This window comes from Rutidosis leptorrhynchoides, chromosome 7 (assembly GCF_046630445.1).
Source record: "Rutidosis leptorrhynchoides isolate AG116_Rl617_1_P2 chromosome 7, CSIRO_AGI_Rlap_v1, whole genome shotgun sequence".
In the NCBI taxonomy this organism is placed as follows: Eukaryota; Viridiplantae; Streptophyta; class Magnoliopsida; order Asterales; family Asteraceae; genus Rutidosis; species Rutidosis leptorrhynchoides.
In genome coordinates, this window is record NC_092339.1 from 40,274,764 (window position 1) to 40,346,852 (window position 72,089).

A 72,089-nucleotide genomic window follows, 5' to 3' on the forward strand; every position below is an offset into this window, starting at 1 on the left:
CTTGGTTAGAGATTAAGGGTATCCCGATTGCTTATGCTTCGGTCGAGAGTGCTAACTCGATTGCAAGTCTTTTCGACGATGTATTGAAGATTGTGAGCGGTTCTAATGTTTTGGGTAATGTTGGGTCGTTTTTTGCCTTCGTTAAAACGGTAAACCCGAAACACTTGCATGATTTGGTTGAGGCGAATCTTGAAGTTGATTTGTATTCGGTTTACAACGTTTGGGTCAATGAGATTGGTACCTCATCAGAGTTTGATTTGGCCAAATTTCCCACCGATTTGCTTGCTATTACAAATTGAATTGTCATTGCGGGACACCCTGTTTATGGTGTTCAAACCGAGATTTTATCCGAAGCTTTGAAAGGTATTGGTGTTATCGAGTATCAAGGGGTTGATGTTTCTCGACAAGAGATTGAACATGATGACGTGGTTGAGAACATGGTTGAGGACGTGGCTATTGAAGACTCCGGGGATGTGCCATCGACTGGTGAGGGGATACTCTTCGGCACTTTTGCTATTTCAGATACAACGGGTTCGGTTGATGCATCCGTTTCGAAAGGGGTGGCAGATTCGGCTCGCTTTAATTTAACTTTGGTTCCAGAATCGGATGAAGATCTTCCTATGAAAGCATCTTCGAATGTCAGTGTTGATTTTCTTGATTCTCAACCGTTTCTTTTGTTGATGCAACAAAAACATCTCCTGTTGTGGTTGCTAATTGTCCAATTGTTGATTATGTTCCATCAAGATTTAAGAACAAAAAAGGCAAGAATAAAACGAAGAGTTCCAAAGTTGATTCTATGGTTCGAGACGCTCAAGTGGCGGGTTCTTCGGGTCCTAATCATAAAGGGATTTTTTCAAGATTTAGTAGACCAGGAGTCACTCCCCAACCTTCGGGTATACTTACTAGTGATAAATCCTCCAATATCTTGACTTATTCTTTTTCGAATCGGAACGGCAAAGGTGTTCGCATAGATAAGATTGATGGGATGACATAAAGACCGGACGAAGAAATCATAAGGGCGGATCCTAGGCCGGTTATTTTGGTTTATTGGTTCATTTTGTTGGTATTTGTAGATGGTTAGTTTGATGGTTGGGGCGCTTGTATTTTGATTTCGTTATCTTATGCAAGTTGTTTTGTCTGTCTTGAATTGTAATGTTGCGATTTAGTCGTTCGCTTTTTTTCGTGTGACTCGGTTTGAGTTAGCTAAGTCTAGGCGTTGGTTGTGATTCTAGGAAGTTTTCTTTTAGCGAGCTGTTTTGTTCAATTTGATTGTATCGGTTCATAGGATACTTATGTTATTGATGAAATTTTCAAATTTTAATAGTAATCGTTATTTTAGTCAAAAATAAAAGATAAAAAATAAATAAATAGAAATAACTAGTTCCAGGCTCTCTTCAAAATTGTTTGCTGTTACTTTAATGGTATTTCTTCCGTCTACGTCAACTCCACTAATTTGACTAAGAAGACTAGAAGAGAACTTTATAATTCTTCAATAGTTTTACTTTATTTTATTTTTTTTCTACCGATAAAATTTCCTTTTTAACTACTAAAAATTATACTTTATTGGTTTGAATTAAAAATACATATTTAAGTGGAAAAAAATCTTAAATAGTAAGGTCAACATTTTATTATTAACCGAAGTCTGAAAATGTAGTATGTCACTACTCACTAGTTTATAGTAATGATAAGGATATATGCATGATGGATATTAATGTTGTGCATTGTTTGAAGAATAGTAATATAGCTATCAACTCATCTAATATCGACAGAAATTAAACTAACTACTTTCCTCTCAATTAATTAGTTAATTAATTATGATCGACGACATATTTTAGGGCACATGCAAGAGTACATGGAACAAAAAACATAAGTCATCTACTAATATTGCTAACATTTTGCAGTACCTACAATGTGGCTATGTTTCATAACCTGATCAAGAATCGGAGAATTCGTGTACACATGATCATTTCATACTGTGTACATCAATAATAATATGTATAAATTATAAATTCTTAACCTATAAGTACTACGAAAAACTGACCAGTTTAATATGAATGATATATCTCAACACTCTAATCCAAAACTAACTATATAATTAATTAATTAATTAATTAACTAAACCCTATATATGGCTTCAATTACACACTTCTCCTCTTATTTGTTTTGTTCATCCCCAACATTGTCTTCTGAAGAAAAAAACTTAGGGTTCATGCTCGAATGAAAAGGTCGCATTCCTCGGTTTGGTGTGAAATTAAAACTTGAAGAAGAACTCGACATTTGAAAATTTAGTTGTTTCGGATCAAACTCGCTAGTATTATGATTGTTTGAAGGGAAGTACGATTGTGTTTGGAGCGTTGGTGGCGGAGGATACAAAACAACTGGTGAACATGATGGAACGGAATTAGGTAATGTAGTTACATTCATATTGAAGTTATGAATGTTACCGTTGTGAGGTGTCATTGATCCATAACTTCCAAATTGAGATAATGATAAATTAGAAGGATCCCATTTGATATAAGAATTATTTGGGACTACATTGTTTAACAAACCTTGAAAATTTGAAGAATTAGGGTTTCTCCCCAAGTAATTACTAGATTGAGCAAATGTACCATGATGATCATTCTTGTTTCTTGCATCTTCTTGATTATGTTCTTCACAATCATCATTAGTTTCTTGTGCCATTGCTTTAGATTTATCTGGATTCCAATAATCTTCCCAATTGAGACCACTAGTGCTCGTTTTAGCCCCTTCGATTGATCTTTCTTGTGAGGAAACATTTAGCATTGCTTGATGATTTTGTCCCCGGCCAAAGCAAATTCCCGGCGGGATTTGGAGAGGAGGGAGTTCATCGATTTCATTTTTAGCTACATCAAGCAACCAATCGACAACTTTACTAGGTTGGTTGAGTCCTAAACGGTCTTGAAGATCATACAATTGGATAGCAGTTGGGACTGAAAGCCTAACTCTTCGATCTCTTAACCCTCTAACCGTACAAACTTTACTATGTCGATCTTTACCACCAAAAGCTCTAGAAACTCGAACGATTCTTGGGTCCTTCAACTTAGACCATGATGATGTGGTCAAATTCGGTTTGGGGACGATCTTACTTCCATTGCTACTACTTTCTTCTTGCTTTGTTTCGTAGTCCGAATCTCTTAAATTTGAAATATTCATCTTACTTGACTCATTAATCTAATTCTTTTTTGTTTCTGATCTTTCAAGAATCTGAGAAAGTTAAACAAGCTCATTTATTATTTCAATGAAAAGCATCAAATTTCGAAACTTTTTATCCCTAATTAGGTAGAAAAAGTAAGCTACTATGTACTCATATGAAGTACCATGAGTGTAGTACTCCATGGCTTTCTTGATTGTTGTTGCAGAAACACACATGGAATAAAAAAATAAAAGCTGTAATTATACATATATTATGAATCAGCTAGGCAACCTAATAATTAAGATAACTTACAATGACACAGAGCTAAACGAATTATAACCAAGAATTGGTTATCTTTTTGAACAAGCTAGGCATTCACTTGTTTGCTGTTGCAGTAAAAAAATAAAAATAATCTTCTTTGAAGTTAGTAATTAACTAGCTGAGTCTAGAGCTAAAATAAAGTCTACATAAAGTCTACAACTTTAGTTGTACTTGTTTAAATAGAAGACATGGTTCTAGAAGGTTTTTATGAAAGAAATGAGTAAAGAGAGCATGAAAATGTTGGAACTCAACCAACCTTGGCCAATAGGAAACGGTTATTAGTAAAGATTAAAGCAATGACTCATAGTCTGCCACGTGTTGTACCTTTCTTCAGCATCATCTATCGTTGTCGAAACGTTATCGAAGAACACTTTCGTCACGCGATCATGTTGTTGAAGAACTACATACCCATTTCACCGTGGACAAAAGTATAAGAACCACTTAAATTTGTTGAAATAACCTATAAAGTTCCAATCTTTAACTTTTTATTAAACACCTTATATATAATGTATATATATATATCATTATATTATGCTTTGTTAGTTGTTATATATGATGAGTTGATGATTAGAAAGATACCAAATATATGTATTCTCTTCTCAAGGTTAAGCAACATTTCTTTCATGAAAGAGAAAAAATGAAGCTAGGGTTGGTTGGGGCTAAAATAATGAAAGAAATGACAGATCAACTATTTTTGGGGACCATTCTGCACATATTGAAAACCAAGGGCCTTTCTTAAACAAGTTTTGTGTATTACATGATGCGCGCTGCACGACTAGCATTTTGAACTTTTGAAGAATGACTTAATATTTTATGATTTTAAATTTCTAATGAAGAAGATTAAACATATCAGAAGATTTTATTTTATAATTATTTTTGAAGCCAAGTATTTAAAATCACTGGCGGAGAAATAACCCAATCACTCGATCAACTTCTATTAATTTTTTTTTTTTTTTTTTTTTTTTTTTTTTTTTGCATGTTTTAAGAGAGAGAATTCGAACTTGAAATCTCACACTCCCATCTAAAATCATTTGTACCGGGAGCCAACCAACGGCTTTGGATCTGAGGTGGACGAAGAGCAACGCCGCTCTCCGGCGTATCGCGGCAATAGTAGGTCGCGTTGGTTAGGCGTAGGGATTGTAGGATTAATGTGTAAGGTACAACATAAAACTATATGTCTAAATTTATTTGAGCCTTCGGGGTCACACATATATACACCTAGACGTCACACATATATACACCTTCGAGCTCCATTTAGTGACTGATTGACTAGAGGATGCTTTGCCTGGTAGCGGTGGAGGCATGGCTTGCCGTTTACCCGGGGTTTACCAACTAGAGGGGAGCCATTATGGCTCGTCGCTAGGGGGTTCCTCGTAAAAAAAAAAAAAAAAAGTAACGAAACAAGTTAGATACTCCGTTATGAATTAATTGACTAATTAATTAATTATGCTTACATGAATTTTTAAATTGAATTAATTAATAAACAATATGCAAGTATTGTTTGTCAAATACGTTTTTCTTGATGACTACGTAAAAGAAAAAAAGGGACTAGATTTAGAAATCAAAATAGAATTGGAAACAAAATAATATTGTACGCGTTTCCTCACCGTTTTCTTAAGTCGGTTTTACTTTTGTACATATTATATATATTCAATTGATTTTGGTCGTGTGTAGACATACGGATAGAAACAAAACACAGAATTGCAATTAACATTATTCCATTGCTTTACGAAAATCGAAATCTACTTTCTTTTGTTTTCTTGAACGTAAACGTACGGAGTATTATATATTTATTAGTATAACTAGTTTATATTAATAATATACTTGGGTTTGGACTAACATCCATTGGCGTTGTCTGAAAGTGTAGTGGATTATCCAAAGAGACGGTCATACTCTTTGATCGTAGGTTTCTCTCCGTTCATCAGTTTCTTCAAGAAAGGTATACTTGTTAACTCCACTTTGTAATTTTTATATTCTTGACAATTATTATTGGTGTAACTGGATCCATGGGAATAAATTAATCGTGTGCATGTTTTTAAATAATTGGTTATTTAATCTTGTAATTTTTGTTCATAAAATAATAAAAGATTATTATTTTATTATCCGCTGCGTTAATCTGAATTGTTAAAAGTACACACGATTTTCCATCAGTGGTATCAGAGCCGCTTTTACACCGTCTTAATTGTCGCGTGATTTTTTTAGATCTAGCTTTGTGGTGAATTGGTAAAAGTCAAAACCCTTATGGTTTTGAAAGTCAACTTAGTTGATTACCTCATGACGCACAAATAAGATCTGAAGAAATTCACTATTTAAATTTTGAATTTAGAAAGTTGTGGCTTGGATAATTGTTGGTTATTTAATATTTATTTTATTCCATGGTTATACACATGCATTGTAACCATGGACAAGCTATATATAGGTTTAATAATGTTGTTATTAAATTGTGATTGCATACATAGCCCTTAATGCCCCGACCAATGTGTGATTGTTGTGATTGTTGGTTACGGCAATTTTATGCCATGTTGTATTTGATTTAATTGGAGGCCATAGAAGCCAAAGTTGTATTTTGTTTATTTTCAATTTCATAGTATTGTATTAGGCTTATTTCAATTTGTAAATGTACTAGACTAGTCGTATTTTCAATTTTGAATAAATGTAATAAGATGAAGATTGAAGATAAAGATGCAACTTGGAGCTTGACTTAGAAGATGGTGAACAGGTCAAGTTAACAACGATGGTGTTCGACAAGTTTTCACTTGGATCTTGAATCAAGTGGGAGCTATGGTTTGTCCTTAGTTTGACCTCTTGATCCCATGACGGCTCATGGGATCAAGCATAGGATATTTTGGGCTACGCTATGTATGTGTGTGATGCATGGTTGTGTTTTATTTGTTGCATTTTATATTTAATTGCTGATTACAATATATGCAAATTTTTTTTGATGAAAACATCAAATAAAATCGGTAACGAGTTTCAAAGATTAAAATTAATGATTTTAAATGTTAAACTCTAACGAGTTTAAAGTTAAATGTTTTTTGAAACTCAAATAATATATATGATCGACATCTTTTAAAATTGTTTTAAAACTATACACATTTGTGTATTTGTTAATTTTTTAGATAAAATAACAAATTAGACACACAAACACTATCGACATATATAATTGGGTTAACATGTTTTTAACAATTAGTGTAACGAATCTTGTGTGCATGCATTATTCGTTAACACAAACTTTTTCAATATACCCGTCAAATTTAAGTCTTGCCATCCAATGTGCTTGCAAACACTCCTCGTTATTTTTTGATTACGGTGAGACCTAATTGAATTATAGCCACGAGGTGGATTTTTAGTTACGAGTGAGACTAGGCTAAATTTTCACTGTTTCCAAATTGGACAACTTAATCGTTTTCACGGTGAGACCTGAGTTCGAGGCAAAGATGGGACAAACACGCCAGTAGATAATAGTAGTTTGTTGGACTACACATATCTCTAGGTCCCATAAAGATCTAAGAGTTGCACTTGTGATGCAATTGGTACCCGCTACCTACCAATAGACTCCATAACTGCTAGCTGATCAACAGATGTGGCTATGGAATCTCTATGTGGATCTTAGGCTTTCGTAAATTAATTGTTTTTAAAATATATAAAAACTTGGGTAGTTAATTTATTAAAGTTTTATATCGAAAATACTAAATTGAATCTTGTTCTTTTGTAGATGTCAATCAAAACGTAAACCAAAACACTCTCCGTTCTTTGTTGGAGAAGGAGAAACTCAATGGTTCAAACTTCCTAGACTGGTACCGCAACTTGAGAATCGTTCTCAAATATGAAGGAAAGTTGAACAAAATTGAAGAACCCTTACCCGAAGCTCCTCCTGAGACAGCTACTGCTGCTCAAAAAAATGCTTATCAGAAGTTGTTTGATGAGCAAGAGAAGATAGCTTTAATCATGCTTGCTATTATGACTTCTGACCTCCAAAAGGAAATGGAAGATCGTACAGCATATGATATGATGACTGAGCTGAAAAATATGTTTCAGAAACAAGCTAGTCAAGAGTTATATGAAACTTATAAGCTTCTTCAAACATGCAAAATGGAGGAGGGTCAATCAGTGAGCTCTCATGTCTTGAAAATGAAAAGCTACATTGACCGATTGGAAAAACTTGGAACTACCTTGCCGCCTAACTTGGCTGTGAACACGGTTTTAGCTTCACTACCAAAATCGTATCACCAATTTGTAATGAATTATAATATGCAAGGTTGGGAGAAATCTCTGGCAGAGGTGCACTCGATGCTCAAAACTGCTGAACAGAATATTCCATCTAAGGTTTCCAATCCGGGTGTCCTGATGATTAGGGATGGTAAGGTGAAAAAGAATAAGCTGAAAACTTGGGGAAAAGGAAAAGGAAAGTCAATTGCTAAGAAGAAGATTCCACCACCTCCCAAGAAAGAAAACCCAGCGAAAGACGCCGAATGTTTCCACTGTGGAAAAGTTGGCCACTGGAGGAGGAACTGTCCCTCCTACCTATCTGAGTTGAGAAAAGGAAAAGCTGGCGAAGCCAGCAAATCAGGTATATTTCATATACAGTTATATACTTTTTCTAGTGATTCCTGGATTTTTGATACTGGTTGTGGTACTCACATCTGTAACAATATGCAGGGAATGAGAAGAAGTAAGAGACTGAAGAAAGGCACACTGGATTTAAGAGTGGGCAATGAGGATCGAGCAGCTGTTGAAGCTATTGGAACTTATGAGCTTACTCTACCCAGTGGTCTTATTGTTTTATTGGAACAATGTCATTATGCTCCTAGTATTACGAGCAACGTAGTTTCAGTTTCTCTTTTAAAAGATGTTGGTTTTGAACTTACATTTACGCACTTTGGTATTTCAGTTTCTAAGGATAATATCTTTTATTTTAATGCTTATCCACGTGATGGTATTTTTGAAATTGATATGCATGGTGTGATTTCAAATAATAATTCTGTATATACCTGTACTGCCAAACGAATCAAGCAAGACTTGAATAATACCTATCTATGGCATTGTCGTCTTGGTCATATAAACAAACAACGCATTTCAAAACTCCAATCTGATGGGCTTTTGGAATCAACTGGCTCTGAGTCATTTGATGTGTGCAAGTCATGTTTATGTGGAAAGATGACAAAGGCTCCTTTCTCCGGTTTAGGTGAAAGAGCTAAAGATCTTTTAGGACTAATACATACTGATGTATGTGGCCCTTTTAAAACTATGTCTAGACATGGTGAATCATACTTCGTTACATTTACTGATGATTATAGTAGATATGGTTATGTTTACTTGCTGAAACATAAACATGAAGTTTTTGAAACGTTCAAAATCTTCCAAAATGAAGTAGAAAATCAACTTGGAAAGACCATTAAAGCCCTTCGCTCTGATCGAGGAGGGGAATACATGAGTCAAGAGTTTTTGGACCACCTGAAGAATTGTGGAATCATCTCACAGTTCACTCCACCTTACACACCACAACACAATGGTGTGTCTGAACGGAGGAATCGAACTTTACTTGATATGGTTTGATCTATGATGAGTCTAACTACTCTACCAATGTCTTTTTAGGGTTATGCATTAGAGTCTGCTGCACGCATACTCAATATGGTTCTAACCAAGAAGGTAGAAAAGACACCATATGAGTTATAGCATGGGAAGAGTCCCAAGTTGTCTTATTTGAAAGTCTGGGGTTGTGAAGCGTATGTGAAACGTGACACTTCAAACAAGTTAGAACCCAGAGGTATCAAATGTCACTTTGTGGGATACCCAAAGGAAACAATGGGTTACTACTTTTACTACCAAGCTGAAAATAAAGTGTTTACTGCTCGGTTTACTGAATTCTTTGAAAGAGATCTTCTCTTACAAGAAGTCAGTGGGAGTAAAGTAGATTTTGAAGAAATTCAAGAATCACAAAGTGACATACCTTCTGAAGGCACTAGCCAACCGCACGTTGAAGCTGAACACACTGTTGGTGAGCCAGAACGTGTTGCACCTGTAATTCGTAGATCTAGTAGAACTCTTCATCGACCAGAGAGGCTAAATCTTCTGATTAATTCAGATGAACCTCATCTAGGGGATTATGATGAACCCTCTAGCTACGGTGAGGCCATAACAGATCCAGAATCTGAAAAATGGCAAGATGCTATGAAGGCAGAGATGCAGTCCATGAAAGATAATCAAGTATGGGACTTGATTGATCTTCCACCCAATTGCAAGACAGTGGGGTGTAAATGGATCTTCAAGAAGAAGGCTGACATGGACGGTAATGTAAACACTTTTAAGGCTCGATTGGTGGCAAAAGGTTATACTCAAACTCAAGGAATTGATTATGAGGAAACCTTTTCACCAGTCGCGAGCATTAAATCAATTAGGATACTTATTGCTATAGCTGATTTTCATGATTATGAAATATGGCAAATGCATGTCAAAACCGCTTTCTTAAATGGTGATCTAAGCGAGGACGTATATATGGTTCAGCCGGAAGTGTTTGTGATACAAGCTTCTAAAATCCATTTATGGATTGAAGCAAGCATCCAGGAGCTGGAATCTCAAGTTTGATGAGAAAATTAAAGAGTTTGGTTTTTCTCAAAACGGAGATGAGCCCTGTGTTTACATTAGAGCTAGTGGGAGCAAAGTAGTCTTCTTGATCTTGTATGTTGATGATATACTACTTATTGGGAATGACATTCCAACTTTGCAAGATGTCAAGTCTTGGCTTAGTAAATGTTATTTCATGAAGGATCTTGGAGAAGCTAAATATATTCTTGGAATCGGGATCTATAGAAATAGATCCAAAAGGCTTATTGGTTTGAGTCAAAGTACATACATTGATAAAATCTTGCATAAATTTAGCATGCAGAACTCTAAGCGCGGAGCATTGCCCGTGCAAAAGGGTGTAATCTTGAGCAAGTCTCAAAGTCCTATCACACCTGATGAGATAAGACGTATGAAAGGTATCCCATATGCTTCGGCTATTGGATCCATCATGTATGCCATGTTATGTACTAGACCTGATGTCTCGTTAGCTTTAAGTTTGATGAGTCGTTATCAACAGAATCCAGGTGAAGAACATTGGATGGCTGTTAAGAACATTCTTAAGTATTTGCGGAGAACTAAAGATATGTTCTTGGTTTACGGTGGTTTGAAAGAAGAGCTGAGTATTAAGTGCTATACAGATGCTAGTTTTCAAACTGATCGAGATGATTCTCGATCCCAGTCAGGATGTGTCTTTGTCATGAATGGCGGAGCAGTTGATTGGAAGAGCTCGAAGCAGAGCACAGTTGCACAGTCTACAACGGAAGCAGAATACATTGCTGCCTCAGAAGCTGCACAGCAAGCTGTTTGGATTCGGAAGTTTATTGCTGAACTCGGAGTAGTTCCCAGCATTGAATCCCCTATGGAAATGTACTGTGATAATTCAAGTGCTATTATACTTGCGAAAGAATCACGTGTACGTAAGGGTAGCAGACACATTCTTCGAAAGTTTGACTACATTCAAGAAGTCGTTGAGAGGAATGATATTGGTATTCTTAAGGTTCATACAGATGATAATGTGGCTGACCCGTTCACGAAGCCCATGACACATAACAAGCATGATGATCATGCTAGTAGTGTAGTGACCCGAACTTTTCCATGTTTATATATATTAATTGAGATTGATATTTACATGATTAAATGTTTCCAACATGTTAAGCAATCAAACTTGTTAAGACTTGATTAATTGAAATATGTTTCATATAGACAATTGACCACCCAAGTTGACCGGCGATTCACGAACGTTAAAACTTGTAAAAACGACATGACGATATATATATGGATATACATATGGTTAACATGAGATTATGATAAGTAAGTATCTCCATAAGTATATTAACAATGAGTTATATACATATAAACAAGACTACTAACTTAAGGATTTCGAAACGAGACATATATGTAACGATTATCGTTGTAACGACATTTAAATGTATATATATCATATTAAGATATATTAATATATCATAATATCATGATAATATAATAATTTAACATCTCATTAGATATAATAAACAATGGGTTAACAACATTAATTGAGATCGTTAACTTAAAGGTTTCAAAACAACACTTACATGTAACGACTAACGATGACTTAACGACTCAGTTAAAATGTATATACATGTAGTGTATTTAGATGTATTAAAATACTTTTGGAAGACTTCAAGACATATATCAAAACACTCATACTTAACGAAAATGGTTACAGTTACTTTCCCATTCTTTTCTTTCATCAAGAATTCTAGTCGTATTTTTACCCGTATTATACACAGCTTCAAAACGTACTTACTATGGGTATATACCAATAGGAACTAGCATGGGATTCCACTCTTGATTATGTCATGTATGACTAATCAATTTTAACTTCTACCATGAGCTAGTCAACTAACTAGAACTCCTTTTAACCCCACTCAACACTCACCAATTATCACTCATCATTCACTCCATTTCACTTCCAATTCTCTTTCTAATTCTCTCTCAACACACACACACTATTATGAACGTATTTTCCCAGTAGTTAATCATCATATTCATCAAAAATCACTTCAAGAATCAAGCTATAATCATCATAGGAAGAACACTTCAAGAACACTTCAAAAATCCCTTCAAGTTTACTAATTTACTTCCAAGCTTTCTAATCCATTCCAAGTAATCATCTAAGATCAAGAAACCTTTGTTATATACAGTAGGTTATCTTTCTTATTCAAGGTAATATTCATATTCAAACTTTGATTCAATTTCTATAACTATAAACTATCTTAATTCGAGTAAAAATCTTACTTGAACTTGTTTTTGTGTCATGATCCTACTTCAAGAACTTTCAAGCCATCCAAGATCCTTTGAAGCTAGATAATTTCTTGTCACTTCCAGTAGGTTTACCTACTAAACTTGAGGTAGTAATGATGTTCATAACATCATTCGATTCATATATATAAAACTATCTTATTCGAAGGTTTAAACTCGTAATCACTAGAACATAGTTTAGTTAATTCTAAACTTGTTCGCAAACAAAAGTTAATCCTTCTAAATTGACTTTTAAAATTAACTAAACACATGTTCTATATCTATATGATATGCTAACTTAATGATTTAAAACCTGGAAACACGAAAAACACCGTAAAACCGGATTTACGCCGTCGTAGTAACACCGCGGGCTGTTTTGGGTTAGTTAATTAAAAACTATGATAAAATTAGATTTAAAAGTTGTTATTCTGAGAAAATGATTTTTATTATGAACATGAAACTATATCCAAAAATTATGATTAAACTCAAAGTGGAAGTATGTTTTCTAAAATGGTCATCTAGACGTCGTTCTTTCGACTAAAATGACTACCTTTACAAAAACGACTTGTAACTTATTTTTCTGACTATAAACCTATACTTTTTCTGTTTAGATTCATAAAATAGAGTTCAATATGAAACCATAGCAATTTGATTCACTCAAAACGGATTTAAAATGAAGAAGTTATGGGTAAAACAAGATTGGATAATTTTTCTCATTTTAGCTACGTGAAAATTGGTAACAAATCTATTCCAACCATAACTTAATCAACTTGTATTGTATATTATGTAATCTTGAGATACCATAGACACGTATACAATGTTTCGACCTATCATGTCGACACATCTATATATATTTCGGAACAACCATAGACACTCTATATGTGAATGTTGGAGTTAGCTATACAGGGTTGAGGTTGATTCCAAAATATATATAGTTTGAGTTGTGATCAATACTGAGATACGTATACACTGGGTCGTGGATTGATTCAAGATAATATTTATCAATTTATTTCTGTACAGCTAACTGTGGACAACTAGTTGTAGGTTACTAACGAGGACAGCTGACTTAATAAACTTAAAACATCAAAATATATTAAAAGTGTTGTAAATATATTTTGAACATACTTTGATATATATGTATATATTGTTATAGGTTCGTGAATCAACCAGTGGCCAAGTCTTACTTCCCGACGAAGTAAAAATCTGTGAAAGTGAGTTATAGTCCCACTTTTAAAATCTAATATTTTTGGGATGAGAATACATGCAGGTTTTATAAATGATTTACAAAATAGACACAAGTACGTGAAACTACATTCTATGGTTGAATTATCGAAATCGAATATGCCCTTTTTATTAAGTCTGGTAATCTAAGAATTAGGGAACAGACACCCTAATTGACGCGAATCCTAAAGATAGATCTATTGGGCCTAACAAACCCCATCCAAAGTACCGGATGCTTTAGTACTTCGAAATTTATATCATATCCGAAGGGTGTCCCGGAATGATGGGGATATTCTTATATATGCATCTTGTTAATGTCGGTTACCAGGTGTTCACCATATGAATGATTTTTATCTCTATGTATGGGATGTGTATTGAAATATGAAATCTTGTGGTCTATTATTATGATTTGATATATATAGGTTAAACCTATAACTCACCAACATTTTTGTTGACGTTTTAAGCATGTTTATTCTCAGGTGATTATTAAGAGCTTCCGCTGTCGCATACTTAAATAAGGACAAGATTTGGAGTCCATGCTTGTTTGATATTGTGTAAAAACTGCATTCAAGAAACTTATTTTGTTGTAACATATTTGTATTGTAAACCATTATGTAATGGTCGTGTGTAAACAGGATATTTTAGATTATCATTATTTGATAATCTACGTAAAGCTTTTTAAACCTTTATTGATGAAATAAAGGTTATGGTTTGTTTTAAAATGAATGCAGTCTTTGAAAAACGTCTCATATAGAGGTCAAAACCTCGCAACGAAATCAATTAATATGGAACGTTTTTAATCAATAAGAACGGGACATTTCAGTTGGTATCCGAGCGTTGGTCTTAGAGAACCAGAATTTTGCATTAGTGTGTCTTATCGAGTTTGTTAGGATGCATTAGTGAGTCTGGACTTCGACCGTGTTTACTTGAAAAATGATTGCTTAACAAATTTTGTTGGAAACTATATATTTTTAACATGTGAATATTATGTGATATATTAATCTCTTAACGCGTTTGATATTATGTGATAGATGTCTACCTCTAGAACAAGTCCCATTGACTCACCTAATAATAATGAAGAGTCAAATGTAAATTGGAATGATTCGTGGACTGATTCACAAGTTCCCGAAGAGGAACCGGAAGAAGAGTCGGAACCAGAAGAAGAATCGGAACCGGAAGAAGAATCGGAACCGGATGAAGAAATAGAACCGGTGGGGGAAATAATAAAACGGTTAAGTAAAAGAAAATCCTCAACCAACTGACCAAGGTTAATTATGGTCAATGGTGTTTCCGCTAAGGAAGCAAAATATTGGGAGGATTACCAATTCTCCGATGAATCGGATTCTGACGAGAATTCCGATGATGTTATAGAAATTACCCCAACTGAATTTAAAAAGGCAAAAGAAAATAATAAGGGAAAGGGTATAAAAATAGAGAAATCTAATTCCAACCCCGATGAACTTTATATGTATCGTCAACCCCCGAAGTCCTTAAGTGGTAACAATGACCCGGGAACCTCTAAACCACCAGGTTTTTCTAAACCAATGTGGAAAATTACGGCTCGTATTAGGGGAACATCATATATCCCTAGAAACTTGGCAAAACGAACCAAAACCGAAGAAGAAGAAACAAGCGAGTCGGAATAAGATAGTTGTATTCGTGTGGTGTAATATATGTAATATAGTGTGCTTATGCTTTATGATATATGTAAAAATTGCTTGTATTAATAAGTATTTTTTTTTATGAATCTAACTCTTGTCTATTTTACAGTATAAAAACAGAAAATGGATAGACAACCCAATATTTTAAGAGACCTACCCGGAGACATGATTGATGAAATCTTGTCTAGAGTCGGTCAGAATTCTTCGGCACAACTATTTAAGGCGAGATCAGTTTGTAAGACATTCGAAGAACGTTCCAAGAATGCCTTGGTTTATAAAAGGCTTTCGTTCGAAAGATGGGGGATATCACATTGGGAAATCCATAAGTTACGATGTGTTTACTTTGACGCATATATTGCGGGGAACCCAAATGCTATTTTACGCAATGGGTTAAGAAATTATTTTGACTCAATATATCCGAATATTGGACTTCGTGATTTAGAAAAAACGGCTAACATGCAACATAAAGAAGCATGTTATGCTTACGGATTAGTAATGTTCGCTTCTCACCAAAGTGAGAACAAGAACATCGGGCTACAACTATTAAACAAAACGTTCCCACAAGTGACGGAGTCGGTAATTGGGGTAAGAAATGAGGTATTTAGATTATTACGGGACTGTTGGACATTACGTAACCCTCGTCCCTTTGACGACGTTACAACACGCTGTCTTATCAACGGCCATAACGGTTATGTTCCACAAGACCAAGGATGGGAAGTAATCCTAGTAAAACCAGAATGCATGACTTGTTTCTGGACGTATGAATTACGTGTCTTTATTGCCTTTGCTGAACGACTTGTGTACTAGCTAGAATTATCTTCACAACCATCTTGTATCAAATTTATTGTGTGCTATATTTCATGCTATATGTAAAATAAGCGGTATTGTAAGTTTGTAAAATATTGTGTAAAAGTTTGAACGCGAAATATTATTATAATCAGTTTTTCATATAGAATTGTAGTAGTTGAATTGTATATTAGCTACTAAGTATGAACTTAACGGGTAGGTACTACCCGAATTTAAATTTATAAAACGCTAATATGAAGAAAAAGCTTTTATAAATGAGTTCATATTATGCTACAATATACTATTAACTACTCTTAATATTCTGTATGATTAACTTGTTCCATTTGACTATTTTGAAGGAAATGGCACCGACTACTCGACACACCGTGAATATGAATGAAGAGGAATTCCGTACTTTTCTAGCTTCAAACATAGCCGCAGTACAGGCTGTGCTACATACCAACAATAACCTTGGATCTAGCAGTGCAGGAAATCGTGTACGATGCACCTACAAAGAATTCACTGCCTGCAAACCTTTGGAATTTGATGGAACCGAAGGACCGATCGGATTGAAACGGTGGACCGAGAAGGTCGAATCGGTGTTTGCCATAAGTAAGTGTACTGAAGAGGACAAAGTGAAGTACGCTACGCATACCTTCACAGGTTCTGCGTTAACATGGTGGAATACCTATCTAGAGCAAGTGGGACAAGACGATGCGTACGCACTACCGTGGTTAGCATTCAAGCACTTGATGAACGAGAAGTACCGTCCCAGAACCGAGGTCAATAAGCTTAAGACAGAACTTAGAGGGTTACGAACCCAAGGATTTGATATTACCACGTACGAAAGATGATTCACAGAATTGTGCCTATTGTGTCCGGGAGCATTCGAAGATGAGGAAGAGAAGATAGACGCGTTTGTGAAAGGATTACCGGAAAGAATCCAAGAAGATATAAGTTCACACGAGCCCGCCTCCATACAACAGGCATGTAGAATGGCTCACAAACTAGTGAACCAGATTGAAGAAAGAATTAAAGAACAGACTGCTGAAGAGACCAATGTGAAGCAAGTCAAAAGAAAGTGGGAGGAAAACGGTGATAAGAATCACCAATACAACAACAACAGCAATTACAACAATAATCGCAACAATTATCCCAGCAATCGCAACATCAATCGCAACTACAACAAACGGCCCAACAACAACAACAACAACAACAACAACAACAACAGCAGCAACTACAACAATCATCCCAACAACAATAATAACCGCAACAACAACAACAATCAGAAGCAGCTATGCCAAAGGTGTGAAAAGTATCACTCGGGGTTCTGCATCAAATTTTGCAACAAGTGTAAAAGAAATGGTCATAGCGCGGCGAAGTGTGAGGTCTACGGACCAGGGGTTAATAGAACGAAAGGAACAAATGGTGTCGGAACGAGTAATGGCGGAGCAAGTAGTGTCGAAGCAAGTTATGCCAATGTAGTTTGTTATAAATGTGGAAAACCGGGCCACATTATTAGAAATTGCCCGAACCAGGAGAACACGAATGGACAAGGCCGCGGAAGAGTTTTCAATATTAATGCGGCAGAGGCACAGGAAGACCCGGAGCTTGTTACGGGTAGGTTTCTTATTGACAATAAATCTGCTTACGTTTTATTTGATTCGGGTGCGGATAGAAGCTATATGAGTAGAGATTTTTGTGCTAAATTAAGTTGTCCATTGACGCCTTTGGATAGTAAATTTTTACTCGAATTAGCAAATGGTAAATTAATTTCAGCAGATAATATATGCCGGAATCGAGAAATTAAACTGGTTAGCGAAACATTTAAGATTGATTTGATACCAGTAGAGTTAGGGAGTTTTGATGTGATAATCGGTATGGACTGGTTGAAAGAAGTGAAAGCAGAGATCGTTTGTTACAAAAATGCAATTCGCATTATACGAGAAAAAGGAAAACCCTTAATGGTGTACGGAGAAAAGGGCAACACGAAGCTACATCTTATTAGTAATTTGAAGGCACAAAAACTAATAAGAAAAGGTTGCTATGCTGTTCTAGCACACGTCGAGAAAGTACAAACTGAAGAAAAGAGCATCAATGATGTTCCCATTGCAAAAGAATTTCCCGATGTATTTCCGAAAGAATTACCGGGATTACGCCCACATCGATCCATTGAATTTCAAATAGATCTTGTACCAGGAGCTGCACCAATAGCTCGTGCTCCTTACAGACTCGCACCCAGCGAGATGAAAGAACTGCAAAGCCAATTACAAGAACTTTTAGAGCGTGGTTTCATTCGACCAAGCACATCACCGTGGGGAGCTCCTGTTTTGTTTGTCAAGAAGAAAGATGGTACATTCAGGTTGTGTATCGACTACCGAGAGTTGAACAAACTTACCATCAAGAACCGCTACCCACTACCGAGAATCGACGACTTATTTGATCAACTACAAGGCTCGTCTGTTTATTCAAAGATTGACTTACGTTCCGGGTATCATCAAATGCGGGTGAAAGAAGATGATATTTCAAAGACTGCTTTCAGAACACGTTACGGTCATTACGAGTTTATGGTCATGCCGTTTGGTTTAACTAATGCACCAGCTGTGTTCATGGACCTTATGAACCGAGTGTGTGGACCATACCTTGACAAGTTTGTCATTGTTTTCATTGATGACATACTTATTTACTCCAAGAATGACCAAGAACACGGTAAACATTTGAGAAAGGTGTTAGAAGTATTGAGGAAGGAAGAATTGTACGCTAAGTTTTCAAAGTGTGCATTTTGGTTGGAAGAAGTTCAATTCCTCGGTCACATAGTGAACAAAGAAGGTATTAAGGTGGATCCGGCAAAGATAGAAACTGTTGAAAAGTGGGAAACCCCGAAAACTCCGAAACACATACGCCAGTTTTTAGGTCAACTAAATGAATTAGAAGAATTAAGACATGAAGCATACGAAAATTCGTTAATCTATAAAGAAAGAACGAAGAAATGGCATGATAAAAGAATCAGAAGTTCAAAAGAATTTAAAGAAGGAGACAGAGTTCTTCTTTTCAATTCACGATTCAAGCTATTTCCTGGAAAATTGAAATCAAGATGGTCTGGATCATTCATAGTCAAAAGAGTTTTCCCATACGGAACGATAGAATTGATAAATTCAAATGGGATTGAATTTAAAGTTAATGGTCACAGAGTTAAACATTACATACATGGTCCGATGGAAGTCGACAACGAAGTTAATCACAATTTCGACACCACAGCTAACTAAGTGTGGGGAGAATCAAGTCTTTAAAGGATAATATATATTTCTGTTAGAGTTAGATTGTCTGTTTTCGTGTAGTTCTCGAAAATGGAACACGTATGGTCTTTCCCTAGCAGACCCTAAAGAACTAGTCTTCTCCCCCCATTCTGAATTTTTATTTTTTTTTTAGGTTTTTACGATATGAAGACTGCCTGTGAACTAAACCATGGTCTAATGCTACACGCTTTGATCACTAAAAGAAATAATGACATACTACCGAGCGAATTAGTATCAGTAATCAGAGAAAGAATGGACGGAGTTAGAAAAGGATCCAGATGCGAAGATAATAAGTTACAATTTGGTAAAGGAAAATCAAAATCCGCAGCGAAAAGAAGAGCACGACACCTAGAAAGATGTCACAAATGCGGAAAATGGTCACATGGAGGTAAATGTTCAAATAATCAAACCTATTCAAATACCGAATTTGTTACTTTATGCAGAGACGGACCGTTCATATGTTTAGAAGAAAAGACACTGAATGCTCGAGGTTACGCCTTTGGAGCCATGGAAAACAAATTAAACCGACTATCTTATGAATGGAATAGATCATATAACTAAGAAATCTATTTCACAGGTATGTCTGTACAGTTTTTATTTTTATTTTTATTTTTAACCTTTTGATAATAAACGCTAATTTGTTCGCTAAAAAGTATTAAATTGGTATTGAATAAAATTAGGTTTGGCGACCGAAATTATTGATATCATTCAAAAATTTATTACATCACTGCGAAATTTAACGTTTATTCTTAAGGTATAAATATCTTTAATCAATCAACCCAAAATATTTCAAAAATTCGTCATGAGTTAAATTAGGTCTTGGAACCGAAATTACTTTACCGAAAAGAGGGGCGCATATTTTTGATAATATTTGATTGATTAAAGTGGGATAAAAAGACAAAAAGATTTTTAATTTTATTTTTACCATATTTTTAAAATTAATATTTAAATCTTAAATTAATATTGTAAATTTTGTAAAAACAATATATTTAAAATTGAAAATATTTGAAAAATTAATATAAGTTTGGTATGAATTTATAATTTGAATTTTTAAATTAAGTTTGGTGTGAACTTTTAATTTTTAAAATATGAATTTTTAATTTTATGCATTTCAAATTTTAAGTTTGGTGTGAATTTTTAAATTCGAATTTTATATTTAAGTTGTGTGAATTTAAAAACAAAAAATTTACTTTATCTCATTAAGTTAAAAATATGATTTTTAAAATTCGTCGTAAGTTGAAGACTAGGTCTTTGAACCGAAATTGCTTTACCCGAGGGAGGGACGAGAACTTTTATTATCATTATTTTTAATCTTACTGAATTAGAGTATGCCAAAAACATTGAAAAAACCCAAAAATCTTAGCTTTTAAAACAATCGCTACAAAAAGACAAATTTTAAAATTTTGTCGAGGGACGGACTAGGACATCGATCCGAAACGACCTCATCCTAAATAACAAGGGAAACAAAATTTTAAAAATTAATTACTAAATTGTTTTAAGAAGTTAAAGATTATAAAAAAAAAAAAAAAAAAAAAAAGAGTAAACTCCGCGACTCGCGGAGTTTGAAGTACAAAACCTCCGCGACTCGCGGAGGGATCAAAAATCAGAAAAAAAAATATAAAGAACTGCACGATCAGTTCACTCCCACAAACAAAAACACAGAAAAATACTGCGAAACTGCACCCGAAAAAACCCGAAAATCACCCCCAAAAATCCCAATTTTTAACCGTTAATCACCAAATTTTTTGCTAAAATCATGTTGAGAAGGATGCTATCTAAGAATTACTCAAGAAAAACGGTAAATTTCTACACCTAAACACCATTAATTCGAAATTAGGTGTTCTTGAGCTATTTTTTCCCCAATTTGATTTTGATGCTTTTTAGTGTAATTAAGCTTAAATTGTTTATGTATTATGCTTGTATAACCTAGATTGATGCTGTTTAACATGATTAGAAGCCTTAAACTTCAAATTTTGAATAATATAGGGTTTGTGTTCTTGAGCAATTTGGGGCTTTTTGATATAAACAGGTTATGGTCGATTTTTGTCATGAATTGTTGCTAAATTGAGTAGTGTAACATGTCTAGGTAGTTAAATGATCCAAACTTTGAGCCTAAACATGATTTTGAGAATTAAAGTGGACTTTTTCAAGTCTAAAATTCATGAACTTGATTTTTGAAAGATAATGCCATTTGAGACTTGTTTAATTGCTAGTAATGATTATTTTGACATGTTATTTGAGTTGAATGCTTATGAACTTGGCGAACATTTTCGTATATGCTTATTTGAAAAAGTGTAGATTTGATAAAAATGTGAAAATAAGCTTAAGTTTGATATAAATTGATAATGTCATTGTAATTATTTTGATTGATGATTTTGCTGACACTAATGCATATTTGGATGCACAAAATTTGTGTTTGATGTGTTTTGCAGAATGAAAGGGGTGAATCTTCATCCCAAGCCCGCAATGCTCCTGCCGAGAATTTGGAACAACAGGAGGTAGATAACTACTACAAGCAGGATGTACCTCATCCAGTCATGACCTTTTCCGATATGCATTTGGAAGAGTTGCACCCGAACCTGAGATTTGACAGACTTTGGATAGATTATCCAAAATATCAACGGGGTTTGCATACTCTTCATTCCAAGGTTGTTGAGGTACCGAGGGTCATAGAATGGGGACCCTTAGAAGCTGTAGAATTGGCCGGGCCAATTAGGGAATTACTTGTACAGAGGTATGGTAATTCTTCTTTTAATGACTGGATATGTTTATTCACCATACGCAGACCTGTATATAAAGTATGGTGTGAAGAGTTGTTATGTAGTATAGAGTTGAATGATCGGGTAGCTAGTTTAACCGATCGTTCTTTTATTAGATTTTTGTTAGGCGGTTCGATGCGCCACATGTCTTTACTGGACATGGATCAGGCTTTACGTATATATACGCCTGAGGAATTAGCGTCTGCCGATTGTAGAGGATTGATACTAAACGGTAGAAAGATAGATGAGAATTTTGATACACACGGTGTGTGGAGTCAAATGACAAGCCATCACCGTTTCAAAGGGGGAAACTACTCTTATTTGGATATAGATAGAGCCGAATTAAGAGTGATACATAGGTTTTTAGCTAATTCGATTACACAAAGGGGTAAAAACAAAGAAAAGGTAAATGAACAAGATTTGTTTTACCATATGTGTATTCGAGACCCACAAAGCGCTGTAAGTATACCATATTGTGTGGGTTATTATTTATCAGCTATGGTTCGGGGGATGCGTCCACATAGCATAATAGGAGGTGGTATTTTTATTACTTTGATTGGTGAATATCTCGGTGTGGATATAAGTCGGGGGGGATTATTACTAGAAGAGCCGGAACCCCGCGACACTATAGGTTTAAATGTATACCATGGTGCGAAAGTTTTGAAGCGGCGAAATAACGCCGCAGTACGATACCATGGTAGACATCCACAGGTGGAGAGAAACCAGGAACAAGGTAATGTAGGAGGGGGGAATGAGATGCAAGAAATGCATAGGTTTATAGCTTCTCAGGAATACGAAAATGCTAGACAGAGAGCATTTGAAGATTGGCAAGTTCATCAGAACCAGATCATAGCACATTGCCAACATATAGGTAGAAACTATATTCCTACACCGAAACCCGTCTTCCCTCCTTGGTCGATAGAGATGCAGCCACCATATCCTACGTATGACCCTGCCGAAGCATTCTATAGCACGTATGGTTATGCCTGGAACCCCTATTGGTACCAATATCATCCTTAGTATACTTATTTTTTTTTATTTTGTAATTTGTAATTATTGATACATTTAATATTTTTGTTAATATTATAATCATTTTTATAATAATCTAACTTTTATTCTTAGATTTTAATAATTTTTGAACGTGGGGTAATATACCAAACTTCAAAAATATGTATATATGTTTGCAGTTTATCTTATGTACACAACAGGGTAAAACAACGCATTTTCAAAGACTGGCATTAAGTTCAGCAAAAGCAAGTAATTTTGACGACAAGATGCAAAATATATGTGAAATAACAACAAGACGGAATGAACAAATGATGTGCACCATTTATCATTCAGCAAACAAACGCCAATATATTTGGAAACTTTGGTAAAAATTTAATTATTTTCACACAAATCACCCTCAATAATTTAAATTGTTACTGATTTCTTGCAAATGAGGGCATTGCAAGATCTTAAGTGTGGGAAGGGATTAAATTCTTTCGGATTTTAAAATTTTTATATTAAACACTTGGTTACCATTAAAAATACTAGTAAAGCAGTAGTTGTATTAGAATCTAGTGCTCTCTGATAAAAAAGAACAGCCCTAGTCTTATATACTGACTACCCAATTCTAGTAAAATTTTTCAAAATTTTCAAAATGAATTCAAAATCATGTTTATACATATTTATGAACGATAAAACTAGGTTTTAACACCGAAATTATTGTTACCTCGGAAAGGACATAAATTGAGAAACAAACTAAAATGTTAAAATTCATTTAAAATGGAATAGAGGACGATAAAAAAAAAAAAAGAAAGTAAAAGCCAAGTGTGGGAAAATTTACCAAGTTATTTTAAACATATGTCACATATATCTGTAACAAATAACTGAAAATACTTTTGCTTTGGACTAAACTAAACTGTTTTACCCGATGAAAGAAAAGAAGAGATGGATCTACACGATGAATCAATTTCATCATTAAAAGGAAGTAAAGTCTTCCAAAAAAGAAACGCGCTTCTTGATTTAGGTCATGAAGTTGTCGTCCAGACCAGCTGTAGGTTGACGAAAAATCTAGAAAAGTCATCTCTAAAATCAGCAGGAAATCCACGGACCTCAGCATTAAACAGGGTCGCCAAGTGGTCAGATTTATCCTAACCATGAGAAGGATTTATCTCGTACAATGGGGAGGCACCGTGCAAATTAGCTTGATAAGACTAATGAATCAGATCCCCAGAAAAGGATAATCTCCTTAAAGATTAAAAATCAGCTTTTAAGACTGATATTACTCAATCCTAGAGATTGACCTTAAAGATTGAGAATTACAAACTCATGGAATTCAATGATATCTAAACTCGAGCTTGAACGAGAAAATATTTTGATCAAAATTATAAACCGATTTGTTTTCTGAAAACCCTATTTTCAATGCGTTCATTACCATTGAACGTAAAATCCTAGGAATTCACCTGGAATTCATTAGGTCACCTGAACTAAATCGGGTGTCAACCGTAAGAACGGTGGTTGCATAGCATGGTCGAAGACAGGACCTTGTGCCAGACCGAAAAATTATAAGGGTGAGCTTTACTATTGCTCCTACCAAGGATAGTAATTGCGTCCGACACGTTATAGACCGTAATCAAAAGCATGTCACGGGACATTGTCTTAAACAGTTGCTTGTTCAACGCTTTCCTTTACAACCGGATGGTAGTTTGCCGAAAGGTAATATACGGAACAAGTAAACTGGACGTGTTGCTTTCCAAATACAAGGTTAGCAAGTGGGTGACACAAAACCGCAAGTTTTGAGCTAAAATTTTCAAATCTGAAACCCACCAAACCCACAAAAATATTTTGCAAACACCGGTAAAGGGTTATTCCGTAAAACTTATCTAGGGTAAAAACTAGATTTAATTTTCAAAAGATCAAATGTTTTCATAAAGATCCAATTTCCTTAATGGATCTAAATTTTTATAGTCATGTGGGACTGTAAACCATATCGTTACTACCATTGTTTATACCGCCGTATAGAAATCACTGATGTACAAAGTGTGAAGAATAAAGAAGTGATTCTAGTATTTCAAGACGATATTGCTTGAGGACAAGCAACGCTCAAGTGTGGGAATATTTGATAATGCTAAAAACGAACATATATTTCATAGCATTATTCCTCAAGAAAGACAAGCTTTTAGTTGCAATTGTTCTATTTACAAGTGATATTCGTTTAAATAATAAAAGGTGAAGACAAAAGACAGATTCGACGAATTGAAGACGCAAACGACCAAAAAGCTCAAAAGTACAAAAGACAATCAAAAAGGTTCCAATTATTGATAAGAAACGTCTCGAAATCACAAGAGTACAAGATTCAAAACGCAAAGTACAAAATATAAAATTGTACGCGAGGACGTTCGAAAATCCGGAACCGGGACTAGAGTCAACTCTTAACGCTCGACGCAACGGACTAAAAATTACAAGTTAACTATGTATATAAATATAATATAATATATAATTAATTATATTAATTATATATATATTATATTTATATATATAAAACCGTCGGCAGAGAAACTCCAAGGGTGTGAGCTGTAAATTCATCCTCCGCGACTCGCGGAGTTTGAAGGGGTTTTTGCCGCGAGTCGCGGAGCCCCAAATTTCACTTCTGGCTATAAAGCAAACCGAATTCTGATCAAATTATATATCTTATTTTCATCTCTCTCTCAATATATACGTAATATATATATATAATTTATATTTTAATTTTAATTTTAATTTTAAATCCTAATAATAAGGGTATGTTAGCGAATGTTGTAAGGGTGTAAGTCGAAATTCTGTCCGTGTAACGCTACGCTATTTTTAATCATTGTAAGTTATGTTCAACCTTTTTACATTAATGTCTCGTAGCTAAGTTATTATTATGCTTATTTAAAACGAAGTAATCATGATGTTGGGCTAATTACTAAAATTGGGTAATTGGGCTTTGTACCATAATTGGGGTTTGGACAAAAGAACGACACTTGTGGAAATTAGACTATGGGCTATTAATGGGCTTTATATTTGTTTAATTAAATGAAAGTTTATTAATGTTAATATAAAGATTTGCAATTGGGCGTCCCTATAAATTACCATATACACTCGATCGGACACGATGGGAGGGGTATTTATATGTACGAATAATCGTTCATTTAACCGGACACGGGAATGGATTAATAGCCACTAGAATAATTAAAACAGGGGTGAAATTACATTCAAGGGTAATTGGTGTAATTGTTAACAAAGTAGTAAAACCTTGGTTTACACGCAGTTGATAACCTGGTGTATTCATTAAACAAAGTATTAAAACCTTGTTACAATTCGAATCCCCAATTAGTTGGAATATTTATCTTCGGGTATAATAATAATTTGACAAGGACACTTGCAATTTATATTTATGACTGATGGACTGTTATGGACAAAAACCAGACGGACATATTGAATAATCCAGGACAAAGGACAATTAACCCATGGGAATAAAACTAAAATCAACACGTCAAACATCATGATTACGGAAGTTTAAATAAGCATAATTCTTTTATTTCATATTTAATTTCCTTTATTTTATATTTAATTGCACTTCTAATTATCGCATTTTTTTTCGCAAGTTTATTTTATCGCACTTTTATTATTCGCAATTTCATTATCGTTATTTACTTTATGCTTTAATTTAAGTCTTGTATTTATTTTTAATATTTTACATTTGATTTTAACTGCGACTAAAATCTTAAAATCGACAAACCGGTCATTAAACGGTAAAAACCCCCCTTTATAATAATAATATTACTTATATATATGTTTGTATTTTTATAAAAGTAAACTAACATAGCGTTGAGCTTTGTTTAAAGATTTCCCTGTGGAACGAACCGGACTTACTAAAAACTACACTACTGTACGATTAGGTACACTGCCTATAAGTGTTGTAGAAAGGTTTAAGTATATCCATTCTATAAATAAATAAATATCTTGTGTAAAATTGTATCGTATTTAATAGTATTTTCTGCTAAAATTTAATAACTATTTTATATACACCTCGCATAACATCAAGTATTTTTGGCGCCGCTGCCGGGGAACACTCTTAAAAGCCGGAAGCGCAACGCTAATATTAAAAAAAAAAAAAAATTTTAGTTTACTTTTATTAAAATTCGCTTTTGTAAAAATACGTTTTAATTATTCAAAAATATAAAAAAAGAAAAAACAAAAATATAAGCATTTTTAAGATTTTGTTAAATATTTAAGTTTTATAAGTTTCTTTATTTCTATTTTAGTTTATAAAAATATAAGTTTTATTTTAAAATCTTTTATTTATTTAAAAAACAGAAAACATAAAATAAAAATAAAAAAATAAAGAAAAACGCGTAAAAAAATTGAAAGCTGTCAACAGAATTTCTGAACCCCGCGACTCGCGGGGTTTTCTTCTTTAATTGCCGCGACTCGCGGAGATACTCTGACACGCGAACAGAAACCCTAAAACTGCATTAATTACGGGATATTATTAATTATAATTATTATTTAACCTTATTATTATTATTATTATTAGTTTTAGTTTTATTTTTACTTTTTATTTAATTTATGTATTTTGTTTAATTAGTTTTTTTTTAAAATTGTAAAATTAATAGTTTAATAAATAATATAAAAATAATATTTTTTATAAAAATTGTACTTTTTACAACTTTTTGTATATTTTTATATTTTGTCCCTTTTTAATCGTTGTAGCGTAATATTTGTATTTTTTAGCTCATATTTAATTTTAAACTTAGTTTTTGCTATAGTTATTTTTACTCCTAGATTTTTAGGCTTTGCCGTAGAATTCCTTAAGTGCTTTTTCTTTAGACTAAGATTTAGGTGCTTTAGAATTTTGCGACGCCTTTTTAAGTTTTAGTTTCTTTTTAAGTTATTTCCATTTGGGATTTAGTTTTTCCTGTAAGCTTTAATATTTTTAGACCTTTTACTATGTATCAATTATCATTCCAATTAATAATTTCAATTTGCGATTATAATTTTAAGTTAGTTGTAGTAATAAGGTTAGGTTAGTAAAGTATTTTTAAGTTTTTATAAGTTTCTTTTATTTTTCCGTCACCTTTTATTTTTCAACCATTTTTTTTTTTTCGACCTTTTGCGACGAACTCTTTTTCTCTCTTATTTCTCGCCATTCTAGTTTTTAGGACTTAGAATTTTATTCTACTTCTTATCTAAATTTCTTAAAATTACGAAAATTTATTTTGAGTGGTTAAATTAATAGACATCAAAATTTTCTGGTTCGTAGTAATAGTTGGATTTGTACGTGGACCGGGTTATTGGAGCCAAACAGTCCTCAATTATATTGAGACCAAACGAATCCTGCCCCTCTGCTGCATCTTTTGGCTATTCGAAACGTGGGCAAAATCAGAAAAGTCTATTGATTGGATAACTTATTATAATTTTTCTTTCCTTTTAAAAACTAATAGGATATTCAGTGAATGCACCGAGCAAGACGTTCATCACCTTTTGTACGTTCACCACCTGTAACTCGATCAAGACATCGTTTAACAAATATAACCGCCGTTGATTTTTCTTTAGAATCGTCATCCAGTCGACCAAGTACTTCAGTTCAAATTTCCGATAATCCATTTTTTGAACCCGACCTCACAATTGAGAATCCGGAAAATATTCAGGAACGGTTCATAGATCCTGAACCATTAAACTTTCCTCCGGAACCACCAATCATTCAAACAGAGATTGTTGAGGAACGAACCATTAAATCAGAATCATCTAGTGATACCGATTCAACAAATTCAATTATGGAGAATCTGGAACCTTTAAGTATGGAAGACCGAATGAGAGCTAAACGCACTGGCCAAGGTCACGCAATTACTCATCCAGACATTAATGCGCCAGATTATGAAATCAAAGGACAAATTCTACACATGGTGACTAATCAATGCCAGTTTAGTGGTGCGCCGAAGGAAGATCCAAATGAACATCTACGTACCTTTAATAGGATCTGCACACTATTTAAAATACGAGAAGTGGAGGATGAACAGATATATCTCATGTTATTTCCCTGGACTTTAAAGGGAGAAGCCAAAGATTGGTTGGAATCGTTACCTGAAGGGGCGATCGATACAAGGGACGTTTTAATTGACAAATTTCTTAAACAATTCTTTCCTGCATCTAAAGCCGTAAGACTTCAAGCAGAAATTGTTACGTTCACACAGAAACCAAATGAAACTCTATATGAGGCGTGGACAAGATATGGAAAGTTGTTAAGAGGATGTCCGCAACATGGTTTAGACACCTGTCAAATAGTACAAATATTCTACCGAGGATGCGACATCACTACAAGAAAAGACATAGATATAGCAGCTGGTGGTTCTATTATGAAGAAAACCGAAACTGATGCTTACAAAATTATTGATAATACTGATTCCCACTCACATGAGTGGCACCAAGAAAAAGACATCGTTAGATCATCTAAAGCAGCTAGAGCCGATTCTAGCCATGACTTAGATTCCATTTCCGCAAAGATAGATGCTGTGGAGAGACGAATGGAAAAGATGACTAAAGATATTCACTCAATACGAATTAGTTGTGAGCAGTGTGGAGGACCACATTTGACAAAAGATTGTCTCAGTATTGAATTAACAATGGAACAAAGAGAGAATATTTCATACATAAACCAAAGGCCTGGAAATAATTATCAGAATAATTATCAACCGCCAAGACCAATTTACAATCAAAACCAGAATTATAACTGAAATATTCCATACAACAACCAACAAGGTCCTAGCAATCAACAAGTATCCAATAATACTTACAATCAGCAAAGACCTAATTTTCAAAACAAACCACCACAACAAACCGATGATAAAAAGCCGAATTTAGAAGATATGATGACGAAGCTAGTTGAAACTCAAACACAGTTTTTCACATCTCAGAAACAAACCAATGAACAAAATGCTCAAGCATTTAGAAATCAACAAGCTTCTATTCAAAATCTGGAACAAGAAGTGAGTAACCTAGCAAGGTTAATAGGTGAAAGAAAACCGGGAAGTCTACCTAGTGATACAAATGCTAACCCACGGAATGAAACAGCTAAAGCTATTACCACAAGAAGTGGTACAACACTTAAACCACCTGAAATACCAGTAACTTCTGATGAAACTATTCCTACTCCACAAGAACCACAACCTGATCAAGATAAGGAAAAAGAACCGGTAGTTGAAAAGGTTAATGAAGATAACACAGTTAAGGATAAACCTTATGTTAAACCATACCAACCACCACTTCCTTACCCGAGTAAAATGAAGAAAGAAAAACTTGAAGCCGAGCAATCCAAATTCTTGGATATGTTTAAACAGATAAATGTAAATCTTCCTTTCATTGATGTGATTTCAGGAATGCCAAGATATGCTAAATTCTTGAAAGATCTAATCACGAATAGAAAGAAAATGGAAGAACTCTCGGCTGTTACTATGAATGCTAATTGTTCAGCAGTGCTGTTGAATAAGATACCAGAAAAACTATCTGATCCAGGAAGTTTCACAATTCCATGTTTTCTGGGTAGTCTTAGTTCAATAGAAGCATTGGCAGACTTAGGTGCTAGTATAAATCTAATGCCGTATTCATTATACGCTAAACTAGACCTTGGAGAATTAAAACCAACAAGAATAAGCATACAACTAGCCGATAGATCAATAAAATATCCTAGAGGGATAATGAAAAATATGCTAGTTAAAGTTGGTACTTTAGTATTTCCAGTAGATTTTGTTGTTTTGGACATGGAAGAAGATTCTCAAGTTCCTCTCATATTAGGAAGACCATTCTTAAACACGGCTAAAGCAATGATAGACGTGTTCGGTAAGAAACTGACCCTAAGTATAGAGGATGAGAGTGTTACCTTTTCAGTTGATAGAGCAATGCAACAACCACAATCTGCAGATGATACATGTTATTATATTCAAACTGTAGATGCACATGCAGAATTATTAGAAGAATTTCCAGAATTACAAGGAACAGGAGAATGTTCTTTAGGAGAAGGTAATGAACCAATTGATGAAGCTGAAATGTTAGCTACACTTATAGCTAATGGATATGAACCAACAACAGAAGAAATTCAAATGCTAAAAGAAGAAGACAGATATCGATATAAATCATCTATAGAAGAACCTCCGAAATTAGAGTTAAAGCCACTTCCAAACCATTTGGAATACGCTTATTTACATGGTGAATCTGAATTACCTGTAATAATATCGTCTTCTCTTACTGAAAATGAAAAATCACAACTCATTTCTGTGTTGAAAGCTCATAAACCAGCCATTGCATGGAAGATTCATGATATTAAAGGAATAAGTCCTTCGTATTGCACACATAAAATCCTTATGGAAGAAGGTCATAAAACGTATGTGCAACGCCAACGAAGACTAAATCCTAATATGCAAGATGTAGTTAAGAAAGAGATTATTAAACTGCTAGATGCAGGTTTAATTTATCCAATCTCTGATAGTCCATGGGTAAGCCCAGTTCAATGCGTGCCTAAGAAGGGTGGCATGACTGTCATTACAAATGAGAAAAATGAGCTTATTCCTACTAGGACTGTAACAGGATGGCGTGTATGTATTGATTATAGAAAATTAAATGAAGCCACCAGAAAAGATCACTTTCCCTTACCTTTCATAGATCAAATGTTGGAAAGATTAGCCGGAAATAGTTACTATTGTTTTCTAGATGGATTTTCCGGATATTTTCAAATTCCAATAGCACCCGAAGATCAAGAGAAAACCACATTCACGTGCCCTTATGGTACTTTTGCTTACAAACGCATGCCATTTGGACTTTGTAACGCCCCTGCAACCTTTCAAAGGTGTATGATGGCGATTTTTCATGACATGATAGAAGAATGCATGGAAGTTTTCATGGATGACTTTTCAGTCTTCGGTGATACATTTAAATCATGTCTAGTTAATCTGGAACGAATGCTAATTAGATGCGAAAAATCAAATCTAGTACTTAATTGGGAGAAATGCCATTTCATGGTTAAAGAAGGCATCGTTCTTGGACATAAAATTTCAAAAGAAGGAATTGAAGTGGATAGAGCTAAAGTAGATGTAATTGCTAAACTTCCACATCCCACCAATGTTAGAGGAGTTAGGAGTTTTCTAGGGCATGCCGGTTTTTACCGACGTTTCATAAAAGAGTTTTCTAAAATTGCCACTCCTATGAATAAACTCCTAGAAAAGGATGCGCCATTCATCTTTTCAGATGAATGTATCAAATCTTTTAATATTCTTAAAGAAAAACTCACTAATGCATCGATCATGATAACACCAAATTGGAATCTACCATTTGAACTAATGTGCGATGCAAGTGATTTTGCAATGGGAGCCGTTTTAGGACAAAGGATTGAAAAACGATTTCAACCTATATATTATGCTAGTAAGACATTACAAGGAGCACAAACGAACTATACAACTACTGAAAAAGAACTCCTTGCTATTGTCTTTGCTTTTGACAAATTTCGATCATATCTCGTTCTAGCAAAAACGGTGGTCTATACCGACCATTCTGCTCTTAGATACCTATTTTCAAAACAAGATGCTAAACCAAGATTAATCCGTTGGATCTTACTCTTACAAGAGTTTGATATTGAAATCCGAGATAAAAGAGGAGCAGAAAATCTCGCCGCTGATCATCTTTCTCGTCTTGAAAATCCCGAATTAGAAGTTCTGAATGAATCGGCCATACAAGACAACTTTCCTGATGAATATCTATTGAAGATAGATTATAAAGAAATCCCATGGTTTGCAGACTATGCAAACTACTTAGTTTGTGGATTCCTTGAAAAAGGATTATCGTACCAAAGACGAAAGAAATTTTTCAGTGATATAAAACACTATTTCTGGAAAGATCCACATCTGTTTAAAAGTTGTCCCGATGGAATAATACGCCGATGTGTATTTGGAAATGAAGCTAGTAAAATTTTAAACCATTGTCACACAGGACCAACAGGAGGGCATTATGGGCCTCAACTAACAGCAAGAAAAGTTTATGAAGCTGGATTCTATTGGCCTACAATTTACAAAGACGCACACCTTCTTTGCAAATCCTGTGATGCATGTCAAAGGACCGGAAAAATAAGTCAACGTGATGAAATGCCACAAAATGTCATCCAAGTATGTGAAGTATTTGACATTTGGGGTATTGACTTTATGGGTCCATTTCTAAAATCTCATAATAATCTATATATACTCGTAGCCATTGATTATGTATCTAAATGGGCGGAAGCACAAGCTCTCCCAACTAACGATGCACGAGTTGTAGTCAACTTTTTAAAACGTCTTTTTGCAAGGTTTGGAACACCGAAAGCTTTAATAAGTGATCGGGGTACTCATTTCTGTAATAATCAACTTGAGAAAGTTCTTAAAAGATATGGAGTAACTCATAAAATCTCCACCGCATATCATCCACAAACAAGTGGACAAGTTGAAAATACCAACCGAGCTTTAAAACGTATTCTAGAGAAAACCGTAGGATCAAATCCGAAGGAATGGTCCATTAAATTGGAGGATGCACTCTGGGCTTTTAGAACAGCCTACAAAACTCCAATTGGAACCACACCTTTTAGACTTGTTTATGGAAAAGCATGTCATCTTCCAGTAGAAATTGAACACAAAGCATTTTGGGCTTTGAAGACATGTAATCTTGATTTACATGAAGCCGGACGTCTACGATTAAGTCAACTAAATGAATTAGAAGAATTAAGACATGAAGCATACGAAAATTCGTTAATCTATAAAGAAAGAACGAAGAAATGGCATGATAAAAGAATCAGAAGTTCAAAAGAATTTAAAGAAGGAGACAGAGTTCTTCTTTTCTATTCACGATTCAAGCTATTTCCTGGAAAATTGAAATCAAGATGGTCTGGACCATTCATAGTCAAAAGAGTTTTCCCATACGGAACGATAGAATTGATAAATTCAAATGGGATTGAATTTAAAGTTAATGGTCACAGAGTTAAACATTACATACATGGTCCGATGGAAGTCGACAACGAAGTTAATCACAATTTCGACACCACAGCTAACTAAGTGTGGGGAGAATCAAGTCTTTAAAAGATAATATATATTTCTGTTAGAGTTAGATTGTCTGTTTTCGTGTAGTTCTCGAAAATGGAACACGTATGGTCTTTCCCTAGCAGACCCTAAAGAACTAGTCTTCTCCCCCCATTCTGAATTTTTATTTTTTTTTAGGTTTTTACGATATGAAGACTGCCTGTGAACTAAACCATGGTCTAATGCTACACGCTTTGATCACTAAAAGAAATAATGACATACTACCGAGCGAATTAGTATCAGTAATCAGAGAAAGAATGGACGGAGTTAGAAAAGGATCCAGATGCGAAGATAATAAGTTACAATTTGGTAAAGGAAAATCAAAATCCGCAGCGAAAAGAAGAGCACGACACCTAGAAAGATGTCACAAATGCGGAAAATGGTCACATGGAGGTAAATGTTCAAATAATCAAACCTATTCAAATACCGAATTTGTTACTTTATGCAGAGACGGACCGTTCATATGTTTAGAAGAAAAGACACTGAATGCTCGAGGTTACGCCTTTGGAGCCATGGAAAACAAATTAAACTGACTATCTTATGAATGGAATAGATCATATAACTAAGAAATCTATTTCACAGGTATGTCTGTACAGTTTTTATTTTTATTTTTATTTTTAACCTTTTGATAATAAACGCTAATTTGTTCGCTAAAAAGTATTAAATTGGTATTGAATAAAATTAGGTTTGGCGACCGAAATTATTGATATCATTCAAAAATTTATTACATCACTGCGAAATTTAACGTTTATTCTTAAGGTATAAATATCTTTAATCAATCAACCCAAAATATTTCAAAAATTCGTCATGAGTTAAATTAGGTCTTGGAACCGAAATTACTTTACCGAAAAGAGGGGCGCATATTTTTGATAATATTTGATTGATTAAAGTGGGATAAAAAGACAAAAAGATTTTTAATTTTATTTTTACCATATTTTTAAAATTAATATTTAAATCTTAAATTAATATTGTAAATTTTGTAAAAACAATATATTTAAAATTGAAAATATTTGAAAAATTAATATAAGTTTGGTATGAATTTATAATTTGAATTTTTAAATTAAGTTTGGTGTGAACTTTTAATTTTTAAAATATGAATTTTTAATTTTATGCATTTCAAATTTTAAGTTTGGTGTGAATTTTTAAATTCGAATTTTATATTTAAGTTGTGTGAATTTAAAAACAAAAAATTTACTTTATCTCATTAAGTTAAAAATATGATTTTTAAAATTCGTCGTAAGTTGAAGACTAGGTCTTTGAACCGAAATTGCTTTACCCGAGGGAGGGACGAGAACTTTTATTATCATTATTTTTAATCTTACTGAATTAGAGTATGCCAAAAACATTGAAAAAACCCAAAAATCTTAGCTTTTAAAACAATCGCTACAAAAAGACAAATTTTAAAATTTTGTCGAGGGACGGACTAGGACATCGATCCGAAACGACCTCATCCTAAATAACAAGGGAAACAAAATTTTAAAAATTAATTACTAAATTGTTTTAAGAAGTTAAAGATTATAAAAAAAAAAAAAAAAAAAAAAAAGAGTAAACTCCGCGACTCGCGGAGTTTGAAGTACAAAACCTCCGCGACTCGCGGAGGGATCAAAAATCAGAAAAAAAAAATATAAAGAACTGCACGATCAGTTCACTCCCACAAACAAAAACACAGAAAAATACTGCGAAACTGCACCCGAAAAAACCCGAAAATCACCCCCAAAAATCCCAATTTTTAACCGTTAATCACCAAATTTTTTGCTAAAATCATGTTGAGAAGGATGCTATCTAAGAATTACTCAAGAAAAACGGTAAATTTCTACACCTAAACACCATTAATTCGAAATTAGGTGTTCTTGAGCTATTTTTTCCCCAATTTGATTTTGATGCTTTTTAGTGTAATTAAGCTTAAATTGTTTATGTATTATGCTTGTATAACCTAGATTGATGCTGTTTAACATGATTAGAAGCCTTAAACTTCAAATTTTGAATAATATAGGGTTTGTGTTCTTGAGCAATTTGGGGCTTTTTGATATAAACAGGTTATGGCCGATTTTTGTCATGAATTGTTGCTAAATTGAGTAGTGTAACATGTCTAGGTAGTTAAATGATCCAAACTTTGAGCCTAAACATGATTTTGAGAATTAAAGTGGACTTTTTCAAGTCTAAAATTCATGAACTTGATTTTTGAAAGATAATGCCATTTGAGACTTGTTTAATTGCTAGTAATGATTATTTTGACATGTTATTTGAGTTGAATGCTTATGAACTTGGCGAACATTTTCGTATATGCTTATTTGAAAAAGTGTAGATTTGATAAAAATGTGAAAATAAGCTTAAGTTTGATATAAATTGATAATGTCATTGTAATTATTTTGATTGATGATTTTGCTGACACTAATGCATATTTGGATGCACAAAATTTGTGTTTGATGTGTTTTGCAGAATGAAAGGGGTGAATCTTCATCCCAAGCCCGCAATGCTCCTGCCGAGAATTTGGAACAACAGGAGGTAGATAACTACTACAAGCAGGATGTACCTCATCCAGTCATGACCTTTTCCGATATGCATTTGGAAGAGTTGCACCCGAACCTGAGATTTGACAGACTTTGGATAGATTATCCAAAATATCAACGGGGTTTGCATACTCTTCATTCCAAGGTTGTTGAGGTACCGAGGGTCATAGAATGGGGACCCTTAGAAGCTGTAGAATTGGCCGGGCCAATTAGGGAATTACTTGTACAGAGGTATGGTAATTCTTCTTTTAATGACTGGATATGTTTATTCACCATACGCAGACCTGTATATAAAGTATGGTGTGAAGAGTTGTTATGTAGTATAGAGTTGAATGATCGGGTAGCTAGTTTAACCGATCGTTCTTTTATTAGATTTTTGTTAGGCGGTTCGATGCGCCACATGTCTTTACTGGACATGGATCAGGCTTTACGTATATATACGCCTGAGGAATTAGCGTCTGCCGATTGTAGAGGATTGATACTAAACGGTAGAAAGATAGATGAGAATTTTGATACACACGGTGTGTGGAGTCAAATGACAAGCCATCACCGTTTCAAAGGGGGAAACTACTCTTATTTGGATATAGATAGAGCCGAATTAAGAGTGATACATAGGTTTTTAGCTAATTCGATTACACAAAGGGGTAAAAACAAAGAAAAGGTAAATGAACAAGATTTGTTTTACCATATGTGTATTCGAGACCCACAAAGCGCTGTAAGTATACCATATTGTGTGGGTTATTATTTATCAGCTATGGTTCGGGGGATGCGTCCACATAGCATAATAGGAGGTGGTATTTTTATTACTTTGATTGGTGAATATCTCGGTGTGGATATAAGTCGGGGGGGATTATTACTAGAAGAGCCGGAACCCCGCGACACTATAGGTTTAAATGTATACCATGGTGCGAAAGTTTTGAAGCGGCGAAATAACGCCGCAGTACGATACCATGGTAGACATCCACAGGTGGAGAGAAACCAGGAACAAGGTAATGTAGGAGGGGGGAATGAGATGCAAGAAATGCATAGGTTTATAGCTTCTCAGGAATACGAAAATGCTAGACAGAGAGCATTTGAAGATTGGCAAGTTCATCAGAACCAGATCATAGCACATTGCCAACATATAGGTAGAAACTATATTCCTACACCGAAACCCGTCTTCCCTCCTTGGTCGATAGAGATGCAGCCACCATATCCTACGTATGACCCTGCCGAAGCATTCTATAGCACGTATGGTTATGCCTGGAACCCCTATTGGTACCAATATCATCCTTAGTATACTTATTTTTTTTTATTTTGTAATTTGTAATTATTGATACATTTAATATTTTTGTTAATATTATAATCATTTTTATAATAATCTAACTTTTATTCTTAGATTTTAATAATTTTTGAACGTGGGGTAATATACCAAACTTCAAAAATATGTATATATGTTTGCAGTTTATCTTATGTACACAACAGGGTAAAACAACGCATTTTCAAAGACTGGCATTAAGTTCAGCAAAAGCAAGTAATTTTGACGACAAGATACAAAATATATGTGAAATAACAACAAGACGGAATGAACAAATGATGTGCACCATTTATCATTCAGCAAACAAACGCCAATATATTTGGAAACTTTGGTAAAAATTTAATCATTTTCACACAAATCACCCTCAATAATTTAAATTGTTACTGATTTCTTGCAAATGAGGGCATTGCAAGATCTTAAGTGTGGGAAGGGATTAAATTCTTTCGGATTTTAAAATTTTTATATTAAACACTTGGTTACCATTAAAAATACTAGTAAAGCAGTAGTTGTATTAGAATCTAGTGCTCTCTGATAAAAAAGAACAGCCCTAGTCTTATATACTGACTACCCAATTCTAGTAAAATTTTTCAAAATTTTCAAAATGAATTCAAAATCATGTTTATACATATTTATGAACGATAAAACTAGGTTTTAACACCGAAATTATTGTTACCTCGGAAAGGACATAAATTGAGAAACAAACTAAAATGTTAAAATTCATTTAAAATGGAATAGAGGACGATAAAAAAAAAAAGAAAGTAAAAGCCAAGTGTGGGAAAATTTACCAAGTTATTTTAAACATATGTCACATATATCTGTAACAAATAACTGAAAATACTTTTGCTTTGGACTAAACTAAACTGTTTTACCCGATGAAAGAAAAGAAGAGATGGATCTACACGATGAATCAATTCCATCATTAAAAGGAAGTAAAGTCTTCCGAAAAAGAAACGCGCTTCTTGATTTAGGTCATGAAGTTGTCGTCCAGACCAGCTGTAGGTTGACGAAAAATCTAGAAAAGTCATCTCTAAAATCAGCAGGAAATCCACGGACCTCAGCATTAAACAGGGTCGCCAAGTGGTCAGATTTATCCTAACCATGAGAAGGATTTATCTCGTACAATGGGGAGGCACCGTGCAAATTAGCTTGATAAGACTAATGAATCAGATCCCCAGAAAAGGATAATCTCCTTAAAGATTAAAAATCAGCTTTTAAGACTGATATTACTCAATCCTAGAGATTGACCTTAAAGATTGAGAATTACAAACTCATGGAATTCAATGATATCTAAACTCGAGCTTGAACGAGAAAATATTTTGATCAAAATTATAAACCGATTTGTTTTCTGAAAACCCTATTTTCAATGCGTTCATTACCATTGAACGTAAAATCCTAGGAATTCACCTGGAATTCATTAGGTCACCTGAACTAAATCGGGTGTCAACCGTAAGAACGGTGGTTGCATAGCATGGTCGAAGACAGGACCTTGTGCCAGACCGAAAAATTATAAGGGTGAGCTTTACTATTGCTCCTACCAAGGATAGTAATTGCGTCCGACACGTTATAGACCGTAATCAAAAGCATGTCACGGGACATTGTCTTAAACAGTTGCTTGTTCAACGCTTTCCTTTACAACCGGACGGTAGTTTGCCGAAAGGTAATATACGGAACAAGTAAACTGGACGTGTTGCTTTCCAAATACAAGGTTAGCAAGTGGGTGACACAAAACCGCAAGTTTTGAGCTAAAATTTTCAAATCTGAAACCCACCAAACCCACAAAAATATTTTGCAAACACCGGTAAAGGGTTATTCCGTAAAACTTATCTAGGGTAAAAACTAGATTTAATTTTCAAAAGATCAAATGTTTTCATAAAGATCCAATTTCCTTAATGGATCTAAATTTTTATAGTCATGTGGGACTGTAAACCATATCGTTGCTACCATTGTTTATACCGCCGTATAGAAATCACTGATGTACAAAGTGTGAAGAATAAAGAAGTGATTCTAGTATTTCAAGACGATATTGCTTGAGGACAAGCAACGCTCAAGTGTGGGAATATTTGATAATGCTAAAAACGAACATATATTTCATAGCATTATTCCTCAAGAAAGACAAGCTTTTAGTTGCAATTGTTCTATTTACAAGTGATATTCGTTTAAATAATAAAAGGTGAAGACAAAAGACAGATTCGACGAATTGAAGACGCAAACGACCAAAAAGCTCAAAAGTACAAAAGACAATCAAAAAGGTTCCAATTATTGATAAGAAACGTCTCGAAATCACAAGAGTACAAGATTCAAAACGCAAAGTACAAAATATAAAATTGTACGCGAGGACGTTCGAAAATCCGGAACCGGGACTAGAGTCAACTCTTAACGCTCGACGCAACGGACTAAAAATTACAAGTTAACTATGTATATAAATATAATATAATATATAATTAATTATATTAATTATATATATATTATATTTATATATATAAAACCGTCGGCAGAGAAACTCCAAGAGTGTGAGCTGTAAATTCATCCTCCGCGACTCGCGGAGTTTGAAGGGGTTTTTGCCGCGAGTCGCGGAGCCCCAAATTTCACTTCTGGCTATAAAGCAAACCGAATTCTGATCAAATTATATATCTTATTTTCATCTCTCTCTCAATATATATGTAATATATATATATAATTTATATTTTAATTTTAATTTTAATTTTAAATCCTAATAATAAGGGTATGTTAGCGAATGTTGTAAGGGTGTAAGTCGAAATTCTGTCCGTGTAACGCTACGCTATTTTTAATCATTGTAAGTTATGTTCAACCTTTTTACATTAATGTCTCGTAGCTAAGTTATTATTATGCTTATTTAAAACGAAGTAATCATGATGTTGGGCTAATTACTAAAATTGGGTAATTGGGCTTTGTACCATAATTGGGGTTTGGACAAAAGAACGACACTTGTGGAAATTAGACTATGGGCTATTAATGGGCTTTATATTTGTTTAATTAAATGAAAGTTTATTAATGTTAATATAAAGATTTGCAATTGGGCGTCCCTATAAATTACCATATACACTCGATCGGACACGATGGGCGGGGTATTTATATGTACGAATAATCGTTCATTTAACCGGACACGGGAATGGATTAATAGCCACTAGAATAATTAAAACAGGGGTGAAATTACATTCAAGGGTAATTGGTGTAATTGTTAACAAAGTAGTAAAACCTTGGTTTACACGCAGTTGATAACCTGGTGTATTCATTAAACAAAGTATTAAAACCTTGTTACAATTCGAATCCCCAATTAGTTGGAATATTTATCTTCGGGTATAATAATAATTTGACAAGGACACTTGCAATTTATATTTATGACTGATGGACTGTTATGGACAAAAACCAGACGGACATATTGAATAATCCAGGACAAAGGACAATTAACCCATGGGAATAAAACTAAAATCAACACGTCAAACATCATGATTACGGAAGTTTAAATAAGCATAATTCTTTTATTTCATATTTAATTTCCTTTATTTTATATTTAATTGCACTTCTAATTATCGCATTTTTTTTCGCAAGTTTATTTTATCGCACTTTTATTATTCGCAATTTCATTATCGTTATTTACTTTATGCTTTAATTTAAGTCTTGTATTTATTTTTAATATTTTACATTTGATTTTAACTGCGACTAAAATCTTAAAATCGACAAACCGGTCATTAAACGGTAAAAACCCCCATTTATAATAATAATATTACTTATATATATGTTTGTATTTTTATAAAAGTAAACTAACATAGCGTTGAGCTTTGTTTAAAGATTTCCCTGTGGAACGAACCGGACTTACTAAAAACTACACTACTGTACGATTAGGTACACTGCCTATAAGTGTTGTAGCAAGGTTTAAGTATATCCATTCTATAAATAAATAAATATCTTGTGTAAAATTGTATCGTATTTAATAGTATTTTCTGCTAAAATTTAATAACTATTTTATATACACCTCGCATAACATCATGTATTAATGCAACGAACGAAGGTGATTGCTTATGCGTCTAGACAATTGAAGATTCACGAACAAAATTATACGACGCATGATTTGGAATTAGGCGCGGTTGTTTTTGCATTAAATACTTGGAGGCACTACTTATATGGGGTCAAAAGTATTATATATACCGACCACAAAAGTCTTCAACACATATTTAATCAGAAACAACTGAATATGAGGCAGCGTAGGTGGATTGAATTATTGAATGATTACGACTTTGAGATTCGTTACCACCCGGGGAAGGCAAATGTGGTAGCCGATGCCTTGAGCAGGAAGGACAGAGAACCCATTCGAGTAAAATCTATGAATATAATGATTCATAATAACATTACTACTCAAATAAAGGAGGCACAACAAGGAGTTTTAAAAGAGGGAAATTTAAAGGATGAAATACCCAAAGGATCGGAGAAGCATCTTAATATTCGGGAAGACGGAACCCGGTATAGGGCTGAAAGGATTTGGGTACCAAAATTTGGAGATATGAGATAAATGGTACTTAGAGAAGCTCATAAAACCAGATACTCAATACATCCTGGAACGGGGAAGATGTACAAGGATCTCAAGAAACATTTTTGGTGGCCGGGTATGAAAGCCGATGTTGCTAAATACGTAGGAGAATGTTTGACGTGTTCTAAGGTCAAAGCTGAGCATCAGAAACCATCAGGTCTACTTCAACAACCCGAAATACCAGAATGGAAATGGGAAAACATTACCATGGATTTCATCACTAAATTGCCAAGGACTGCAAGTGGTTTTGATACTATTTGGGTAATAGTTGATCGTCTCACCAAATCAGCACACTTCCTGCCAATAAGAGAAAATGACAAGATGGAGAAGTTAGCACGACTGTATTTGAAGGAAGTCGTCTCCAGACATGGAATACCAATCTCTATTATCTCTGATAGGGATGGCAGATTTATTTCAAGATTCTGGCAGACATTACAGCAAGCATTAGGAACTCGTCTAGACATGAGTACTGCCTATCATCCACAAACTGATGGGCAGAGCGAAAGGATGATACAAACGCTTGAAGACATGCTACGAGCATGTGTTATTGATTTCGGAAACAGTTGGGATCGACATCTACCGTTAGCAGAATTTTCCTACAACAACAGCTACCATTCAAGCATTGAGATGGCGCCGTTTGAAGCACTTTATGGTAGAAAGTGCAGGTCTCCGATTTTTTGGAGTGAAGTGGGGGATAGACAGATTACGGGTCCGGAGAATATACAAGAAACTACCGAGAAGATCATCCAAATTCAACAACGGTTGAAAACCGCCCAAAGTCGACAAAAGAGCTACGCTGACATTAAAAGAAAAGATATAGAATTTGAAATTGGAGAGATGGTCATGCTTAAAGTTGCACCTTGGAAAGGTGTTGTTCGATTTGGTAAACGAGGGAAATTAAATCCAAGGTATATTGGACCATTCAAGATTATTGATCGTGTCGGACCAGTAGCTTACCGACTTGAGTTACCTCAACAACTCGCGGCTGTACATAACACTTTCCACGTCTCGAATTTGAAGAAATGTTTTGCTAAAGAAGATCTCACTATTCTGTTAGATGAAATCCAAATCAACGAAAAACTCCAATTCATCGAAGAACCCGTCGAAATAATGGATCGTGAGGTTAAAAGACTTAAGCAAAACAAGATACCAATTGTTAAGGTTCGATGGAATGCTCGTAGAGGACCCGAGTTCACCTGGGAGCGTGAAGATCAGATGAAGAAGAAATACCCACATCTATTTCCAGAAGATTCGTCAACACCTTCAACAGCTTAAAATTTCGGGACGAAATTTATTTAACGGGTAGGTACTGTAGTGACCCGAACTTTTCCATGTTTATATATATTAATTGAGATTGATATTTACATGATTAAATGTTTCCAACATGTTAAGCAATCAAACTTGTTAAGACTTGATTAATTGAAATATGTTTCATATAGACAATTGACCACCCAAGTTGACCGGCGATTCACGAACGTTAAAACTTGTAAAAACGACATGACGATATATATATGGATATACATATGGTTAACATGAGATTATGATAAGTAAGTATCTCCATAAGTATATTAACAATGAGTTATATACATATAAACAAGACTACTAACTTAAGGATTTCGAAATGAGACATATATGTAACGATTATCGTTGTAACGACATTTAAATGTATATATATCATATTAAGATATATTAATATATCATAATATCATGATAATATAATAATTTAACATCTCATTAGATATAATAAACAATGGGTTAACAACATTAATTGAGATCGTTAACTTAAAGGTTTCAAAACAACACTTACATGTAACGACTAACGATGACTTAACGACTCAGTTAAAATGTATATACATGTAGTGTATTTAGATGTATTAAAATACTTTTGGAAGACTTCAAGACATATATCAAAACACTCATACTTAACGAAAATGGTTACAGTTACTTTCCCATTCTTTTCTTTCATCAAGAATTCTAGTCGTATTTTTACCCGTATTATACACAGCTTCAAAACGTACTTACTATGGGTATATACCAATAGGAACTAGCATGGGATTCCACTCTTGATTATGTCATGTATGACTAATCAATTTTAACTTCTACCATGAGCTAGTCAACTAACTAGAACTCCTTTTAACCCCACTCAACACTCACCAATTACCACTCATCATTCACTCCATTTCACTTCCAATTCTCTTTCTAATTCTCTCTCAACACACACACACTATTATGAACGTATTTTTCCAGTAGTTAATCATCATATTCATCAAAAATCACTTCAAGAATCAAGCTATAATCATCATAGGAAGAACACTTCAAGAACACTTCAAAAATCCCTTCAAGTTTACTAATTTACTTCCAAGCTTTCTAATCCATTCCAAGTAATCATCTAAGATCAAGAAACCTTTGTTATATACAGTAGGTTATCTTTCTTATTCAAGGTAATATTCATATTCAAACTTTGATTCAATTTCTATAAATATAAACTATCTTAATTCGAGTAAAAATCTTACTTGAACTTGTTTTTGTGTCATGATCCTACTTCAAGAACTTTCAAGCCATCCAAGATCCTTTGAAGCTAGATAATTTCTTGTCACTTCCAGTAGGTTTACCTACTAAACTTGAGGTAGTAATGATGTTCATAACATCATTCGATTCATATATATAAAACTATCTTATTCGAAGGTTTAAACTCGTAATCACTAGAACATAGTTTAGTTAATTCTAAAATTGTTCGCAAACAAAAGTTAATCCTTCTAACTTGACTTTTAAAATTAACTAAACACATGTTCTATATCTATATGATATGCTAACTTAATGATTTAAAACCTGGAAACACGAAAAACACCGTAAAACCGGATTTACGCCGTCGTAGTAACACCGCGGGCTGTTTTGGGTTAGTTAATTAAAAACTATGATAAAATTAGATTTAAAAGTTGTTATTCTGAGAAAATGATTTTTATTATGAACATGAAACTATATCCAAAAATTATGATTAAACTCAAAGTGGAAGTATGTTTTCTAAAATGGTCATCTAGACGTCGTTCTTTCGACTGAAATGACTACCTTTACAAAAATGACTTGTAACTTATTTTTCTGACTATAAACCTATACTTTTTCTGTTTAGATTCATAAAATAGAGTTCAATATGAAACCATAGCAATTTGATTCACTCAAAACGGATTTAAAATGAAGAAGTTATGGGTAAAACAAGATTGGATAATTTTTCTCATTTTAGCTACGTGAAAATTGGTAACAAATCTATTCCAACCATAACTTAATCAACTTGTATTGTATATTATGTAATCTTGAGATACCATAGACACGTATACAATGTTTCGACCTATCATGTCGACACATCTATATATATTTCGGAACAACCATAGACACTCTATATGTGAATGTTGGAGTTAGCTATACAGGGTTGAGGTTGATTCCAAAATATATATAGTTTGAGTTGTGATCAATACTGAGATACGTATACACTGGGTCGTGGATTGATTCAAGATAATATTTATCAATTTATTTCTGTACAGCTAACTGTGGACAACTAGTTGTAGGTTACTAACGAGGACAGCTGACTTAATAAACTTAAAACATCAAAATATATTAAAAGTGTTGTAAATATATTTTGAACATACTTTGATATATATGTATATATTGTTATAGGTTCGTGAATCAACCAGTGGCCAAGTCTTACTTCCCGACGAAGTAAAAATCTGTGAAAGTGAGTTATAGTCCCACTTTTAAAATCTAATATTTTTGGGATGAGAATACATGCAGGTTTTATAAATGATTTACAAAATAGACACAAGTACGTGAAACTACATTCTATGGTTGAATTATCGAAATCGAATATGCCCTTTTTATTAAGTCTGGTAATCTAAGAATTAGGGAACAGACACCCTAATTGACGCGAATCCTAAAGATAGATCTATTGGGCCTAACAAACCCCATCCAAAGTACCGGATGCTTTAGTACTTCGAAATTTATATCATATCCGAAGGGTGTCCCGGAATGATGGGGATATTCTTATATATGCATCTTGTTAATGTCGGTTACCAGGTGTTCACCATATGAATGATTTTTATCTCTATGTATGGGATGTGTATTGAAATATGAAATCTTGTGGTCTATTATTATGATTTGATATATATAGGTTAAACCTATAACTCACCAACATTTTTGTTGACGTTTTAAGCATGTTTATTCTCAGGTGATTATTAAGAGCTTCCGCTGTCGCATACTTAAATAAGGACAAGATTTGGAGTCCATGCTTGTTTGATATTGTGTAAAAACTGCATTCAAGAAACTTATTTTGTTGTAACATATTTGTATTGTAAACCATTATGTAATGGTCGTGTGTAAACAGGATATTTTAGATTATCATTATTTGATAATCTACGTAAAGCTTTTTAAATCTTTATTGATGAAATAAAGGTTATGGTTTATTTTAAAATGAATGCAGTCTTTGAAAAACGTCTCATATAGAGGTCAAAACCTCGCAACGAAATCAATTAATATGGAACGTTTTTAATCAATAAGAACGGGACATTTCAAGTAGTATTGGACTTCGTTATGCTGCTGATCTTTTTAATTTGTAATTTAGTATTTGGATATTTTTGGAATATTAAGCAGTTTTATCTTAATGAATTGATATATAGTTGGTATGATCATTTTCATTTATATCATTGTGTTCTATATTAGCATGTTTAATCCATGAATAGTTGTTGATTATTCAAAATCTCCATAATCGGTCATGTTATGGGAATAACATGAATTAAGATTAATATGAATGTTTGGTTATATTTATTGATGATAAATAGTTAACTTGTAGAGACCAAAATTCATATGTATTCATTGATGATGAATATTGGAATGACCCATCCGAGATGTCACTACATGGATCGTTGTCAGTAGTGAATCTTTTAGTGATTATGTCTTTATGTCCTTAGACTTGAGATGCACGCCCGTTTTAATGTGTGAAACATTGTACTTTGATATGGTTAAACGCTGTCCTGAATAAGGCTGTAATAAAGGCCATTATTGGGTATAATGTAAAGCTCGTGAGAGACACGTGTATGCAAAATAGGATTTGTTCCTTCAAAATGTTTGGAGTTAGATACTTTTGAGCTCCTCGATGAATGAATAAGATATTTGTGTGGCCGCACCCAGATGTAATTAAGATGATACTTAATTAATTTGGTGATCTAATTCAGTTCTAAGATCGAGAAATATAATTGTTAAACAAATGAGAATGACCAATGATCCATATCTCAAGTTTAACTAAAGTATCTGAAACAAAGGGACGTATGACATTTAACACTTACCATAAGAAGTTCTGAGAAACTACCCTCATGTGAATTTAGGGACAATGGCCTGTTGCTAGACGGTATTCATTGTTTGTATAGTTACTTGGTGTTGTATCATACACAAGTGGGAGTTTGTAGGATTAATGTGTAAGGTACAACATAAAACTATATGTCTAAATTTATTTGAGCCTTCGGGGTCACACATATATACACCTAGACGTCAAATGAAATATATATATATGATGTATATATATTACTCAAGTAACGAAACAAGTTAGATACTCCGTTATGAATTACTTGACTAATTAATTAATTATGCTTACATGAATTTTTAAATTGAATTAATTAATTGTTTAATTAATTAATAAACAATATGCAAGTATTGTTTGTCAAATACGTTTTTCTTGATGACTACGTAAAAGAAAAAAAGGGACTACATTTAGAAACCAAAATAGAATTGGAAACAAAATAATATTGTACGCGTTTCCTCACCGTTTTCTTAAGTCGGTTTTACTTTTGTACATATTATATATATTCAATTGATTTTGGTCGTGTGTAGACATACGAATAGAAACAAAACACAGAATTGCAATTAACATTATTCCATTGCTTCACGAAAATCGAAATCTACTTTCTTTTGTTTTCTTGAACGTAAACGTACGGAGTATTATATATTTATTAGTATAACTAGTTTATATTAATAATATACTTGGGTTTGGACTAACATCCATTGGCGTTGTCTGAAAGTGTAGTGGACTATCCAAAGAGACGGTCATACCCTTTGATCGTAGGTTTCTCTCCGTTCATCAGTTTCTTCAAGAAAGGTATACTTGTTAACTCCACTTTGTAATTTTTATATTCTTGACAATTATTATTGGTGTAACTGGATCCATGGGAATAAATTAATCGTGTGCATGTTTTTAAATAATTGGTTATTTAATCTTGTAATTTTTGTTCATAAAATAATAAAAGATTATTATTTTATTATCCGCTGCGTTAATCTGAATTGTTAAAAGTACACACGATTTTTCATCAGGGATGACAATGGATCGAATATGGATCGGGTGCGCCTATATCCATATCCATATCCATTTAATTTTTAAAATTCATATCCATTTAAATATAATTCATTAATCCATATCCATATCCGTTGGATTAAGCGGGTTATCGGGTATCCGTTGGATGCAAAGTTTTTCTAAAAATGTAATCTATTATGATATGTAATCATCAAAATATTTTTAACAAAGATGTGTAATATATATATGATATATGAATTTAATACTATTCACATAGTTGTATCTTCATAATCTATATTTTCGATAACATTTTAATAGTTTATAGTGCACATATATAAGAATATCTAAATATATATATGCATATATCTAAGTAAACATGTATATATTTATATGTGCATATATATTTCGGGTGGTATTGGATATATTCATGGATGATTAACTATCATCCATACCCGATTCACTAATTTTTCACATCATCCATATCCATATCCATATCCATTTATCATCCGTTTAGATAATCCATATCCATCTAAATGGATCGGATCAGATGGATATCCGATGGATCGGACATCCATTGCCATCCTTAGTTAGGTGTTGGGGAGAATCCAACGGAGAAGGCGACGTCAAGTTGCTTGGTTATATTATTTTTTTATTAATTTAAAAATATTATTTTTATCCCTTTTTAATACTTATCAAATTATATTTTAACACATCATCACAATACTCTTAACCAACATAAAAAACCAACACCACCAATACTCTACCGAAAACCAACACATCCTAGTTATCAAAAAAGTGCAAAAAATAACCAACACCAGCAACCAATACCAATTACCACTACAAATTGTCTAACACACAAGGTGTTGAGTGTATCACTGAACTACAAGGTGGATATTAAACATATTAGAAGATAAAACTATTATGTAATGTCAAACTTATACTCAATATAACTTTATTTTAATAACTCGAATTAGATCATATCTAAATATACGTGCATAAATAATTTGTACACAATAATAACTATCTAACTTTTATAGTAACTAATCCTTAACCAATTAAAAGTATCGCTTAAGATATCATGCATGTCTATATTTTTTAAAATAGTCTTTAGGATTGATTATCTTTAGATAAACTCATGTATAATATATAATATTATATTATAATATTATAATTATAATATAAAATAATATAATAATAATAATAATAACAATAATAATAATAATAAGAATAATAGTGATAATAATAATAATAATAATAATAATAATAATAATAATAATAATAATAATAATAATAATAATAATAATAATAATAATAATAATAATAATAATAATAATAATAATAATAATAATATTAATAATAATAACAATTAATATTAATATTAATATAATAATAATAACCTTTGAAAGGAAAAAAGACACTAGAGGGTGCACAACCATTTGTGAGTCTGTCACAAGTTACATTGAGCTGAGGGTGTTAGGTCATTATCAGAGGCGAGGGGGTGTTGTGGAAGCTTTATCATTTTTAATTTTTTATACATGTCTATTATAGTGTATTAAAAATTATAAATTAAGTATTAAAAATTATAAATTAAGTATTAAAAATTATAAATTAATGGCCAACATCTCTTATTATAAATTCTCACATCGCCTAATTTGTACATTGATATTTACTTTCGAAAAATGTTACTTTTATCCATAACTCCCGATTTCGCCTCTAGTCATTATCGGTTATCACATGGTGGAAAACACAATTACATTAAGTTAATGTGGTCATAAAAACATGTACGGTTCAATTATGTAAACATTATGGTATTACAAGTTGCTGGTAATTATGTATCCATCAACAACTAACAAATTATTAAAGCAATAAATGAAAGGAAGAAGTCATTTTGTATAATCTAATTTAATGATTGTAGTTTGAAGAAAATATAATAAGAAAATAATAAAAATACTAATTACAAAAAGATAGAAAGCAGTCATGTTGAGATGTATGAAAGCAACGATAGGAAGAAAGAGTACCCTTTAGTATTATGGATGAGGGACCAATTTTCTTCCTACTTTCTTCTTTAAAACATGCACCCTTTTGCACTAATTATCATTATTTTGTTACTGTTATTTATTGTTGGACCACTTCTTTCTTTCTTTCCACAGAGATTTGCATTGCAATTGTATGCATCATATCACAGTATTGTTCGTTCATCAACTAACTCGACCTCTCTATCTCTCTCTTTCAATCTCTATCTATGTATCTATGTATATTTATATGTGTGTGTGTGTGTGATATAATAATGACTTCGAATTTACCCTTCTTGGATATTTTTAAGTTTTTTTGCACTTTGTACAAGTGTACATTGATGACGAGGATATAGTTGTATAGTATGGGACAAGTATTTATATATTATACAATATACTGAGATATATAGGTATAGAAAGGGAAGAAAAGAAGGTGATTTTGGCTTCATATATCTGACCTTATCTAATGATTAGAAGCTGCAAAGAGAAATGATTTTTGGTGTGTGGTATCTATCAATCAGTTACATAAAATGAACTATGAATGACTCTAAAGAGTTGTGTATGACTTTTCCATGAGTAGTTAGCTCAACATTATGCTAGCTATTTTCTGGAACACTCATGAACCCATCACCCATGTATATCCTTAGTAAGGATGTCAATGGATGTAGAATTTATTGGATATATATTCGATTCAATCTGTTAAAACTGATATAACTAATTTAAATGAAATGAGTGATAACTGATAAGCGAATATGAATATGAATAATGTAAAAAATTAGTAGATTGAATATGGATGACAATATATCATCAACGGATTTATCTATTTATCACTCGAAATACATATATAATTATTAATATAAATATAATATGCATCTACATATACATACCATTATACATATACACTATAAACTATTCAGGGCCGGATTTGATATAGGGCAGCCCGTGCGGCCGCACTGGGCAGCAACTAACTAGGGGCATCAAACAAGAATCGTCATACATATTTACCGGTAATTTTACAAGTAAAAATAATCAATTTTTTTGTGAATATAAGAACTTGGCTGTATGTTTCGTTAATGGCAGATGGAAATAAGGAATGGACGAAAGAGAAGATGCATTTTTCATAGTAGTCCCTTTACTTCTGTTATTTTGTCAAACAAACTCACTTGAGGTAGAAAAACATATACTAACCCCTTTTAAATTCATGAATTTATATTAACATCCCTTATCTATATAAACCTTTATATAATAGCTCCTTTGTTTAACCCGAATTTACATTTCTATAGTTTTACATAGGCAGAACATAGCATACGCAAAAAGCAACTTTAGACTACCCGATTAGTATATTTAGACAACCCGATTAGTATACCATTATCATAAAGGGTAATTTTTTTTTTTTTTTAAGTTAAAAATAAGGTTATAGACAATCAAATATTATGTATATGTAAATTTGATATGTATATATATGTGAAGTGGTTGTATTTGTAACATGACTACTAAAGATAATACGGAATACTTCTTTCATCTTCAGTATAAATCCAAGTTTTTTTTTTATGTTTCAAATACTTGATCATTTTCAATTTTTATCGATAAAAATAATTTAAGTGAGTAATAAAAAAATTTATTTCCTTATGAATTTAATCATAAAACCGTGTATAATTGTTTAGCGGATATTTCATTGAGAACAAAATTGCAATATGATTAAGCACCCATTAAACATAAATTATGGGGGGCATTTTTAAGACTATCTTGCATTGGGCATCAAAAACGATAGAACCGGCCCTGAAACTATTAATTCATATATATGTTACAACCATAAAAATATTATTAAATTCATATACATATTGTGATTTGTGAAGATACAACCATAAAAATATTATTAAATTCCTATATTTTACAATCAAAAGTACTTCAAACAGTGATGATTCTAGGATCAAAACTCTATGGGGTCCTAAAAATTTATTCGATAACTTGCACAAAATATTAAATGTGTCGGGTCAAATCGGGTCGGGTCGTGCCCAAAACACAATCATAAAATTGAATAATTTGTTCATATATAGTAGCAATTAATGACATATACATTAGCAATTTCATATTAGCAATTTTAAAGTAGCAATGACATATATAGTAACAATTTTACAATAGTATTGTAGCCAATGGCCTATAGAGTAGCAATTTCACAGTAGTAATTTTAAATTGCTATTTTATAGCACTTTTAAATTTTAATTTTACAACCTACTATCAATATAAATCGCATAACATAAATAATAGCTGTAAAATTACAGTTTCCCTTGACTTTTTAAAAAGAATATGCTAAGTAGTTATGAGTGATGAGATTAGAGATTCATATACAGTAACTATCACATATATATTTATCATTACACATTCATCTTACTTACAACTATATAATGAATTCACTATGAGTACTCACAATAAAATATATATATATATATATAATATATATATATATATATATATATATATATATATATATATATATATATATATATATATCAACATAAAAATTACACATAATTTGTCATATTATATACTTGAGAGTAAATTAAACAAATTATGTTCATTCTTAGACAAACATTACACATTCCGGTGCAATACTTTTAAATTATGTCATGTTATATTACGTTTTCTTTTCATTATATATTTGAAAATATTATAAGATTTCTTAAATATTTAATAGATATCTATTAACCAGCTTAATCCACTGAATATATATATATATATATATATATATATATATATATATATATATATATATATATATATATATATATATATATATATATATATATATATATATATATATATATATATATATATATATATATATATAAACGGATGAACTAAATTTAAATGGATATGAATATGACCATGGATATGGATGAACAATAATTAAATGGATATGGCGTCACGCCCACACCCGATCCATATCCGATCCGTTGACATCTCTGGGATGAAGAATTGAAGATAGAACCAAAAGAAATTGTGATGCATAATGAAGTAAAAAATAATAAGAATTGGAATTGGACAAATGTTTGTTTATTTTTATATATAGTATATTCAATGGCTCATACTATAAAGTCGTAAGTGAGCTAATTTCAAACACTTTAGGAGTCAAAACTATGAAATTATAATCTCTAAAAATTTATGGGGTCCCATTATTATATTTAGTGGTGTCCTATACAAAATAAAAACAATTTTTTTTTTTTTTGATAAATTTCGAGAAACTAGTGGTGTCAAGGGACCCCACGAGTCTTTGTGTAAAGTCGCCACTGACTTCAAAGCATGTGCGACTAATTAATTATTAATCTTAGAGATTACACGTAACATTAATTAATATATACATATCTTAACGACAACACTTAAACGTTTTTATGTATAATTTATATTAAATTATTATATATTTATATTTGTTAAAAATATTTTGATAATTTTATTTTATGATATGAATATTGTTAAAAATTAAAATAAATGTAATTTGTGTATAATTTTAGGGAGTATAAATTGTAACGACCCGACCAAAACCGTTATTGACGGCGCCGTTAACTTAGGTCCCGTTGCGTGGTCGTAGTCCCTATATGAGACTCGTTTGACCAAAATTATGTCGCATTCTTTTGAAACGTATCATGCTTTCAAAGTTTAGTTTACAAAACCGTTCGACGACAAGTTTAAGTTTACAAGAGTATATAGTATAAATGAAATAACCTTGCGACATAATATAAGTTGAAAGTCACGGTTGCTATAAATAGCGTAAGTATGTAAACAAAAGTTTGAATCCGAAAGTGCTATCCCTAGCGTATGCATGCATGGTTGACTCCAATCAAGTAATCAAAGAGTGCGGAAGCATGTATCAAGTAGCCAAGTATGAACCTGAGAAAACATGTAGAAAACTGTCAACGAAAAACGTTGGTGAAATCATAGGTGTTTTAGTAATCGTTGTATTTGAACCACAAGATTTAGTATTCCCATAGTTGATTATCAAAATCGTTTGCATTCCAAAAGTATTGTTCGCGAGCACCCAATTATCAAGACTTAACGTTTCCTTCCATAGAACCCCATCACAATAGTGTTAGAACATACACTGTTTCTCGAAAATATATTTCATCCGTAGACGGTAGCGAACCGTCCGCAATGAGGGTTTGTCAAACCCGTATGGCCACACAATATAAATTCTCGCTTACACCCTGCAAGTGTAACTAATGATAATCGAATTGAGGATTTTTGTTCTAACTCGCTGTGGAATGTTTGTTTCATCGTACTTGTGTTCAAAGTATAAAAGTAAGTAGTACAAAATGTAACAACGTATATGTTTCTCAGCCCACAATTTAAAGTATAAAAAGTTGTTGAAAAGGTGGGACTATGATCTCACCTCGAGTGCACGAGTATAAAGGTACTTCACAAAGTAAACGTGTGCATGAAAGTTGCTTAGCCTTGACCTAAACAAGTAAGTTGTGTCAATTAACCGGTTACGATACAAGGTCGGGTGAAATGTGTTCAATTAGTCCTATGGCTCGTTACGACTCGATTAGTATAGCATGTGAATCACGTTGTCAAGTTTCATGCAAGAATCACGTATAAAAGCATGTTAGAACGATTGCATAAGAGTTTGGTTAAGTTTAACTAAAAGTCAAACTTGGTCAAAGTCAACGAAAAAGTCAACATGTTCGGGTCGGGCCCCGAACTATTTTCATGAGCTTAGAAATCATATATGAGCATGTTGTCCAAGTTTCATGTTGATCGGGGGTGTGTAGCATAGCAAACATTATTCAAAAATCGACAAAATTGGACAGGCCACTTTGGCGCGCCGCGCGGGTATATGGCGCGCCGCGCCATTACCTGTGCAGAGAATTCTGGCAGTTTTCACACTCAAGCACGAATCCAACTTCAAATACCCATAAATCCTAAACCGTAAACATCCAAAACAAGTATCTTATATCGTTGGAAAGGTATTTTGACAAGGAATACAACTAACTACTTTTCACCAAGCAAAAACATCAATTACAATAACCGAAAACTTGTCAATTGGTCAATAAAGGTTTATTTTCAAAGTTCAAGTTCATCAAATGCATTTTTAAGTTTCGGGAATCCAATTCACACATATGATATGCCGTTTTGAAGGTAATGAAGCATACATTACTACTAAATACTAACAATTAACATTTCATGGCATTCAAGCATCAAAAGTTCATGTCAAGAACTATCAAACCCTAGTCAAACATCACAAGATCCTTAATCGGGTTTTTGAAGTTTTCTAAATCAACCTACACATCAAAATGTAGCTAATGATACTAGTAACACAATTAAAACATGAACTTTAACAATTAAACAACTTTTAATCATCCAAAATCAAAGATTAAGCTAACCCACTTCAAAAGTTCAAACTAGTTACTCAAATCAACAAATCGAGCAAACAAAACATATATTCATGCTAGACACGAGCCATAGACACTAACTAACACAATTTCAAGTCAAAAACACGAATTTATAGAAATCTAGAGTTTTAGAAATGTTACCCAAAATCGGTGTAGTTAGTATCAAATCGTAGAGAATGATGAGAGGATCAAGAATATGTAGTCGGATTTATTGTGAGCTTCCAAGATTGAATTTAGATGATGAATGAATGGAATGGGTTTATGTGTGTGTTCTTGAGATGGAGAGAAAAGAGATGAGGGAGATGATGGAATGAATGAATGGTGGAAAAATGGGTTGACTAGTTGACCTAGTCAACTAGTTTGCCCATTTGGCAACTCCGGTCCCTCGAGTTTCAAAGCGGGTGCGGGAATTAACCAAACGAATATTTTTAAAGACGTTCGAGTAAACGGGTGACGTTATAATTAAATAACGAAGGATATTATTTAAAAAAAAAAAGACGGTGTTAAAATAAATTAAACGGAAAAACGCGGGATGTTACATTATCCACATCTCAAAAGAAATTTCGTTCCGAAATTTAGTTGGAAGTAGTAGTTGTTGAATCTTCCTCGAGCTCTTGCGTAGGAAATTCTATGGATAAGTGGAGGTACGTCCTTGGGCAATTCAACGGACTTCGACGGTCGGGATTTTATGTTGTTTTAAGATTTGGTTTCACGATTCACGGTTTCATCCGGTTCTCCTAGGAAGTGGAATTTGTCATTGATAGTAAGTTCATCTGAAAGGAATAACAAGTCCTTGTTTCGCAAGACACGCCTTTAAGTTTGATACGTAGAATTTAGGATGAACGGAGATTCGAATGAGTTGAAAAATCTAAACGGCTAGTAACGGGTCCAAAACGCCCCAGGATTTTAAAAGGACTAAAAATATCGCGGATTTAGCTTTCTACGTTTTCGACACGGATTACACCTTTTCAAGGTGCGACTTTTAACGTTACGCGGTTTTCCACTTGGAATTTGAAATGTTTACGTCTAACATCGGTGTAGCTCTTTTGGCGACTACGGGCCGTCTTGAGCCCTTCTTGGAATTTAATAATTTTTCGGGTGTTTCATGAATGAGTTCGGGTCCGGTGGTTTGCTTGTCACCTACTTCGGCTCAACGATTAAGAAAACGATAATTGCGGCTATACGGGTCCTCGAAAAGTGTGACGTTAATACTCGAATGAAAATTATTGTAGTAAGAGAATTCGGCTAAAGGCAACTACTTTTCTCAAGTAAATTGAAGTTGATAACGCAAATTCGTTTTATGGTTTCCAAGGTTTGAATTGTATGTTTGCTCGGTCCGTCGGGTTGTGGTTGATGCGCTGTACTCATGTTTAAACGTGGTCCCGAGGCTTTTTGTAAGGCACCCCGAAATCTAGAAGTGAAACGAGGATCTCGATCCGAAACGAAGTATATCTCCACAAGATATATTTTGAACAAGTTTTTGTTTCTCAAGAATTTTCCGCCGCGAAAGATTTATCGGTTTTTAAAAACGTTCGTTAGGACTATTCACCCTCGAGGCGAATACTAGTATAACGTGAGGAGTCTCTCCCTCCATTGAGAATTTAGAATAAAGATTTCCTTATACGAAAGTGCAAGTGTAAGGCGAGAGAGGTTTCCGCCTCGATGTGAGCATACTAAGCATTTTGTAGTTCGTCGATAAAATTGTGCGAAAACGAGATAGTATACACGTATAGCATATGGTTGAAGTCGAAGGAATTTGTCATTCATTCGGAAGCATAAGTATGGTTCGATAATAATCGATGATGTGTCCCGGGTATGGTTGTTATCGATATTCTCGGAGTTGTCGGATGTTCAAACAAGAAAAATGAAGTCATGTACATGGCACATGGTGGTGATTAGGTTGATCGAGTCCAATCACCATCACGTGTCACTAGAACTTTGGTGTGAATTACCGTAATATAACCACGTTGATCGAGTGTCGTTATATTACGCTAACTCATACCTCCATTCCCACATCACTCCATAGATTCGAGTTCGTGTAACCGTGAAGATCTAAAATGAACAAAGTGCAACGGCATCTCTAACGTGACTCGTATTGAATCGAAAGAATTAGTGCAACTATAAAGAAGCGTTCCCCGAGGGAAGTGTATAAATGATTGTTCACGTCAATGTGGTTCGAGTCAGACAATAAGGTATTCAGGTATGAAAAGAGTAACGAGTCATGATAACGAGTAGCACGCAACCGTAGTGATAAATGTTGATGACGATACTCACCTAGAGTAGTGATGGTAGTAACACCAAAAGTAGATAGTAAGAAACACCAGTGGGAAACCGATGGTAAGTTGAAACGGTGGCAAAATAACAATCCGGGAGACAGAGTTCCCGAACAAGTGTGACTAATGAAGTCGTCGTCATCCATACGTGTATGAATCATGAATTTACGTGTGTTACCAAAAAGTGGCGGAATACGAGTTCGTATGATGAAGGTTGGGTACCATTAAAAAGTTTGCCTAAGAATGATTCAAGTATAATGCACAAGTAGTCAAGTAAGTGCTATCTATAGCAAATGTATGTCAGAATGCAAATGCTAACTATCCGGTTGTAGTCTAGACTCACTAATGCGTCCTAACGACTCTGTTAGACACACTAATGCACGTCCTAGATCCCTACAACCAACGCTCTGATACCACTTGTAACGACCCGACCAAAACCGTTATTGACGGCGCCGTTAACTTAGGTCCCGTTGCGTGGTCGTAGTCCCTATATGAGACTCGTTTGACCAAAATTATGTCGCATTCTTTTGAAACGTATCATGCTTTCAAAGTTTAGTTTACAAAACTGTTCGACGACAAGTTTAAGTTTACAAGAGTATATAGTATAAATGAAATAACCTTGCGACATAATATAAGTTGAAAGTCACGGTTGCTATAAATAGCGTAAGTATGTAAACAAAAGTTTGAATCCGAAAGTGCTATCCCTAGCGTATGCATGCATGGTTGACTCCAATCAAGTAATCAAAGAGTGCGGAAGCATGTATCAAGTAGCCAAGTATGAACCTGAGAAAACATGTAGAAAACTGTCAACGAAAAACGTTGGTGAAATCATAGGTGTTTTAGTAATCGTTGTATTTGAACCACAAGATTTAGTATTCCCATAGTTGATTATCAAAATCGTTTGCATTCCAAAAGTATTGTTCGCGAGCACCCAATTATCAAGACTTAACGTTTCCTTCCATAGAACCCCATCACAATAGTGTTAGAACATACACTGTTTCTCGAAAATATATTTCATCCGTAGACGGTAGCGAACCGTCCGCAATGAGGGTTTGTCAAACCCGTATGGCCACACAATATAAATTCTCGCTTACACCCTGCAAGTGTAACTAATGATAATCGAATTGAGGATTTTTGTTCTAACTCGCTGTGGAATGTTTGTTTCATCGTACTTGTGTTCAAAGTATAAAAGTAAGTAGTACAAAATGTAACAACGTATATGTTTCTCAGCCCACAATTTAAAGTATAAAAAGTTGTTGAAAAGGTGGGACTATGATCTCACCTCGAGTGCACGAGTATAAAGGTACTTCACAAAGTAAACGTGTGCATGAAAGTTGCTTAGCCTTGACCTAAACAAGTAAGTTGTGTCAATTAACCGGTTACGATACAAGGTCGGGTGAAATGTGTTCAATTAGTCCTATGGCTCGTTACGACTCGATTAGTATAGCATGTGAATCACGTTGTCAAGTTTCATGCAAGAATCACGTATAAAAGCATGTTAGAACGATTGCATAAGAGTTTGGTTAAGTTTGACTAAAAGTCAAACTTGGTCAAAGTCAACGAAAAAGTCAACATGTTCGGGTCGGGCCCCGAACTATTTTCATGAGCTTAGAAATCATATATGAGCATGTTGTCCAAGTTTCATGTTGATCGGGGGTGTGTAGCATAGCAAACATTATTCAAAAATCGACAAAATTGGACAGGCCACTTTGGCGCGCCGCGCGGGTATATGGCGCGCCGCGCCATTACCTGTGCAGAGAATTCTGGCAGTTTTCACACTCAAGCACGAATCCAACTTCAAATACCCATAAATCCTAAACCGTAAACATCCAAAACAAGTATCTTATATCGTTGGAAAGGTATTTTGACAAGGAATACAACTAACTACTTTTCACCAAGCAAAAACATCAATTACAATAACCGAAAACTTGTCAATTGGTCAATAAAGGTTTATTTTCAAAGTTCAAGTTCATCAAATGCATTTTTAAGTTTCGGGAATCCAATTCACACATATGATATGCCGTTTTGAAGGTAATGAAGCATACATTACTACTAAACACTAACAATTAACATTTCATGGCATTCAAGCATCAAAAGTTCATGTCAAGAACTATCAAACCCTAGTCAAACATCACAAGATCCTTAATCGGGTTTTTGAAGTTTTCTAAATCAACCTACACATCAAAATGTAGCTAATGATACTAGTAACACAATTAAAACATGAACTTTAACAATTAAACAACTTTTAATCATCCAAAATCAAAGATTAAGCTAACCCACTTCAAAAGTTCAAACTAGTTACTCAAATCAACAAATCGAGCAAACAAAACATATATTCATGCTAGACACGAGCCATAGACACTAACTAACACAATTTCAAGTCAAAAACACGAATTTATAGAAATCTAGAGTTTTAGAAATGTTACCCAAAATCGGTGTAGTTAGTATCAAATCGTAGAGAATGATGAGAGGATCAAGAATATGTAGTCGGATTTATTGTGAGCTTCCAAGATTGAATTTAGATGATGAATGAATGGAATGGGTTTATGTGTGTGTTCTTGAGATGGAGAGAAAAGAGATGAAGGAGATGATGGAATGAATGAATGGTGGAAAAATGGGTTGACTAGTTGACCTAGTCAACTAGTTTGCCCATTTGGCAACTCCGGTCCCTCGAGTTTCAAAGCGGGTGCGGGAATTAACCAAACGAATATTTTTAAAGACGTTCGAGTAAACGGGTGACGTTATAATTAAATAACGAAGGATATTATTTATAAAAAAAAAAGACGGTGTTAAAATAAATTAAACGGAAAAACGCGGGATGTTACATAAATACTCTAATCCTTAACTTAGATCCTACACACATTACAACACCTTCATCAAATACATATACAGATATATATTACAACACCTTCATCGTATACATATACAAATAGATACATACAAGCTGATACATACATATACACGTATACCCAATCATTGTAATATTCACAAACACGAATTCGAATAGAAATCTAACCTTTCAGATATATCTTAAAATAAAAACTTGCTTAATCTATTGGATATGGATATAAATTTTTAAAAATATATGAATATGAGACCACCCGATCCATATCTGATGTCATCCCCAAATCCGTAGAGTGGCAATACATAATTTTTGTTAGAAGTGAATTTTTAAGCCCATTACCGACTATTCGCTCTCACTTTAGTTCTTGAACATACTAATGACAAGGCTAATATGGTCCTCATTAGCCACCACATTTTCATTCTCCTTTTTGTTATGAAATAACATATTTGAGTGGAAGCTCTTAATAAATATTTTCATATTGATTAAAATGTATACATTGATGGTTTATCATGTTGTGCATTTATTTTAATAGAATTCTTTATAATGCTTGCTTTTTAAAAAAAAAAAAAAATTTAATTAATTAATATTGTTACAGTCAAGTTTTCGAGAAAATATAACATGTATGGCAAGGTTTATTTCTCATTCTATTGTGATAAAAAATTTGAACGTTGATCGTGTGATAGTCAGTTTTGTGAGGAAGTTTAGACTGTTCTGACTGGTCTAACTAGTTTGTAACATATGTATTAGTTAGAAACTTGATTGAATTGAATAACTTTATGTTTTACATAATGGTTAATCAATGCCAAAAAGTGAAAATACGGTGAGAATGTAAGACGTGTATTAAAAAGTATGTTTTAAATTGTTTAAAATGAGGACAAAATTAACATAGGTTAACTAAATTTTATGTTTTATTATCATATATTAGCAGTGGTCAATGTCCTTAACACTCGTTATTTTATTTCCGTTAAAATGTAGCATGTGCAAAACATTTGAGGGTAAATACGTGACTGAAACTAGTGCATAGCCCATTAGTGAAACAAGTGCAAACTATAGGGATCATCGGAAAAGGTTAAAGGAAATTAGGGACAGGGACAAGCGACAAAACAAGTAAAACTATAGGGATCATTCTTGAAAAAAGAAGCATATGGACCATAAGAGTAATTCGTTACAAACTACATGGACCATTTGTGATATTTCATCTATAAAAAATTACATCCAAATTTAAAATTGTTTATAAGTATACCCCTCAAGTTTGTCATGGTTTACAATAAAGATACCTCCGAGTATTCTTCACGATCATGGCCTACGATAACTACGTCCATCCATTTAGTCATATTCTTAATTTGTCTGTCTCTGTCTTTTGCCGGTTCGGGTGGGTTCACACTTTCTACTCCACCGCCCAAATCCGCCTACAATGTTAGTACAATATAGATTATATAATTATTATATAAATATTCATATTCATTTAATTCATTAAACTTTTAGTTACTATATTTATGTCTAATTATATCAACCGGGGTCACGAACATGCATTGAAACAACTTAGCTACCTGTTGTATCTTGATAAATTTAAACAAAAAATGTTGGGTTGATAAATGTTTTAATCATTCACTTTCTATTATTACAATAAACTTCTAAGCTAACTCAAATATTATGAATAACATATACTCTACACAAACGATCGACCTTAAGTACCAAACCTTGAACCTCCAAGACTTATATAACGGGTTCCTCTCATATCGACACACCAACGACCATTTGACGAAAATGAGATTATTAAATACCTTTAATTAGAAGGGTGGTGGTGGAGTTGTTAATTCCTACGTACTCTTGCAAAATAAAATTCATTGATTTGTATCCGCATATACAAAAAAATTAATCCTCCTTGTGGCCAGAGAGGTTCACCCGCGATGACTATGAGTTGCCCGCCAAACGAGTAGCCGCCCTGAGATTAATCGTCGGAAACTCATGTATACCAATAAAATAATTTAATAACCTTCAGAGGGGTGTATACCAATAAAATAATTTAATAACCTTCTTTTTAAACGTATGTTAAATTCCATTAATCAACTAAAAAGTATTTCGAAATTTGTAATCCGAAGTTGATTAGAACAGTTTCTTAAAATATGCCGAAGAGTAACCTATTAATGGAGGTTCCATGAGTGCATTGTGACACTGATAATGTGGCATCGACCGTAGCGGTGTATTTGTTATATCTACGGCATATCCTTTTGATTACTCGGTAGTTGGTACGAGCTCTTTATTATTAAATTATTATAGGAGGCGTATGGATCGATCCTAGGAATTTTGTTTGTTTGATGGTTGACATATATCATAATGTCATACGAAATATTTGCACCGATATGAATGATTAGTGGAGTAGCTAACTTATGATTTCATGTTAATACTTTGTTACTCATTTGTTTGACTCTTAGTGCATTATTTTACAAAATATGTGTCTCTTAGTACAATACTTTTATACATTGACATTTTTGGTATTTTGGATCTACCTATTGTGTAGTGACCCGAACTTTTCCATATTTATATATATTAATTGAATTTGTTGATTACATGATTAAGTGTTTCCAACATGTTAAGCAATCAAACTTGTTAAGACTTGATTAATTAAAATAAGTTTCATATAAACAATTGACCACCTAAGTTGACCGGTGATTCACGAACGATAAAACTTGTAAAAACTATATGATGACATATATATGGATATATATATATATAGTTAACATGATATTATGATAAGTAAACATATCATTAAGTATATTAACAATGAACTACATATGTAAAAACAAGACTACTAACTTAAGGATTTCAAAACGAGACATATATGTAACGATTATCGTTGTAACAATATTTAACTGTATATATATATCATATTAAGATATATTAATACATCATATTATCATGATAATATAATAATTTAATATCTCATTTGATATAATAAACAATGGGTTAACAACATTTAACAAGATCGTTAACCTAAAGGTTTCAAAACAACATTTACATGTAACGACTAACGATGACTTAACGACTCAGTTAAAATGTATATACATGTAGTGTTTTAATATGTATTCATACACTTTTGAAAGACTTCAAGACACTTATCAAAATACTTCTACTTAACAAAAATGCTTACAATTATATCCTCGTTCAGTTTCATCAACAATTCTACTCGTATGCACCCGTATTCGTACTCGTACAATACACAGCTTTTAGATGTATGTACTATTGGTATATACACTCCAATGATCAGCTCTTAGCAGCCCATGTGAGTCACCTAACACATGTTGGAACCATCATTTGACAACTAGCAGGAAATTTCTCATAAAATTACAAAAATATTAGTAATCATTCATGACTTATTTACATGTAAACAAAATTACACATCCTTTATATCTAATCCATATACCAACGACCAAAAACACCTACAAACACTTTCATTCTTCAATTTTCTTCATCTAATTGATTTCTCTCAAGTTCTATCTTCAAGTTCTAAGTGTTCTTCATAAGTTCTATAAGTTCTAGTTTCATAAAATCAAGAATACTTCCAAGTTTGCTAGCTTACTTCCAATCTTGTAAAGTGATCATCCAACCTCAAGAAATCTTTCTTATTTACAGTAAGATATCTTTCTAATACAAGGTAATACTCATATTCAAACTTTGATTCAATTTCTATAACTATAACAATCTTATTTCGAGTAGAAATCTTACTTGAACTTGTTTTCGTGTCATGATTTTGCTTTAAGAACTTTCAAGCCATCCAAGAATCTTTTGAAGCTAGATCTATTTTTCTTATTTCCAGTAGGTTTATCCACAAAATCTGAGGTAGTAATGATGTTCATAACATCATTCGATTCATATATATAAAACTACCTTATTCGAAGGTTTAAACTTGAAATTACTAGAACATAGTTTAGTTATTTCTAAACTTGTTCGCAAACAAAAGTTAATCCTTCTAACTTGACTTTTAAAATTAACTAAACACATGTTCTATATCTATATGATATGCTAACTTAATGATTTAAAACCTGAAAACACGAAAAACACCGTAAAACCGGATATACGTCGTCGTAGTAACACCGCGGGCTGTTTTGGGTTAGTTAATTAAAAACTATGAAAAAATTTGATTTAATAGTTGTTCTTCTGGGAAAATGATTTTCTTATGAACATAAAACTATATCCAAAAATCATGGTAAACTCAATGTGGAAGTATGTTTTCCAAAATGGTCATCTAGACGTCGTTCTTTCGACTGAAATAACTACCTTTACAAAAATGACTTGTAACTTATATTTTCGACTATAAACCTATACTTTTTCTGTTTAGATTCATAAAATAGAGTTCAATATGAAACCATAGCAATTTGATTCACTCAAAACGGATTTAAAACGAAGAAGTTATGGGTGAAACAAGATTGGATATTTTTTTGATTGTTGTAGCTACGGGAAATATTGTAACAAATCTATATTAATCATATCCTAGCTAACTTATATTGTATGATACATATATTCTAATATATTATGTAATCTTGGGATACCATAGACACGTATGCAAATGTTTTGACATATCATATCGACCCATCTATATATATTATTTGGAACAACCATAGACACTCTATATGCAGTAATGTTGAAGTTAGCTTTACAGGATTGAGGTTGATTCCAAAAATATATATACTTTGAGTTGTGATCTAGCCTAAGATGAGTATACACTGGGTCGTGAATTGGGTCAAGATAATATATATCAATTTATTTCTGTACATCTAACTATGGACAACTAGTTGTAGGTTACTAACGAGGACAGCTGACTTAATAAACTTAAAACATTAAAACGTATTAAAAATGTTGTAAATATATTTTGAACATACTTTGATATATATGTACATATTTGTTATAGGTTCGTGAATCGACCAGTGACCAACTCTTACTTTCCGACGAAGTAAAAATCTGTGAAAGTGAGTTATAGTCCCACTTTTAAAATCTAATATTTTTGGGATGAGAATACATGCAGCTTTATAAATATTTTACAAAATAGACACAAGTACATGAAACTACTTTCTATGGTTGAACGATCGAAGCCGAATATGCCCCTTTTACTTGGTAACCTAAGAATTAGTAAACCAGTCTACTAATTGACGCGAATCCTAAAGATAGATCTATTGGGCCCAACAAACCCCATCCGTTGTAGCGGATACTTTAGTACTTCGATGTTATTTTATCATGTCCGATGGATGTCCCGGAATGATAGGGGATACTCTTATATGCATCTTGTTAATGTCGGTTACCAGGTGTTCACCGTATGAATGATTTTTATCTCTATGTATGGGATGTATTGAAATATGAAATCTTGTGGTTTATTATTATGATTTGATAAATATATAGGTTAAACCTATAACTCACCAACATTTTTGTTGACGTTTAAAGCATGTTTATTCTCAGGTGATTATTAAGAGCTTCCGATGTTGCATACTAAAATAAGGACAAGATTTGGAGTCCATGATTGTATGATATTGTGTAAAAACTGCATTCAAGAAACTTATTTTTGATGTAACATATTCTTATTGTAAACCATTATGTAATGGTAGTGTGTAAACGGTATATTTTAGGTTATCATTATTTGATAATCTACGTAATGCTTTTTAAACCTTTATCGATAAAATAAAGGTTATGGTTGTTTTAAAATGAATGCAGTCTTTGAAAAATGTCTCATATAGAGGTCAAAACCTCGCGACGAAATCAATTAATATGGAACGTTTATAATCAATATGAACGGGACATTTCATATTGTACTTTGATTTGAAAAGAAAAACTATTTTGAAAAAATTGTATTAATAATAAGTCTTTGCATGTCATACTATACTCCTTTCTTTGTTATATTAGCTCACTGAGCGTTGGCTCAGTCATATTCTTTTTCCTTATTTCTTATACAAGAGGTGATCAAGGGGAAGTTGTGAACGAGTGACGAGTGTAGAGTTGAAGTGAACTTATCACCTTTACTTAGAGTTTTTCAAACTTTAGTATTTTTAGTTTAATGTTGGTTAAATATGATTTTGACTATAATTTAATTTTGAATAAGATTAACACACATTGTTTTTTAAGTTTATATTTGTATCATTTATTTAAGTTTGGTAGGATAGGGCGTTACACAATCTATGCTACCGAGCATTCCCGAAAAACAATGAATTCCCTTATAAGCCACATACAATCGTAACATATCATCTTTTGTAGGATATAGCATATAATCACGCATATATAAATCAATAATACACTTTGTGAAATTAAAAAGCAATTCACGACGTGTTCGTTTTGACATTTGCAAATACTCGTCAAAGAGATCTGGTGTATCACCGTATGCCAACTAACATACAGCGGTTTGTATTTTTAAATGTGAACTAATACTAAATTAACCATGTGCATCAACTCTTTGATGAAAATACCTAAAATATTCAAGTAACGTTTGTGCCGAGTAATTGAGAATATCTCTCATAATTTAAAAAAAACGTGTGTTTCATCATAAATCTCTTTTTGAAATTATGATATGTTAGAATTGCGTGTAACATGTAAGTACCCATCCTATTAACTTTTTATTAACCAACTTTATATTTTTTACAACAAATTATACATCAATAATTTTCTTAAGTATAACCCTTAAAGTAATACTTTTAAGAATAAAACTCTTAGTAATATATTTCTCCTTTTTAATCGGCTTTAATCATTTATTGAGTTTTAAGAAATATATATAACATCATATCATTTCAAAAGAGTTCTCAACAATTAAAAAAATATTACAAGATTGTTACACAGAGTTGTATCGGTGCTGACCAACAGGTGTGGATCTTGAGCTGGCCGAAATCCGCCGCCCCATGTCCCAAGTATCAAGGCGTTGGAAGACAAAAAAATTGAGGCGTACGTTGAATGGCAACGAGGTAAGCAATTGATGTGGGTTTTGTTTTTGTCCACATGGCTAATTTTGATTGGTTTGGTTTCAAAAATATACCCGTTTATATATTCAAACATAAAAAAAAAAAATGAAACTCAAGATGGTCAATTGGTCGAAAGGTTGAAGATGAAGATAAAAGAACTTTTTGTAATGTTAGTAGAAGAAAGAGGAGTAAAAAAGAAGATGAAGATAAAAGAGAGACTTTTTGTGTGGATGAGAATTGTCTACAAGGATATGGAATATAGAGTATTTAACTTATACGAAATATGCTGTAACCTTGTGTAATTTTACTCCGTATTAAATAATAAAACATTTATAATTGAATAAAAACAATATTAATTATACACGAGAAATGAAAATAAAATGTCACATTATCATTTCAGTAACAACCTACATCAAAAACTCACATCACCACTACTCTATACAAAAACTCACACATCATATTCATTAAAAAAATAATAATAACTCACACCACCAACTCACATCTTCTACCACTATGAATGGTCTAAGGATGACAACATTGTCAATTGTCATTTGTCATGGCCATTAAATGAGACTTGTAACGAAAAATTAGTCAAATTTCTTCATGAAAGAGACTAGCAATTTCTTTATTCTGGACAGAATGGAGTTCAGATTCTTGGGCATGTGCACCTTCATAATTATCTACATATTTTTGTCCAAACATTTTCGAGTTATCCCCAAAACAATAAACCTAGAAGAACCCTTTTCATCTAGTATACGATATGAAATTAATCAAGCACCATTTAATAATTTTAAAACACGATTGAGAGTTGGTGATATCTTAGCTTTGCACTAAGAAATTAGTTGTTCCCAATAAGAAGACTTTTGAACTTGTGCATTAGCAGCATTACGCGGCTGATATTACTATACTATACAATTTAAGTTTTTAATAAATAGTATATTAATATTAATATTAATACACACGAGACCGTCTTAACAATTTTGAGGTTTTGGACGAAAATAAAAATAGACATTTATACACGTTAATTTTTTAATATATATAAAATGATAACACTAAAATTTATCAATACGAAAAAAGTTCTCAAGACAACTATATCAAAATGTTTTTTCAAATATTTGTCCTCCAACTATAATTAAATTAAACTATTATTTAAATACAACTATTTTTCTAGCATTTTTAGAAGCAAATTCGTTGATCAGCTATTTATAATCAATACTCTCCAACATATCATTCTCAATAACTATCAAAATCAGTCTATTAAGTTTTTCTTGTGACATGATAGACCGTAAATAAGACTTTAACAACTTCGGTTTTGAAAAAGCAGGTGCTACTATTGTTAAAATAGTAAAAAAATATTCGATAAGCAATTACTCCGTATTACTTATGTATTTAAAATTTTGGACTTTGGACGATTGTCCATCTTGTTTCTCGAAGACGCCTCTAGTGGAAGGGGGACCATGGCTAAATTTATCAAATGATGGGACCAAAACACACAACATAAACAATGTATCAAACTGAAATGACTTGTGATCCGCATGCGCAGTCCAACTATTAAAATTGAACCAAACCCAACCCTTTTATACCCATCTTTTCTCTTTTTTTTTACCCATCTTTTTACAACATTATAAGTTTACCCATTTAATTTATACGTAAGTAGTAACAATCAACCTTTGACACTAGTGAAATAATAATGATATATATAAAAAATCAATATTTTGAGATTTTCAAAGATGTTACGGAGTACTTTATAAGTACAACAAGGAAATTATACTTCGTACTTATTAGATTTTAAAATTTTAGTAGAATACTAATTATGATTAAATATTTAAATATGTGTAGAAAATGGGCCAGATTGTTCATTTGCTTCTGAAATGGACAAATTTTCTTTAAATGGGCCAGGCCTGGGTGAATGTGACGAGAATGCTTCTAGCTCATACGAAAAAGATTGTGTCGTGGCCTCTAATTTATCTCATACCGCGGTTGCTCGTTTTCGTGCTAAAGAAAAACAAGTCCATCCTCTGATTAAAAGTCACTTCATTAAGCATGTTTGGGGACGGAGAAATATGAAACGTAGCCGACGTAGGGATAATTTTCGATGGCACGAGAGATATTTTATCGAGAATGTGATGAAAGACTCGGAAGAGGACGATGTTTGTTGCTCATGTTGCTCCTCCTGCGCGTCATCGGATTCGGAAACATAGTTTTATTTAGATAGTCGCGATGCGTTGATTTTAGTGTCCTTGTGCTAGTGTGTTTCCATTAGTTCGAGTCTCTAGTTTTGTTCGTGTGTATAATTGTGCGGATACGTGTGGTTGTGTCATATCTAGCTACTTGCTAGTTTGTTTCGTGTACTTTTTATAATTTTAATAAAACTTACTTGTCTTTCAAAAAAAAAAAAAAAATGGGGGATATTTGTATGATATTAGTTTCTTTAGATGGGTAAATATGAAATTTGTAAGGTTGATAAGGGGATATATGATAAAATCCCTTTTTTATGCCTTATTAAAAAGAACTCGATTATTCATTTAATTAAGTTACTTTGAGTCACGGTTGAAGAAATAATAAATCAAAATCAAAATATTAACAGACAGTACTTGCATTGTTCATTAATTAAGTTAATTTGTGTCACGATATATTGAAGAAATAATAAAAGAAACTATTTCAAACAGAGTTCACTAATTAGTACATTTGGATCATTAGGTTAATTTAAGTAGTCATGTACGTGTAACGTAGTTAATTTCGGAGGTGTGAGATTTTAGAATTTCATTTTTGATACCGTCAATGTTAATAAGGAACCTATTAATTACTAATTTTTTAAGACAAAATTGCTGAAATAGTCCTTGTGGTTTGTACCAAAACGCTGGTTTAGTCCCTGTGCTTTTTTTTTATGGATTTGGTCTCGGTGGTTTGTAAAAGTTGCTGATTTAGTCCCTCTGACCGACGGCCGTCAAAAAATGCCGTTAACTCCAGTCATGTGCCAGACATGTGAGCGTATTTTCGTCAGTTTCATTCATTTATTTACAATATTGCTGAAATGGTCCATGTGGTTTGTAACAAAGTTGCTGAATTGGTCCCTGTGGTTTTCAAATTGAGCAGGTCGTCACTTTCATAAGAACACAAAATCAAAATCTGGATTCATAGTAAATTGAGCTCGAAAATCAATTGAAACCTCATCTATATGCAACGACTAACATGTGTTGTGAAGCAACTTCCATCAAAACACCATGAAATTCCTGAATTCGATCAAGAACAGCTCGTATCCTTCTTTATGAACTTCAAAATTAAAAAACAAGATCTGATGTTGTTTAGCATATTAATCCTTCACAAAAGTGGTTGCAAATGTATCCACAAACACTCGACAATCATCATCCAGACTTGAGTCATAACAGAAATTACGAATTTGAAGGATGAAGATTCGATTGACTTTTTATACGAATCTTTGACTCCAAAATTCAAACTCGATACATTAAATTGAGATCTGAGATTGTTCATACACCTTCATGAGATGAAAATAAACAACTCTGCACTTTTACTTTTCTCGATTTCATTCTGAAACGATCCGGAGCTCAAGTCACCATGACTTTCTGAAGAACGACGAACTCGATATCAATTTGCTCAAATATGTTGTTGTAGAACTGAAGTTGTGATCGATGAGGTTTAGAAATTGTATTAGAATCATGTTGTGACAATCAATTAATGTTAACACTCAATATATGAAGATTTGGATTTTATGTGCTATGAACATTCATACGATTACTATAGGAGGTAGCTTGAATCTGATTAAGTGACTTTTGTGAATTATGTAAACTGAATCTGAGA

The 72,089-nt window shown here is 33.2% G+C and overlaps 1 protein-coding gene across 4 annotated transcripts; it reads right to left on the bottom strand.

Annotated features, from left to right (window-relative positions):
* Positions 1 to 1,880: 1,880 nt before the first annotated feature.
* Positions 1,881 to 51,146, bottom strand: LOC139858196 (uncharacterized). Of its 4 annotated transcripts, XM_071847051.1 has the most exons (3): positions 3,467 to 3,582; positions 2,550 to 3,225; positions 1,881 to 2,378 (listed from the first exon to the last, which is right to left on the bottom strand). In XM_071847051.1, exons 2-3 carry the CDS (start codon positions 3,172 to 3,174, stop codon positions 2,155 to 2,157), a joined length of 849 nt encoding a protein of 282 aa, XP_071703152.1. In that variant the 5' UTR covers positions 3,175 to 3,225; positions 3,467 to 3,582; the 3' UTR covers positions 1,881 to 2,154. The 4 variants fall into 4 exon arrangements, with proteins under 4 accessions (XP_071703152.1, XP_071703150.1, XP_071703148.1 ...); XM_071847049.1 differs by lacking the exon at positions 3,467 to 3,582 and adding an exon at positions 50,837 to 51,146 and having other exon boundaries at positions 1,881 to 3,225; XM_071847047.1 differs by having other exon boundaries at positions 1,881 to 3,225.
* Between the last annotated feature and the right edge of the window lie 20,943 nt (positions 51,147 to 72,089).

What these genes read in the sequence shown, in the direction of transcription:
- LOC139858196 (XM_071847049.1), bottom strand. Translation starts at nt 3,174, where the DNA reads ATGAATATTTCAAATTTAAGAGATTCGGACTACGAAACAAAGCAAGAA.